Raw genomic sequence first — 69,827 nt, 5'->3', positions numbered from 1 at the left:
GACTAAGGATTCTGAGCTCCTGTGTTCTGATTCGATATGTCCAATCACAGAACATTTCAGGATTTGGGCCTCTGCCATTGGCCCTTGAACTCTGTGATTCGCAGCTTGGAAGTTTAGACAGCCAATCACGTTGGGAGTGGGAGTGGCCCAGGCTTTCAGAAATGTATATAAGTATTTGCTTTGCCCCTGGCTCCCAGTTATGTACCGTATTTTTCGCTCCATAAGACGCACTTTTTCCCTCCTAAAAAGTAAGGGGAAATATCTGTGCGTCTTATGGAGCGAATGGTGGTCCCTGGAGCTGAATTGTCCAGGGGCCAAAAGAGGATCATGCTTTTTATTTTACAAAGAGAAAATGGGGTGTTGAAAGGACCCCGCTCAGCAGCTGATCAGCAAGAGATCGGGAGAGAGATAAGAGTCCCGGCTCCCTTTCAGCCCCGCCCCCTTGCTCAGGCCTCCATTGTTGAATGTGCTGCAGAGGGAGGTTGTTTGTTTCCCTGGTGACATGGGACTGGCTGATTAGATTATCTGTCTGGAAACTGTAGAAAAGGCTCCCTTTCCTTTAGAAGCTGCAGAATTGTGAGCTGAACCCCATAAAAATGGGGCTTTTCCTCTTTGCTTTTCCCCCTTTGCAAAAGAAGCTGCAAAACTTTTAGCTGATCCTAAAAAAGCCCAGGGTTTTTCCCTTTGCAAAAAAAGCTGCAAAACCTTTAGCTGATCCTCAAAAAAACCAACGCTTTTAGAGGAGGAAAACCAGAAAAATATTTTTTTTTTCTTGTTTCCTCCTCTAAAAACGGGGTGCGCCCTATGGTCCGGTGCGCCCTATGGAGCGAAAAATATGGTAGTTCAATAAAGGTTGTTGCTGTTATCGCTGCACCTTGCCTTGTGGGACTGGCATTTGGGATCAGAGTTTTTTGGGTATGGATTTTACTTGTCCTAAATTAAAAAGAGGCAAGGGGGTGTCTCTGCCAATAATAATAATAATAATATATTATTATTTATACCCCACCCATCTGGCTGGGTTTCATGTCATCTGGCCCCAACCAGACCTGATAGAAAAGCTTCAAACAACCGGCGACTTCCTAACCTACCTGTCCAGACTTTGCAAAACAGCTCAGCAATCCTTTATCAGCACCAGGGCAAGAGCCAAGGACTCCATGGTTAGTCTCAGCCCTTGCTACCCAGACCCATCTAGCTGCAGGCTGAGCCGCCTAGTCAGAGCTGGGTTCAAATCCCACGTGAGTCATTCGCCTCTTATCTGGTGCTGATAACACCCAAGGGAGAAGTTCACATATTTATGTTCTGTCCCCAGCCTCTCAGAGGCCCTGATCCAGCTGATATCTGCAGCAGGAAACGGAACGCTAGGTGCAATGGATCCTTGGCCTGATCCAGCCTTCCCCAACCAGGTGCCCTCCAGAAGTTTCAGAGGAGCCACAAAGCTTAGAGGCCACTTTACTTTCAAAAAGTTCTTTTATTTTCATGTCAGCACGTGCAAGTTTCGGAGCTACACAGCACTCTCCGTCAGATGTCGTTTATTTATTATTAAATGTGTCCACCCATCAACAGAATCACCTAGGCAGCTTGCAAAGGGAAAACGAACAAACACCGTAGGGTTTATTAAAAAAACACACACATACACAATAATGAAAACCATAAAAATCTATGCAAAAATAACTGTCTCCCTCCTGTTTCTCTCCTTCTCTCTCTTTCCCATTTGCAGTGTCTCTCTGCTGCAGATGTTTTTGCACTCACAAAAAAGAAAACTCCCAGGGATGCCAACCTCACATCCTCGGAGCTGTTGCCATTCTCCGCTGGCCTGGTCTACTACCTCACTGACCCCACGGCAGCTTGCAGGGCAGTGGCGGAGGGAGACTGGGTGGCCAAGGTCCACACTTTGCAGAGTGAATTCTTAGCGGGGAATCCTGCCGTTGGGCCTGATCGAGAGAAGGTGGCCGAGCTGATGGGGGCCGTTCAGAGAAACATCCTGGGAAATGAAAGGAGTGAGGTAAGAGAGAATCCGCTTGCAGGATCTACTCCCATCCCAGTTCTGGATTAAGATTAGGCTGGATTAGGCCAGCAACAGCCTGTCCAGTCCAGCCTCCTGTTCTCAGAGTGGACAAGCAGATGCCCCGATGGGAAACCAGGAAGCAGAATTCGAACACTAGAGCAACTCTCCCGTCCTTGAGTTTCTAGAAACTGGGTTTCAGAAGCGTTGCTGCCTCCAGTTGTGCAGGCAGAGCATAGCTGTCCTGGCTGGTAGCCATCAATAGCCCTCTCCCATGAATTTGTCCCATCTTTAAAAGCCATCTAGATTGGTGGCCGTCCCTTCCTCCAGTGGGAGGGAGTTCCACAGGTTAACCAGGCCCAGTGGAACAAAGGCCTTCCTTTCATCTGTCCTGAATCTTACAACATTCCGTTTCGCAGGATGTCTATGAGTTCTAGGGTTGTGATACAGGAGCAAAACATTTCTCTATACACCGTAAGATTTTAATAAGTTTATAATTAATGTGTAGCTTAATGTGTAGACCAGTCTTCCCCACGTTGGTGAGCTTCAGGTGTCCTGGACTACAATTCTCACCAGCCCTAGCCAGGTCAAACTCCCATGTTTTTTGGGAGATGCTGCCGAGACGAATTTCCCGATAAATGGTGATGCCCGTTAAAGGAAACCTGTAATTAAAATGCTAGCATTCCCCCTGCCTCTGCCATTGCCTCCTGTGCTTCTAAGAGCTGCACGATGGCATGGAAATTAGACAGCTGAAGCTTTTCCTGCCTTTTCTTGATGGGGTAAAGTTTTACCTGTTGAATATCTGTCTATCGCACTATGATTAAGGAGGGGAGAGCTGGCAACTCTAATCTTCTCTACTGTTAATCATGTGGCCTTTGATAGCAAGGAAGAGGAGGAAGACCGAACTTGATCAAGTTCTAGGTGGGAGCAGTTAAAAGTTTCCCGTTAGAAACCACGTGCCGTTTTAAGCATTCCATGTACAAAAACATGAGCTGGTGCACAGACACACCCTTGGAGTTGCACAAAGGGGATTGCGGCACTAAGATGACAAAAGATTACCTTTGCAGTTCTTAAAGGTGCAGGCACCTTCTCAGACCCACAATAAATCTTCAGGTCTGCGAATGGCATAATCAGGGCCGCGCATCCATTAAGGCGAACTAGGCAATTGCCTAGGGTGCCAAAATGGAGGGGGCGCTGGCCAGGCTTGGGCGGGGGGGCGGGGCGGGGCGGGCTAGCAGCAGCTTCTCCGCTGTAGCGGAGAGGTGCTGCTTGCCCCCTACACCACCCCCCGGCTCTCGCTAAAGCAGGCTTTGGCGGGGGGGGGGGCAGGACAGGCGAGCAGCAGCTTCTCCGCTACAGCGGAGAAACTGCTGCTTGCCTCTCCACCACCCCCACCTCCCGCTAAAGCAGGCTTGGGCGGGGGGGGCGGGTGGTGGTGGGCACCAGAAGGTGGTCTGCCTAGGGCGCAAGAAACCCTAGCACCGGTCCTGGGCATAATCCTCCCCCCCCCCCCGGTCCCAAAAACAGAATTACCGTATTTTTCCATCTATAAGACGCCCCTATGTATAAGATGCCCCTTATTTTGGGGGACTCAGATTTAAGAAAATGGGGGGGGGGAGATCTATCCATATATAAGATGCCCCCAAATTTTGGACATTATTTTTTAGGGGAGGGGGAAACTAGTCTTATAAACGGGAAAATACGGTATTTCTTTTTCACTATTTCTAGTCCTCTTTGCTAAGACAGAAAAGCCTCAAGACACACTGGCTTTTTCTTATTGCTCCCATCGCTAAATTCCCACGCTTCCGTTCCTTTTTCTCCTCCTCCACTGCCATCCGCTGTTATTCCTCTGCCTCACCATTAAATTAAGTACATCGCTAGACATTCTTCAGCCACGGCTGTCAGGGTGGCTTGCAAAATAAAGCACAAATAAGTAGCTGTGATTCCTGCCTTGCAGCGGGTTGGACTAGATGCCCCTTGGGGGTCCCTCGCAGCTCTAAAATCCTAGGATTCTGTGAAATAAGTTGCTCCGCTGAGCAGCCTCAGAGGCTCAGCCTGTCGCCTGACCTCCTCTCCTCTCCTTCCCAGCCCTGTGCAGGAGTGGACCAGATCCTGGAGAGCAGCGCACGGATCTCCAGGCAAGTAGCCTCGGACCCAGCTGGGCGGGTGCTGGCAGCTGTTGCCTACCATGCCCTGGCAGGGGGCTGCTTCCATGCCCTCCCCCCCGAGCACTACTTTGTGGAGTATATCTTTGGGCGCTACGGCAACAAAACCAGCAACCTCACCTTGGCAGGTAATTTCATCCCACCATTGGGGAATGTGGTACTGGGTGAGGAAGGCGAGGGTTTGGGTGGGGAGGGGAGTCTATTCGGTCCTGAGCCAGGCAGGAGGTTTGCTCCGAGACGTCCCTGCTTCTGTGTCTGTTGAGGATGAGCCATCTGCCTTATCACAGAGTCATAGAATGTATGAGTCAGAAGGGACCCTGAGGGTCATCTAGTCCGACCCCCTGCAAGTCAGGAGCCACAGCTAAAGAGTCCCTGACAGATGGCCATCTGACCTCCGTTTGAAAACCTCCAACAAAGGGGAATCTACCACCTTCTGTGGGAGTCCATTCTACCAGAAAGGTCTTCCTGATGTTTAGATGGAATCTCCTTCCTTGTCACTTGAAGCCCTTGGTTAGAGTCCTTTGGTTAGTGGCCACTACGTCCGCTTGCGGCAGTGAGCTTTGTGAGTTAATGGTCCATCTTTGAAATACACCCGGGCAGTGCTTCCCCCCCCCTAAAAAAATGTTTAGGGGTACTCTCATTTTGACTCAAGAGAATCACCATTTTATCGTTCATATCGGGGGAAATAAATACAGTAAATGGACAAAAGTACAAAGATTCACAGAATGTTTAGGGGTGTGCGTAGCCCCAGAAAAAAAGCACTGCACCCGGGTGTGTGACGTAGCTACAGAATCCAACAGACAAATGTCGAAAGCTCAGCTGGGGACTCTGTGAGAGTGCTGTTGAGAAATTAGCAGTGCAATCTCTCTAATCCATGTCCACCGAGAAAATAAGTCCTGTTGAATTCAATGGGCCTTATCCCCAGATATGCGGGGGTTAGGATCGCAGCTGAAGGCTATGAACCTGAAAGTCCTTGGTGGGTGCTGCTGCTGCCACAGCTCCGTAAGTCTTTGAGAGAGGGCATGCAAAGAGCTCAAGGAGTTGGGTTGGTGGTAAATCCACCTGGCAGAGATCCTGAGGGCATCTGGTGAGATCAGGGCCCCGTCTGTGTTTGCAACAGGCTTGACCAGGCTGATGGAGCAGCTGCAAGTGGGTCCGGAGGTTTCCCATGCAGGACACGACCACGAGGAAGCTGGGCACGATGACCACAACGCGCTTGGCAGCCAGCACGACCACGCGCACGAGGGCACCACGCACAATCACCCTCACGATCATGGTGACCACGAGGATCACGAGGACCATCACCACGCCAATGACACGGACCATCACCATGGCGATGAAATGGGCCACCTTGGGAACCGAACGGAGAAGAACACGGCCCGGCGGAGGCGAAGTCTGCCTGGAATGGGAGAGCAGGACGCGGACGTCTGGGATACGGTGAGGAGCATTTTCTATCCCATCGCAAACATCTAAAGAGAGAGGCCACTCGGTGGTTCAAGGGTAGGATCTGCTCAGGAGTGCCAGCTTGGCCCTGCAACCATGGGTGCCCAGATCCGTGGGTACCATGCAGCGTGCATGGCCCTAAAAGAACCAAGGTCACGAACAATGCTATGCCAATCACACAAAAATCGTAACCGGCTGATAAAGTAGTCTCAATTTTGCATCACTTTTACATATAAACAGATATAATATAGAACTAGAACATAATTATACACGGGTACAACAATTCAACTGAAAATATGTGACATCAAATGTCGATATGTATCACGAGATCCACATAATACAGATAAAGGTCTCAAGGCACACAAAGTCAAGCGTAAATGTGATTCATATAGTCTTGCCAGTCTGCAACATGAGAGTTGCCACAGGGGGTATGATAGACGTTGTGGAACATGACAAAGGTTGTAGACGCTGGCAATGGCACTGTAGTCTCGCCACTCCAAAAGATACAGGTGAAGTTGCAGGGTATGATGCAAAATTGAGACTACTTTATCAGCCGGTTACGATTTTTGTGTGATTGGCATGCATGGCCCTGGCAACAAAATTTATGGGTGCCTGGCCCCTTCATGGGGAATTGTGTGGGTGCTCAGGCACCCAGGGAGTTGGCACCTATGGATCTGCTAGATAGCAACCATGATCATGCTGCTTGTTAGTTTCCCATCCCTGGTCCAGGGCTCCCTCCATCTCTTCATATTCCACAAGGGAAAGGAGAATTTGACTTAAAAGTCCGATGAACGTCTGACGTGATGAAGGCGGGCACAAAAATGCTTTTAAATAAAAACCGAATCAATTTCCACATGGTGTGGAGGGGGAGAGGGATGTTGCCTTGCCCTCTGTGTATCAGGTGAGGTTGGGAACAGGTGATTTTCTCATGAAGGACAGAGCCCAGGAGCAGATGATGAAATTCTTTTCCCACTCCACGTGCTTCGTCAGCGCTTAGACAAGAAACTGAGAACAGGACTCTGATTCTAGCTGTGTTTTTTTGCCAGGCAGCAGCCAGGCGTCTGTGTGCATTTGTGTGTCTGCCCATTAGGATTGCCATCTGACCAGGGGAAAAAAGCTAGACTGGCCTGCTCCTGTGCCATTCACGGCCAGCTGACCTGTAGAAATCAGCAAGGGAACCTCTTTGCCGTGTTACGAGTGACAGAATTCCTGCATTGCGGGGGGCTGGACTGGATGACCCCTTGGGCCCCTTCCAACCAATTCTATGGTTCCAGAATTGAAGTGTAGGTGGGTTCCCATGAGGCAAGGCGCAGCGATAACAGCAACAACCTTTATTGAACTACATCAGTGTTTTTCAACCACTGTTCCGTGGCACACTAGTGTGCCGCGAGATGTTGCCTGGTGTGCCGTGGGAAAAATTGAAAAATTACTTTATATATAGTCAATATAGGCACAGAGTTAATTTTTTAAACATTTTCTAATGGTGGTGTGCCTCGTGATTTTTTTCATGAAACAAGTGTGCCTTTGCCCAAAAAAGGTTGAAAAACACTGAACTACATAACTGGGAACCAGGGGCAAAACAACAGCTTATATACATTTCTGAAAGCCTGGGCCACTCCCACTCCCAACGTGATTGGCTATCTAAACTTCCAAGCTGCGAATCACAACTCAGAGTTCAAGGGCCAATGGCAGAGGCCCAAATCCTGAAACATTCTGTGATTGGACATCATGTATTGAATCAGGAGCTCAGAATCCTTAGTCCAGACTCAAGCTCAGGCAAACACAGACCACGGAACACATAACAGGAATCACCTGGTTCCAGTGGCTACAGATCAAATGGATGCCAAAAGCATGGTGATAGGGGCCATTTGAAGAGCTGGCAACCCTAGTCTCCTTTGGATCTCCTTGTGGCTCACTCATCTGGGGGGCATGTCTTTATTTCCAGGTCTGCCTCAGCCCCAGTGACCTGTTTGAGGTTTACGGGATCGACGAAGGTGCAGGAATCTCCGGCCCTGATTTCAGCCGCGTGAGCCCAGCGCTGGTGCAGCAGCAGCTGAGCAAAGCCTGCTCTGCCCCCCGGAATGCCCCTGCCGACGGGCGGCTCACCACCGCGCAGAGTGAGTCCACCCACCCTTAAAAGGGAACTGGTCTCTTAAGACGATTAGGAAACAAGCTGCTGATTTCCTGTAGGAACCTGTCCAGTTAAAGGTCTGGGCTTGAGGTCCCAGTAGTTGGCAGCTTTCGAGAGAGCCATGCCATGGAAGGGGCTAAAAGACATTCCACTCCCACAGTGGCTCTGTTCTATCTCCAGCAGCTGGGGATTGCAAGTGGGGAGAGTCCCGATCTTGCTTGCGGACTCCAGGATGAATAAAAGAAAGCATAGTTAAACTATGGAACTCCCTCCCACAGGAGGCAGGAGTTTAAAAGAGGATGAGACAAATTCATGGAGGAGGAGTGGGTTATCAATGGCTACTAGCCAGGATGGCTGGGCTTTGCCACCATGATGGGAGGAAAGAATGCTTCTGAATCCCAGTTACTGGAAGGATTCGAGAACAAGAGATGTAAGGCCCGGAGAATCCATTTATGCTGACCAATAGTCAAGCCCCATATGTTAGGCATATAGTTTAATAAAATAATAATAATAATAATAATAATAATAATAATAATAATAATAATAATAAATTTATTTATACCCCAGCCACTTTGGGCGGCTTCCAGCAAAATATTAAAATACAATAATTCATCAAACATTAAAAATTTCCCTAAACAGGACTGCCTTCAGATATCTTCTAAAAGTCAGACACTTGTTTATTTCCTTGACATCTGATGGGAGGGTGCCACCACCAAGAAGGCCCTCTGCCTGGTTCCCTGTAACCTCACTTCTCGCAGGGAGGGAACCGCCAGAAGGCCCTCGGGAGATGGACCCCGGTCTCCGGGATGGATGATGGGGGTGGAGATGCTCCTTTTGGTATACTGGACCGAGGCCGTTTAGGGCTTTAAAGGTCAGCACCAACACTTTGAATTGTGCCCGGAAACGTACGATGTCATCTTCTGAAACATTTAACTCTTTCCCCGCAACTCCTCGTTGCCCCTCTTCCAGAATACATCTACGGCTCGCTGGCGACCCTGCTGATCTGTCTATGTGCTCTGTTTGGCATCGTGGTCCTCCTCTGCACTACCTGCATCAGCGCCTACCAGTATGTGATCCAGCTCTTCGTCAGCCTGGCGGTGGGATCCCTCACTGGGGACGCCATGCTCCATCTCATCCCCACGGTCAGTTCACACGGCGGGTGGAGCTGTTTCTGGTGGTGTTGAGGCTGTGCTCTCTGGGCGGGCTGCACACAATCCAACCTTTCCCTTTAAAAAAAAAAAAATTAAGTTTCAATTTTATCACCTTTAAACAAATCCTTATTCTAGTCATTACATATTTTCTCAATCCAGCTTCGACTTCCCTCCCTCCCATCTCATGGTTTCCATAATTCATTAGTAAAGGGACCCCTGACTGTTAGGTCCAGTCGCGGACAACTCTGGGGTTGTGGCGCTCATCTTGCTTTACTGGCTGAGGGAGCCGGCATACAGCTTCCAGGTCATGTGGCCAGCATGACTAAGCCTCTTCTGGAGAACCAGAGCAGTGCATGGAAATACCGTTTACCTTCCCGTTGGAGCGGTACCTATTTATCTACTTGCACTTTGACGTGATTTCGAACTGCTAGGTGGGCAGGAGCAGGGACTGAGCAATGGGAGCTCACCCCATCACAGGGATTTGAACCTCTGATCTTCTGATCGGCAAGCCCTAGGCTCTGTGGTTTAGACCCCAGCGCCACCCGCATCCCAATTCATTATTACTTTATAGCATTTGTACATTATCCCATTTTCGTTTCTTTCCTTCTGTTAATCACAAATTTTTAAATAAATATAAAAAGGTACAAATCATTAACATTGAAGTCTTTTTACAACAACCCTGCTAGTGTTGTTAATTGTTTGCAATTGTCAGATATTGATCACGCTGGTTTCCGATTTTCCCGGTCAGCCTTGCCAATTCTGCATACTCCATTATCTTCGTCTGCCACTCTTCTAGCAATGGAATTTCCCTGTTAGTTCCATTTTGGGGCTAAAAGAGTCCTTGCTGCTGTTGTCGCATAGATAAAGAGTTTTATATCTCTCTTTGGGATCTCATTCCCTACTATACCTAACAGAAATGCCTCTGTTTTTTTCCACAAATATGCTTTTAAACATTTTCTTTAATGCATTATATATCATTTCCCAGTAAGCTTTTACCTTACTACAAATCCGCCACATGTGATTAAAAAATTCCCTCCTTTCACAATTCAGCCTTTCCCAATTTGGTTTCCCCTACCCAGTGCTATACTGCAACGCCCATCCGCCCCCAGCCAGCACAGCGGCTCTCCTGACAGCATCACATGGCCACAATGGGTGCTGGTGTGGATGGGAGTTGTAGTGTGGCAGGTTTCGAAGGCACCAGCTCATCGCAGGGATTTGTGGCCTTCAGAAGCTTCTGCCTTGCGCCCTGAATCAAGCTGTGCCTCCCCTCTTATGCCCGCAGTTCCTGGGTCTCCATTCTCACTCCCACGGCGAGGGCCACTCCCACGACCCCCACGGAGCCGAGGGCCACAACGTCCTGTGGAAGCTACTGGCTGTGCTGGGGGGGCTCTACCTCTTCTTCCTCCTCGAAAAGTTCTTCATCCTCCTGGGGCACTCGGACGATGACGAGGTGCGTTGGTCTTCTATCGGTCCACATTCACCAAGCTGGCTGCTAGCTGTTGGCAGCGGTGGGGAGGAGGAAGGGAAAGGGGCAATCACAGGGAATATGGCACCCTGAGCAAGGCCGAAATCTGGCGCCCCCAAATGGATCTTCTCATTTATGGATCTTCTCTATTTGGCACCCCTTCTGCTCGGCACAACCCACAATGCCCGAAATCCAGGGCCGAAAGGAGCTTGCAACACACGCTGTCTCCATAACCTGGGGCAGAAGTGGGGAGCCTCTGGCTTGCAGGCCCATCTGCAGAGGCATTTTTTGGGTAGCGCAACCGGTGCAGCCGCACTGTGCGCCTTGCTGCAGGGGGCACCAGAGCATGGCTGTAGAACAGAGTGCAAGAGGTTGAGGGGGGGGGAAATTTAGCGTCGCACAGGGTGCCACTGAAATTTGAGAGCCCAAGGTCTGCCACTGCAATATTGGCCTAATGTGGCCAGCGAGTCTTTTTAAAAAAATAATTGGCCACCTCTCCGTCAGCTGACATCACCCTGATGGGTGGGTGATGTCAGCTGATGAGCGGGGTTCAATCCTATGGGGAACTGTGGTGCCTAATTGATCCCTGTAGAAAGCAGGATTTAACCTCCTGCTCATCAGCTGATGAACAGGGATTGAACTCCTGCTGGGTTGCCTAGTAACTGCACGGGTCCAATCGGATGCCATGTTCCCTTGTATCTCCCACCAACCCACCCAGGAGCACAGCACAGGGCACCAGTGCGACCACGGCATGTCCCTGCAGCTCTACCAGGACGAGATGAAGAGGAGGAAGCGGGAGAAAGGTGCTTCTCACGCTGACCTGGTGAGTGGCCTGCCCTACGTGCCTCCCCCTGGGATTGGCATCCCTGCCGGTGAGATGCCGCCCGTCTCTCTGGGTTTCTTTATGCATTTCTGGGATGAGTCAGAGGCTAAGCCAAGATTACTCAAAATCCTGGAGAAGAACCCCAAGCATAAGTAAGAGTCGGCATGGCAGCTTTGGCCAAGTTGATGCCCTCCAGATGTTTGGGCAGGGGCTGATGGGAGCGGTAGTGAGAAACATCTGGAAGGTGCCGGTTTGCCCAACCCTGCAATGTTGTATAGATCAGGTGTGGCCAACTCCCAAGAGACTGCGATCTACTCACAGAGGTAAAAACTGGCAGTGATCTACCTCCTGTTTTGGGGGGTTCAGGTCAAATTTGTTGAGGTATTTTTTTTGGAGGAGGAAAGCCCAGTTATTTAGGGGTTCAGGGCAAAAATGGTGAGCTTATCTTAGGGGAGACAAATTTGTTGAGCTTCTTTGGGGGAGCCAGTAATCTACCAGTGATCTACCACAAACATCCAGTGATCTACCGGTAGATCATGATCTACCTGTTGGACGTGCCTGGTATAGATGAAGGCTGCTCCTTTCACCCAGGAGACAAGTCCTCATGGACACTTAGAATCCTAGAGTTGCAAGGGACCCCGAGGGTTATCTCGTTCAACCCCCTGCAAAACATTAATCTCAGCTAAAGCATCCCTGACCAGTGGTCACCAAACCTCTGCTTGGAAACCTCCAAGGAAGGAGAGCCCAACGTCCAAAGGAGCCTGTTCCACTGTCAAACAGCTCTTACCATCAGAACGTTCTTCCTGATGAAGTTGGCATCTCCTTTCCTGCAACTTGAAGCCGCTGGTTGGAGTCCTAGCCCCTAGAGCAGGAGAAAACAAGCCTGCTCCCTCTTCCACGTGACAGCCCTTAAGATATTTGAAGATGGCTAGAATATCTCCTCTCAGTCTCCTGTTTTCCAGGCTAAACATACCCAGCTCCTTCGACCATTCCTCATAAGGCTTGGCTTCTAGACCATTGATCATCCTAGAGCAGGGGTCCCCAAACTAAGGCCCGGGGGCTGGATCAGGCCCAATCGCCTTCTAAATCCAGCCCGTGGACAGTCCGGGAATCAGCGTGTTTTTACACTGGTAGAATGTGTCCTATTATTTAAAATGCATCTCTGGGTTATTTGTGGGGCATAGGAAATCGTTCATATTTTTTTTTCCAAAATACAGTCCGGCCCCCCACAAGGTCTGAGGGACAGTGGACTGGCCCCCTGCTGAAAAAGTTTGCTGACCCCTGTCCTAGAGTGTGACTATGACTTCAAGTGCCACTAGACGTCTGTTGATGCAGCCTAGAAGAGCATTCGCCTTTTTTCCCCTTTTCCTTTTTTGCTGCTACATCACACTGTTGACTCATGTTAAGTCTTGATGAAACAAAATAGAAAATTCTTTCCAGTAGCACCTTAGAGACCAACTGAGTTTGTTCTTGGTATGAGCTTTCGTGTGCATGCACACTTCTTCAGATAGCTTGTCTTGATGAGCCAGTGAACTCTGAGATACCCAGAGGTGGGCAAAGAGCTGCTTCCGCCCGTATTCCGGCATTCCAGCAGCTGTGAGTGATCTCTGGCAAAAAGCAAGAGAAAAAGTCTGTGTCCAGTTCTGGGCACCACAGTTCCAGAAGGATACTGACAAGCTGGAACGTGTCCAGAGGAGGGCAATCAAAATGGTCAAAGGCCTGGAAACGATGCCTTATGAGGAACGGCTTAGGGAGCTGGGTATGTTTAGCCTGGAGAAGAGAAGGTTAAGGGGTGATATGATAGCCATGTTCAAATATATCAAAGGATGTCATATAGAGGAGGGTGAAAGGTTGTTTTCTGCTGCTCCAGAGAAGCGGACACGGGGCAATGGATTCAAACTACAAGAAAGAAGATCCCACCTAAACATTAGGAAGAACTTCGTGACAGTAAGAGCTGTTTGACAGTGGAATTTGCTGCCAAGGAGTGTGGTGGAGTCTCCTTCTTTGGAGGTCTTTAAGCAGAGGCTTGACAGCCATCTGTCAGGAATGCTTTGATGGTGTTTCCTGCTTGGCAGGGGGTTGGACTGGATGGCCCTTGGGGTCTCTTCCAACTCTAGGATTCTAGGATTCTAAGTCCGCAGCAAAAATAAATTTCTGCCTTCCTCTTTCCCCTTTCCTCCAATTCTGTGCCATGCCTTTATCCAGAACCCAAGCATGATTTACCAGCCCCACCTTATGGTGGAAGGTGGAATAAAGATGTGCGGGAAGAAATATGTGGCTATGTGAAAATGCCTCACACTGCGCCAGACTATTGGTGCATCGAGCCCATTATTGTCTTCTCTGGCTGGCAGCATCTCTCCCAGGTTTTCTGGCAGGGAAGGGTATTTTCTCTGTCGCCTGCCACCTTCTTAACTGGAGAAGTCAGGGATTGAACCAGGGACGTTCTGCATGCAAGGCAGGAGCCTATTCCACTGCTCCACGGTGCCTCCCTGTTAGGTTAAGCTCTTGCTGCTTAACTCCCGTGTTAATTTTTATGTTATTTTTTTAAGTGGGAGAAATCAGCAGTCTGAGTCAGTGGGGCATTTAATTGAAGAATTAAAATAAAAACAAGCAACAGTGACCCAAAGTGTACAGCAAAAATAGGTAGTGGTCACATCCCAACTCTTTGGCCCCTAAAATCAGCTTGGGTGTACGATCGCTCTGTTGTTCTGTTTCCCAAACAGGAGAGAAGTCTGCCCCCCAAAGGTTTGCTTTTTTAATGTATGCTTTAAAAGAAAACAAAAACACCAACCTTTTCAAAAATGTTACGATTTGTTTTGGGAGAGGACGTGGAACTGTGTTCCTCACCTTTTAATTTAATTTCAATTTATTATCACAGAATCATAGAGTTGGAAGGGATCCCAAGACTCATCTAGTCCACCCCCCTGCGATGCAGAATTTCTCACATTCACATCCCACCTGCCCACCCAAGGAGCTCAAAGTGTTGCACGCGGTTTCTCCCCTCCCCATTTTTTTCCTCACAACAACTCTGTGAGCTGGGTTGGGATGAGGCACAGCGTCTTTCTGAGTGGGGCTTTGAACCCTGGTCTCCCAGGTCTTAGCCCAACACTCCAACCATTACACCACAAGCCTCTGCTATTTTGAGGGAAGCACTCTCGACGGAGCCATAGATGCTCTGTCTGGGGAAGACCTGCAGTTCCCATAGATACAAAAAGCTCTGCTCTGAAGGCTGGAGATACACAATATTCTGCTTATTATGTTGAAACCTGGCTGTGCAGAAATGCCTCTTGTCTGGTGGCTGGAACCCACTGGTAGGGCAGGTGGCAGGGAGCCCAACAGCAGGGGGCGCCAATCAGTTTTGAGCTTCACCCCCAAACTCCTTGCTGAGTTCCAAGGGGGAGCAAAATTGTCTAGATGCGGCTTTGGTTCCTGCATTGCAAGGGGTTGGGCTAGATGACCCCTGGGATCCCTTCCAATTGTACAATTCTATTATTCATTGCAGGTGTTTAAGCAGAGGTTGGATGGCCATCTATCCGAGATTATTTAGCTGAGATTCCTGCATTGAAGGGGGTTGGACTAAATGGCCCCTGGGGTCCCTTCCAGCTTTAGAATTCTACGATTCTATGAATCGCCTAGCGCTTTCGTACGTAGGTGACTCTTTAAATTTAATTAATGACGGTACTAATAAAATGGAGGGCTCAGGAAATGAACAGAAGGCAGGGGCTGTGCCTCGAAAAAGCAGGGCCTTTTTTGCGTGGCCCCAAAGTGGGACGCAGGCTGCTGCTGTCTTGCATTCCCTTTTTCTACCTGCCTGTTCTTTCTTAATAGATGACTGCTGAGGAGGCAGATTTCAGCCAGATGCGGAAGAAAGAGAACCTCAGTCGGGGTGAGCACCAGCAATGTCCTGTCCAGCAACCAGATGGGACTCTTCCTTAACATGTCCAGCGTTTATTCTTGTTAATCTTATCATTTATTAAATTTGTAAACTGCCCTGTACCCGTAAATCTCAGGATGGTTCACAACACAACATCAAGAAGCTGCTTTGATTAAACGATTCTCACATTTCCATGCACCAGGGCAGGTTATAACAGCCAGAAATGCCATTCTAAAAACAGGAAACCGTTGTAATAATGAAACAAAGGGCCTGCTCAGAGCAAAACCATGTTCACAATCGTTCACGACGTGTATGTCGCCTTTCCATAGTCAACACCATGCTCAAGGCAGCTTACAGAGACAGAAATATTTGTGCAAGTACAAAACTGTAACCAAAGTAGTCCTGAGCGATGTGTCAAAGTGGGCACGACGAAATCAAACAATCCCCGCACATGTCATAATAAGATCTAAAAAATCAAGGCGCAGGGAATTGATACCAAGAGCAGCAAAACGAACATCTGTATAGTGGAATCTTGACCCCCAACGTAAACCCTGAAACGATACCCCACCCCATGAGTCTGTGGGGTTTATATGAGTTTTCCCTCAGTGAGATCTCTGGGGGTTTGTATCCTGCGTTTTTGATGAAGCCGGTCTCGAGGGCTGGAAACGTCATCGCTCTGCAATGCAAGCAAATCTCCGTTGTGTCCTAAATCAGTCCCCCCCCCCAACCTGCTGCCTTCCAGATGTTTTGGACTACAACTCCTGTCAGCTGGTGATGTAGCCCAAAACACCTGGAGGGTACCAGGCTGAGGACGCCTGTCCTAGATTGTCAGCCACTTTCTGATGGCGCCCAAATCATAGGTCCAAACCTGGCATCCCGCTTCCCAGACACACCTTTGGTTCCCCCGCAGCCAAGAAGTTGTCTGAATTGGCACTCCAAACCTGCCCAACTTCCCACCTTGATTTAACCCTCCTCCTCCTAATTTCCGATATCTGAGGTTTCCTGTCCGCAAATTTCCCTCCTTTCGGAGGGAGGGGGGAAAAAAAGAATTCTCTTAAAACAAAAGAAGCTAGCCGACCCAGGTGGGACTTGAACCCACAATCCCCAGCTCCGGAGGCTGATGCCTTATCCATTAGGCCACTGGGCCACTCCTGCCACAGTTCACTCTCGTTTTTCAGAGCAAATGGCGCATTGTGTTACGGGCTGAATCCCCCAGCATGGGGGGGGGGGAGCCCTCGGGGAGGGTCACTGACAGCTCACGCAGAATTGCTCTGCATGCTTTCCAGAGGCTGCCTCTAGCACATGTCGCCTCCAGCAGGGTGCAGGGGCTGAAGGCTGCCGGCTGGGAAGGAAAATGCAAAGGATTTCAGGGCTTCTGTTCCACACACACTGCTCTCTGTGTGCCCTGGAAGGGGTGAGGACACATGAAAGGAAGCATTCATTTCTGAACTGTGGAACCCGCGGGAAGCAGTGAGGGCCACCAACTTGGCCGGCTCCAGAAGTGAAATAGGCAAATGAGTGGAGCATAATGCTTTTGATGGAGCAGAATGCTTCCATTTGTCAGAGTGACGCTACTGAAAATCCCAGTTGCTGGAAACCGCAGGAAGGGAGAAGAAGGCTCTTGTGCATGAATCCTGCTTGCAGGTTCCCCAGATGGGGCATCTGTTTGGCCACTGTCAGGACAGGTCTATTAGGGAGCTCTGTTGGAATAGCAGAACCTCCCTGCCCAGGGACAGTCTATCTCCGAGTACCAGATAACGGGGGACAGCCATTAGAAAATACTGTTGCGCCCAGGTACTGCTGTGAGGTCTGGTTGCTGGACTAGGTGAGCCATTGGCCTGAGCCAGCAACAAGGCTCCTATGTAGAACCTCCAGGTGCAGAAGCAGTCTACCTAGATTCCTAGTTACTTTTGGCCACTGGGAGGACAGGATGCTGGACTAGATGGGGCCACTGGCCTGATCCAAGAGGTTCTGACGTCTCCCATTTGCTCCTCCCGCAGAGCTGAGGATGTTGCCGTACATGATCACCATCGGAGACGCCATCCACAACTTCGCCGACGGACTGGCCGTCGGCGCCGCCTTCTCCTCGTCTTGGAAGACGGGTCTGGCCACCTCGCTGGCGGTCCTGTGCCACGAACTGCCCCACGAGCTCGGTGAGGAGGGGCTGGGCATCACATGGCCCCTAAAGGCAGGGTGGGGATTTATTCTTTTGCGGTGGAGGGAGCTGGTGGGCAGGCAAAAAAGGAAGTCCTTCTTCACGCGGCACATAGTTAAACTGTGGAACTCACTGCCACAGGAGGCAGGGAGGGCCACCAACCTGGGTGGTTTTAAAAGAGGATTAGATACATGAATGGGCTATCAAGGGCTACTAGCCAGGATGGCTCTGCTCCGCCCCCCATTGTCAGAGGCAGTGATGCGCCAATTGCTGGAAACCACAGGAGGGGAGAGGGCTCTTGTGTTCGAATCCTGCTTGCCGGTTTCCCATTGGGGCATCTGGTTGGCCATTGGGAGTTCAGGGTGCTCAGTCTTCCCCATCCTGGCGCCCTCCAGTGTGGTGTAGTGGTTAAGAGCGGTAGACTCGTAATCTGGTGAACCGGGTTCGCGTCTCCACTCCTCCACATGCAGCTGCTGGGTGACCTTGGGCTAGTCACACTTCTCTGAAGTCTCTCAGCCCCACTCACCTCACAGAGGAAGGGGAAGGAGAATGTTAGCCGCTTTTGAGACTCCTTCGGGTAGTGAAAAGCAGGATATCAAATCCAAACTCCTCCTCCTCCTCCATATATGTTGTACTATGACTCCCACCAGCCTTAGCGCCTGGCTGTCGATCATGGGAACTGCAGCGCCTGAGGGGCACCAGGATGGGGAAGGCTGAGCCGGGATATGCCGCACGGTGGCAAAACCAACGCGGCAATTCTGCTTTTCCGTTCAGTGAGGCAAGCGCTCAGAGTGGGTTGCTGCAAGCTCCTGATAAGGCAGCGTCGCCTAGGAGGTAGATCCTGGGCGGCTTCCGAGCAGGGACCTGAAGGCAGGCGCCTCCCACCCACCCCCAAATGTTAGGGACGTGGGGGTCTCCTTCAGGCTGCGTGGTACCTGACCGACTGCCGCCACTCCTAGCAGAATCACGGAATTGTAGACCTACAGGGGAACCCAGGCATCATCTAGTCCAACCTCCAGCAGTGCAGGAGTCTCAGCTAGCGAATGGCTGACCACCTTCTTCCCGCCTTTGCAGGGGACTTTGCCGCGCTGCTCCACGCCGGGCTGACCGTCAAGTGGGCTCTGCTGCTCAACTTCCTCAGCGCCCTCACGGCCTTCCTGGGCCTCTACATCGCGCTTTCTGTGTCCACGGGAGAAGAATTCGAGGCCTGGATTTTCACCGTGGCTACTGGCCTCTTCCTCTACGTGGCCCTGTGCGATATGGTAAGTAGTGAGAGTTAGACCCCTGGCAGTTGTTCTCCTTTTCTTGCTGTTCTCCCACCTTATTATTATCATCATACTACCCTATACCCACAGATCTCAGGGCGGTTCACAACAGAAAACATACAATTTTTAAAAACCTACAAAATAAAAATAAAGTCTGTAATGCCTGGAAACGATGCCTTATGAGGAACGGCTTAGGGAGCTGGGTATGTTTAGCCTGGAGAAGAGAAGGTTAAGGGGGGATAGGATAGCCATGTTCAAATATATACAAGGATGTCATATAGAGGAGGGAGAAAGGTTGTTTTCTGCTGCTCCAGAGAAGTGGACACGGGGCAATGGATTCAAACTACAAGAAAGAAGATTCCACCTAAACATTAGGAAGAACTTCCTGACCGTGAGAGCTGTTCGGCAGTGGAATTTGCTGCCAAGGAGTGAGGTGGCGTCTCCTTCTTTGGAGGTCTTTAAGCGGAGGCTTGACAGCCATCTGTCAGGAATGCTTTGATGGTGTTTCCTGCTTGGCAGGGGGTTGGACTGGATGGCCCTTGGGGTCTCTTCCAACTCTATCATTCTAGGACTCTAGGATTCTCCTTAATTCCAGTACGTTTTCTCTTTGGGGTGTTCCTGATACGGTTATTAATTCCTCGTTATTAGACTATTTCAGTACCCTTTAACATGTAACGTAAACAGACTTTTTTTTGACTGGGAAGCCTCTTTGAATGAAGGACGGTATATAATAATAATAATAATAATAAAAATAATAATAATAATAATAATGAAATAGGTGTGGGGATTTTCTGTACATGCCCAGGATCATTTCTTGTGACTACCAGGTGTCTCACCTGGATGTGGGTGGGTGTGGCCAATGCACACTGGGGTCACAGTTCTGCAGCGTCACCATTTCAGGTGACCTCCTTGCATAGTATCGTAGAGTTGAAAGGTGCCCCCAAAGGTCCTCTAGCCTAACCCCTTGCAATGCAGGGATCTCAGCTAAAGCATCCCTGACAGATGGCCACCCAAACTCTGCTTAAAAACCTCCGAGGAAGGAGAGTCCACAGCCTCCCGAGGGAGACCGTCCCACTGTTGAACAGCTCTTACGGTCAGAAAGTTCTTCCTGCCATTAAGTCGGAATCTCCTTGTGACCGGGATCCGTTGGTTCGTCCTGCCCTCCAGAGCAGGAGAAAACAAGCTTGCTTCCTCCTCCACGTTCTCCATCCATGTATGAGGGGTTCACTTCTTTTATTCAGGGTATAGGTGTCCTTCCAGGAAGAAGAAGAAACTTTTAAAACCCAGTTAAAGTGGTCTAAAATCCAACGCAAGTTTGGAGGGTGCAGGCGGTTTATAGAACTGTAGAGCTGGAAGGGACCGCCAATATCACAAGGGCTAGGTAAAGGTCAAGGGACCCCTGACCGTTAGGTCCAGTCGCGGACGACTCTGGGGTTGCGGCGCTCATCTCGCTTTACTGGCCGAGGGAGCCGGCGTACAGCTTCCGGGTCATGTGGCCAGCATGACTAAGCCGCTTCTGGCGAACCAGAGCAGCACACGGAAACGCCATTTACCTTCCTGCCGGAGCGGTACCTATTTATCTACTTGCACTTTGACGTGCTTTCGAACTGCTAGGTGGGCAGGAGCAGGGACCGAGCAATGGGAGCTCACCCCGTCGCGGGGATTCGAACCGCCGACCTTCTGATCGGCAAGCCCAAGAGGCTCAGTGGTTTAGACCACAGCGCCACCCGCGTCCCTATCACAAGGGCTACTTTCCACTATTAGGAAAGGTTACAGCATTTGGGGCTTTTTAGTTTAGGGAAAACACGTGTAAGTGGGGAAATGACAGAAGTGTATACAGTTACAAATGGTGTCATAGGAGCCAACTCCAGGAGGCCGTGGGTGCTTGGGCACCCACAATAATATAATTTTGGGGTCCGGGTACCCACAAAGTCAATGTCACCAAGTCAGCTGGCAGTGGTGCTGCCTCTGAGAGGGAGGGAGTTCAGCTCCACCTTCGAAAGCCAGCCAGCGAGGCGCCGTTTTCTGGAGCGGGGGGGGGGGGGAGGCTCAGACACAGAAGCAGAGTCTCTCTGCGTCTGAGTCCATGCGTCGTTACCCACACATGTAGCGTGTGTGCCGTCACACATCTGCGTTGTGGCGGTGGGCACCCATGATCCTGAGGGCGAGTCGGCACCCCTGAACGGTGCAGCGAAAGTGGGTGATAGAACTCATGACTATACAGTGAAGCTGAAATACAGTGAAGCTGTAATTCGCTCAGGCAAGATGTCTCTGAATGTACCAGTAGCTGGGAGTCACATGGGGGGCGAGAGTTGCTCAGGCCCTGCTTCTGGGCATCCCATAGTCACCTACAAGGAGGACAGGATGCTGGACTCAGTGGCCTGATCCTGCCATCTGCCTCTTCTTATGCTTGATTATTTATTTGTTGCTATTATTATTATTATTGTTATTATTATTATTATTATTATTATTATTATTATTTATACCCTGCCCATCTGCCCCACTCTGGGCAGCTTCCAACAGGGTATTAAAAAAACAATAAAATATCAAACATAAAAATCTTGCCTAAACAGGGCTGCCTTCAGATGTCTTCTAAAAGTCAGGTAGTTGTTTATTTCCTTGACATCTGGTGGGAGGGCGTTCCACAGGGCAGGCGCCACCACCGAGAAGGCCCTCTGCCTGGTTTATATCTCACCTTCTCTTCCAAGGAGTGCACCGTATGGTACACAGTTCTCCCTCCCATCTCAATTAATCCCCACAACAACAGCCCTGCGAGGTAGGTTAGACTGAGAGGCAGTGGCTGGGCCAGGGAGCTTTGTGATGGCCGAGCGTGGGTTTGAACCTTGGTCTCCTGGGTCCTAGTATGATGCCCCGACCACTGCACCATACTGTCTCTGATGTACACAAACAATAGATGGCAGGCATGAATGAGCTCTGTGGGCAAATTCTTGAGGAGCGGGACAAGGAAGGGAAGGGAAGTGAAAGGAAAGAGGCAGGTTAAAGAATTAGACTGAAATCGGGGGCACAAGGAGACTGGGGTGGTGGGACCCATTCTGTGGTGCTCGCTAATGTCCTCTCTCTGCTCCGGTTTGCAGCTCCCGGCCCTGATGAATGTGAAGGATAAGCGCCCGTGGCTCCTCTTTGCCCTGCAAAACGTGGGACTCTTGGCTGGCTGGGGCATCCTGCTGGTCCTTTCCATCTTTGAGGACAGAATTGCACTTTGAGCGCAGCCGGGCACCTCTCGCTTGCCTGCAGGCGTGGCGAGGTCTGGGCTGTCCTTTGCCAGAGACTAGAGAGTGGGCGGACAAAGGCCCGGCTGTCATAATCCTCAAAATCAAAGACTGGGGAGTTTCTTTGCCTTTCAAGCAGAACAGGGATGCGAGTATTGGACCTGTATCTTCTTGGCAGCAGACGGCAGAACTGTGAGACAGGTGTAAAATACTCAAGCAAGTTTTATTTACAACCTTACAAACACAAAGCATGTGGGTGTTCTCTTTTGCAGGCAAATTCAAACTGCAACTTCTCCTCCTTTTGTACTCATCACCAGCTGTATCTAACCAGCCCAGAACTCACACCCACAGAAACAGTTCTTAAAGTTACAATCATTTTTTCTGCTTCTTTGCAGAATGACTCCTAACAGCGACCACACAGCCGCCCATGCCCACAGCGCTGCCATGCAACGGCTCCCCTCTCCCTCTTCTCCTATTTATTGCATTTTCACACGCCACCCCAATCTCCGAACGGTGCACGTTTCCAGGGGTTGCAGGCATGCTTAACTCAGGATCTGGGCTTCCTTTGGAAATGGGGCACAGCGGAGACTGTGGCGTCTCTATGATATATGGTTTATTTACATGTCTACACAACCTGAGTCTAGATGGGCAGATAGCGGAATTCCAGCTAGGCTTGGTTCCCATCTACGATGGCTGCTTGCCGTCTTTATTTGAAACACAATGCCCCCCGAGGCTGGGCAAGGGAATGGTCATTGGGCCAGTGAAGGGGCCCTTCTGAGTCTCTGGGGCCCTTCTGAGTCTCTGGGGCCCTTCTGAGTCTCTGGGCTGACCGCTGGTGTGAATAAGGGACAAATTCAGAAGCCAAAAGCTAGTCCTAGCTGGGTAAATCAAGGGGAGGAAAGCTACTAGTTCAAGGGTGAGAGACCAGGGGTTCGTCTCGGGTGTGTCCTGTTAAAAGCATCTTAGCTGGCGGGGCCACAAAAGGAAGATGCTTCTCTGCTTGGGACCCTGGAAAGACTAGCATGACTTATATTAAGACAGCCCTCTGGGCAGGACACACGCTGGCTGGGCCTGATGGGAATTGTAGTTCAGAACAGCTGGAGCAGCTCCAGTTTGGCTAAATCAGGTGTAATAATTCTGCAGGGATGGAATTAGGGCTATGCTTGTGGGGCACCCGCACTGGGCGCTGAGCCGAGGTGCTTGGCTTTGGGAAGGATGCATGAGGCTCTGACAGTGTCTTACACACCTTCTGCCTTCTTCCCAAAGCCTAGTTAGTGCTTTCCCAGCTTTGGAAAGGAGCTAGGAGGGCTCTGGGACTCTGCCAGAGCCCTGGCACCTCCTTCCCAAAGTCTGACGCCTCCTTAGCCACCTTTGGGAAGGCACTGAGAGGGCTGGGATGTCAAATGTTGACCTCACACAGGGTGTTGTCGGGGACTGTACTGAGGAGGGCTGCACTGAGGAGGAATGGTGGGAGCCCCCCCCCCGCTCCTGCCCCTGAATCTTCCCAGGAGCAGGAAGGCAGTATAGATTTGGAACAGTAGTTTGTAGAGGGATACAGTTCAGAAGGCAGAAGCTGGGAAATACTGGATGGGGAACAGCCAGGAGAAGAAACACTGGGGGAGAGACGGTTAACAGATTCACTGTCTCTGGAAAGCATTCCTCCGCTCTCCCCAAGGTCAAGAAGAGCTGAGAAAGTGGCAAACAGAAAGCACACAAAGCACAGAGGGGACAAGCTCAGATTACAAGATGTAGCAGTGATGTGGATTAATAAGGACGTAAGGGGGTGGGATTCTTAATTGGGAGCACCACCATTTCTAGGAGATGGGTTCTTTGTTCTCTCGCTGTGATCATTAAAGTTTCTTACTGATAAGAAGACTCCTTTGTTCTGCTTATCTACTGCCGGGGGGGGGGGAGCCAATTCCCCGCAGCCTGACAAGTGCCATAGTACTCAAGTCCACTACTGAATTCCGTAGTTGTTCTATGACTCAATTTCTATCTCACATTTGAGGAGCCGGCCCGACCGTTTGCCCTTGGGGTGAAGGAAAGTGTCGTCCCTTTCTCGCCTTCCTTCGAAAACTCATCTGCTGGGTTTCAAAAGAGAGGTGCTGCTGGATCTCAAATCAGGCTGGAAGATGCACCTTTTGATTGAAAGACCTGCCTCTCCCCCCTTACAATATGTCTGAGGTGGGGCTGCAGATAATTCAGCGGCAAGGACTCTGTGGCTCTCCGGTCCTTTTCCCTTGCTGCTGCAAATTTGGCACCTGGAGCCCAGCGAAGAAGCCCAGCCAAACTTTACCTTTTCTCCTTCTTAACATCATGTTCTTTCCGAATATTGTCTGGGAGCTGTGCCGTCTTTCTGCCCCCAGATCCATAAGGTGCTGTCCAGAATCCAGGTGTAGGGATCTCTCTGCCCTGTCCCTGGGCACTGCCAAAACAAAATCGAAAATTCTTTCTAGTAGCACCTTAGAGACCAACTGAGGCACTGCAACCTGGGCACTGCAACCATCACACAGGCTGCGGTTGACAGATGGGTGACCAATGTAGCTCCTTTGTGTGGAATCTACTGTTTCTTGTCTTGTCAATGGTAAATAAAAATCTGTGGGTTTTAAGCGTTTCTCTTTCCTTGCCTTGCAATGCACATTTGGATCAGGGAAAGAGCTTGCGGCTGCAGAGGGGAGGGTCCCAGGGGAGAAGTCTCTGGGCAGATATTTATGATGGACCCCAAGCTGAGAGGCTAAAATGGGAGACACACAACTCATTTCCAACTACAAGGGTGTACACGCAATTGTAATCAAATCATTATTTGTTTGTTTGTTCCCCTGCCCTTCACCCTAAGGTCCCAGGCCAGGTTACAGCATTAAAACACAATATTGAAAATAATTTATAACAACTTACAACCATAAAGTGGGTCCTAAATTCATATACCTCAAGCCAGGGCAATCCCTTCAGCATTCTTCTTCTTCTTTGGCGATCCTTCATAGGCGAGTAAGATTGTCTTCCATAAACAGAGTTTTAACAATTAGTCCATAAGTGACTGTGGAGGCTAATTCTGGATCCACACGTCCTTCCACAGTGGGTACATAGGTTTCTGTACAGGAGTTGATCATGGTGAGGGTTTGCCAAGCATGCCTTCCTCTTAGTACGTTTCTCCCTTGCATCCTGAGTTCGAGTGTCTTCAAAGCCCACACCTTTGGTAAAGGCTGTTCTCCGATTGGAGCAATTCCCTTTTTTAAAAAAAAGATTTTTATTGGTTTTCCACACAAACAGAAAAACAATACAACAACACAAATACAACAATAAAAACAAACATACACAAAAATACAACTAAATTGGAATACCAACATCCCTTCACTTAAAAAAAAAAAGTCTTCTTTCGAATCTTCTTGGGGGGCTTCCCCCGTTTTCTCTCCTTTGCTTTCAATTCTATTTTACTTTAATAACTTCCCATCTCTGAATTAATCTATTATCATCAGAACATCCAAATATAACTTCTTAATATTAAACTTACTTCATAATACAACATAATACTTCTTAGATTAAATCTTAAATCTTATTTTACTTAAACTGCTGCTGATAAACAATCACATATCTCTTCACTAGTTCAAAATCATAAATTCTTAACACACTGTCTTCAGGGTACCATGGTAAGCCGTCCTAAATTATATTTTAAATATTTCACCCTATCCCTCTTCTAACCATTTTCCTTCACCTCGGGATCACCACCCAAACATCTCTCCTCCCTCCAACATCATTGTCCAAAGCATCTTCTTTTCCTTTTGCACCAAACATCAAAACATAATCCATAAGCTTCCTCGCAGAGAACTCCAGGAGCCACAAACCATCACCTTTCAGCATCTCCAGTTCAAAATTCGTGTCTTCTTGCATTTTCAAAAATCTTTTCGCCTTCATTTCTGGGCTCTCACCCCAGAAACCGGATATAAATCTTTCAACCCTGGGTCTCTCACCCCCACAGGATTTTCCAAGTTCATGGAGTTGCGTAGTCGCTTTATTATGTTTCTCAAGTGCTCCTTCCAGTTCCCTAGCAAGGTTTTCTTCCAGTTTAACAAAATTCTCAAGAGTCTCAAAAGTCTTTCCTGTTGCATAAAACATTTCTTCCACATTCTGCTTCAATAGTTCTAATTTCCGATTTAATAGTTCGAGTTTTAAAAGAATTATCCTTTGATCATGGGTCATGCCCGGATCTAAGACCAGTTTAAAAACGAAAGCAAACATGGTAGAAGCAGACAAAGGGTATCAAGTTTCAGTACTTTTCCATCTTTAGCCGCAAGTTTCCCAGCGCCATTTCACCCCGAATCAGGGTGAAAAGATTACAATCCAATTTCTAAAAAGAGATATTTCCGATATCTTAATTCCCCTCGCAGGGATTCAATCAGTCCCGCCTGTCAAAAGGCTTCTAAACAACATTGTATCCACAAATGTAGCCGCAGCTGAAAACAATGTTATCTTCTCCTTTCAGCAAAGGGAGGAACGGGCTTCCTTTTTACGTTCCTCCCGGGTGCCAATTGTCAATCTTTTAAATCCAATTGCTCCGTACTTACGGCATACGGGGTTCAATTTCTTTCCTTCAAACTGCAGAAGAACGACACGCTCATGCAGGCAGCAGCCGCCGCATCGCCTGCCCGGTTGGGGCATTACCTCCACAGCCCGGCTCCGTGGTCCCTTCACCCCCGCGCCCCTTTTACAAGGGGAACGGGGGAAGGGTTCGGAGCCATAGTGGGCTCGCTGGAGAGCCCGTGCCGCGGGACGCTCAACCCGCGGTTCGGCGGAGCCCCGCTGTGCGGTAGCGGGGCTCCTACCCCCGGGCTGGCCTAGGTCGTCTCGCTACCGAAACGACCCACGACCGCCCAGCATGGCGTCCTCGCCGGAAGTCCCCCGATTGGAGCAATTCCCAATTGTTGGTGTTTATACTACATTTTTTAAATAATTGCATTGAGACAGTCTCTGAACCTCTTTTGTTCAACACCAGCATCACACTTTCCATTTTCGGAATAAAGGCAGTTGCTTTGGAAGACGATAATCAGGCATCCGCACAACATGACCAGTTCAACGGAGTTGATGTTGAAGAATCATTGCTTCAACACTGGTGATCTTTGCTTCTTCCAGTACACTGGTATTAGTTCGTCTGTCTTCCCAACTGATGTGTAAAAATTTTCGGAGACACTGTTGATGGAATCTTTCGAGGAGTTGGAGATGGTGTTTATAAGTGGTCCATGTTTCACAAGCAGACAGTAAGGTTGGTAGTACAATAGCTTTGTAAACAAGCCTTTGGTTTCCTGCGAATGTCCCGGTCCTCAAACACTCTGCATTTTCAATCAGGAGAAAGCCACATTCGCAGAGCTCAGGTGATGCTGGATTTCGGCATCATTGTCGGGCCTCGTGGAAAGGTAACTGCCCAGGTAGGAGAAGTGATTGACATTTATCAACGTTACACCACTGAGTTGGATTTGTGGCACTGCAGAGGGGTTATTTAGTACTTGTTGGTGCAGCACTTTGGTTTTTTGGATGTTGAGAGATAGGCCAAAGGTAAAGGACACCTGGACAAGGTTAAGTCCAGTCAAACTTGACTATGGGGTGCAGAGCTCATCTCGCTTCAGGGTGGCGTTGGTCCACAGACAGCTTCCCGGCTCATGACTAAACCGCTTCTTCTGGAACAAAAGTACACCATGATGAGTGCCACAGCACATGGAAATGCCACTTACCTTCCAGCTGCGGCAGTACCTATTTACTTGCACTGGTGTGCTTTCGAACTGCTACGTTGGCAGGAGCTGGGACACAGCAATGGAAGCTCATCCCATCGCGGGAATTCAAACTGCCGACCTTACAATCTGCAAGCTCAAGAGGCTCTGTGGTTTGGACCACAGGGCCACCCGCGTCCCTTCTACTGTAAGTTATACAGTGCCAGGCACACTTCTGGGGAGGGAGTTGCACAATTTGGGAGCCGCTGCAGCGAAGGCCCTGCTAGGGTTGCCACCTGCCCTGTATGATACAGGATTCTACCTTTGTAGAAAAAGAGGTACCAGAACTCACCACAAAATCCTCCCTCGTTCTCTTAGAATGGCCCTGGCACCCACCTGAGAGTTGCTGGAACTGAGTTGGGGTGAGTTCTGGCTGAAGGAAAGCTCTGCTTACACTAGAGGACAAAATTGTGGAAACCTTTTGGGGAAAGTATTTCCGAGCTTTGATGGCTCATACACCATTCTGTTTTTTTTGAGTAATCCCATAAAATTATATATCAATGGAAAGATGATTTAATAAAGAATGTAGTGGTGTCATGAACCATCAAACCTCGGAAATACAGTCTTTTCCAAAAGTGTGTCCTCAGTTTTGGCCACTAGTGTTGTTGCTGTTTAGTCATTTAGTCATGTCCGACTCTTTGTGACTCCATGGACCACAGCACGCCAGGCACTCCTGTCTTCCACTGCCTCCTGCAGTTTGGCCAAACTCATGTTAGTAGCTTCGAGAACACTGTCCAACCATCTCATCCTCTGTCGTCCCCTTCTCCTTGTGCCCTCCCAACATCAGGGCCTTTTCCAGGGAGTCTACTCTTCTCATGAGGTGGCCAAAGTACTGGAGCCTCAACTTCAGGATCTGTCCTTCTAGTGAGCACTCAGGGCTGATTTCTTTGAGAATGGATAGGTTTGATCTTCTTGCAGTCCATGGGACTCTCAAGAGTCTCCTCCAGCACCATAATTCAAAACCATCAATTCTTCGGCGATCAGCCTTCTTTATGGTCCAGCTCTCACTTCCGTACATTACTACTGGGAAAACCATAGCTTTAACTATACGGACCTTTGTCGGCAAGGTGATGTCTTTGCTTTTTAAGATGCTGTCTAGGTTTGTCATTGCTTTTCTCCTAAGAAGCAGGCGTCTTTTAATTTCGTGACTGCTGTCACCATCTGCAGTGATCGTGGAACCCAAGAAAGTAAAATCTCTCACTGCCTCCATTTCTCCCCCTTCTATTTGCCAGAAGGTGATGGGACCAGTGGCCATGATCTTAGTTTTTTTGATGTTGAGCTTCAGACCATATTTTGCGCTCTCCTCTTTCACCCTCATTAAAAGGTTCTATAATTCCTCCTCACTTTCTGCCATCAAGGTAGTATCATCAGCATATCTGAGGCTGTTGATATTTTTTCCGGCAATCTTAATTCCGGTTTGGGATTCATCCAGTCCAGCCTTTCGCATGATGAATTCTGCATATAAGTTAAATAAGCAGGGGGACAATATACAGCCTTGTCGTACTCCTTTCCCAATTTTGAACCAATCGGTTGTTCCATATCCAGTTCTAACTGTAGCTTCTTGTCCCACATAGAGATTTCTCAGCAGACAGATGAGGTGATCCGACACTCCCATTTATTTAAGAACTTGCCATAGTTTGTTGTGGTCGACACAGTCAAATGCTTTTGCGTAGTCAATGAAGCAGAAGTAGATGTTTTTCTGGCCACTAGGATAGGGGTACCTGGCGTGCTCTGGTCCATGGGGTCACGAAGAGTCGGACATGACTGAATGACTGAACAACAAAGTATATATTAGTGTAAAATGCTATGTCCTGTATTGATTTAATAATAATAATAATAATAATAATAATAATAATTTGTCCTGTATTGACCCCCTTCTGCACTCTCTCTTCTCCCTCTCTCAATTCCCGCCTCTTGCTTCTTTATTTCCCGTTTTCCCCTCCTCTCTCCCCACATCCCACCCAGGACAAGGCTTCTTCCATTTGCCACGAAACGCCTCTGCATTCCTCACCAGTTAAACCCCGTGTGGCAACTCTACGCTTTCCCAGGTCTAACATTATAGCCCGCACAATGGAGCACTTGCCATTGGATCTCCGGCTTGCCGCTCATTTCCCTCCCCGCCAATCAGCCACTGCAAATCCAGGAGTCCGGTCCCCCCCGTTTTTTTTCTCCTGCTTCGGCGAATCCAAAGCTCCCTTAGCTCCGCCCTTTCACGGAGGGGGGTGGGTTGTAGGGGCCGCTCTAGGCCTCCACTCCCGGCCTCTCGCTGCCCTTCCGCCCTCGCGGCTGCGCCGAAGGTTCCGGGGGAGTGGTTTCTTCCCGGACCGGTTATGCCAGCGCACCCCGCCGGCTGAGGGGGATTTGAGGGCGGGGGAGGTAAGCCCGGTTCCCCGGGATGGGGGAGGGGGACGGCGGGAGCGGGAGGGGAGAAGCTGAGGGGCGATGTCGCCTGGGAAGGGGGAAGGGGAGGAGGAAGGGGAGTCGGTCCGTCCCCTTAAACCGTCCCTCCGAGGAGCCCCGGGGCTGGTGGCCGTTGAGCGGCTCCAGTGAACGGGGCCCCCTCGCCCGCCCGCCCCGCCAGAGCAGAGGCAAGGCTGGGGCAGCTTCCTCAGGGCTTCCCGGCTGATTCAAAATTCCCCCCCCCCCAAATCTATATCTATCATCTATCTATCTATCTATTTTTTTAAAAATATATATTAAATCATATATATATATATGCAAGAAGATCAAACTTATCCATCCTTAAAGAAATCAGCCCTGATTGCTCACTAGAAGGACAGATCCTGAAGTTGAGGCTCCAGTACTTTGGCCACCTCATGAGAAGAGAAGACTCCCTGGAAAAGACCCTGATGTTGGGAAAGATGGAGGGCACAAGGAGAAGGGGACGACAGAGGATGAGATGGTTGGACAGTGTTCTCGAAGTGACCAACATGAGTTTGACCAAACTGCGAGAGGCAGTGAAGGATAGGCGTGCCTGGCGTGCTCTGGTCCATGGGGTCACGAAGAGTCGGACACGACTAAACAACTAAACAAAATCATATACATATATCTATCATATATATATATGATTAAAAATATTTTATGAAACAAATATTACATACAAAGACCAAACGAAAAACAAACTAATCTTATATTAGATATTTCTGGACTTGAGATCGAATTACAGTATACATAATCAAATTGTCAAGAAGTCTAGAATAGATGTACAGTATATTATATAAAGGAAATAAGAAGAGACAGAGAGAGAAAAGAAGAAAATGAAAACGCACAACGATAAAACCGAAAAATTAACATAACTAAAGCTAACTGGCAAACGAAAAGCGTTATTTAATTAATTCAAACTAGTACCACGGTATTCTGCTCACAAAATCCCTCGTACTGGATTGAATCCCTTTCTTAATTTGTTGGTTTGTTGACTTCCATCTACTCTTTGCAGTTTCAATTCAGCCATACCTATTTTTTAATTGTATTTAAGTATTTGTCTCCATCTTGAGATACCCCTGGCTCGCGCTCTCTCTCTCTCTCTCTCTCTATATATATATATATATATATATTTGATTTTTACACTGTCATTCACTAGGGCAGAGGAATCTCACTCTCTGTGTGCTCAGAGGCATTATGGTACAGAAGAGAGCCTCCTGGGGGGGCCAGTGGCCCACCTCACACAGCCTCTTCTGCTCTCCCAGGGTCTGGCCAGATGTCCCCATGGGAAGCCCCAAGAGCTGCATCCGAGCACAAGGGCACTTTCCCCCCTCCTGTGGCTTCCAGAAACTGGAATTCATCCTATGCCCTTTTAAAATGTAGTGTTGGGGGTGGGTGGGTTGATGGGTTATTGTTTTTAATTCGATTATATATTTTGTGGCTTTGTATTCTCATTTTGTTCTGTAAACCGCCCTGAGACCTCCGGGTATAGGGCAGTATATAAATGTAATTATTATTATTTTAATAATAATTCTTCAGAAGCATTTGCTGCTTCTGACAGTGGAGGCTGTGGCCAGCAGCTATGGATGGCCGTCTCCTCCACGAATCTTCTAAAGTGGGCTTGTCCAACTTCCAAGAGACTGCCATCTACTCCCACTATAAAAAAACTGGCGGGGAGAAATCTTGGATGGATCAAAGATCAGAGTTACCTGGGGTACCCAAAAATGCTCCCCCCCCCAATATATTCTATCCCTGGTCTCTTCAGAGGATTGGTTAGGGCATGGTGCTGATAGTGCCAAGGTTGCAGGTTCAATCCCTGAATGGGACAGCTGGGTATTCCTGCATTGCAGGGGTTGGACTTGATGATCCTCAGGGTCCCTTCCAACTCTACAATTCTATGATTCTATGATTGGTGGTCTCTCAGGTGTTGTTGGACCCCAGCTCTCATCAGCCCCAGATATCAGGGACAATGGTCTGGGATGATGGAAGTTGCAGTCCAACATTTGGAGTGCCCTGCAATACACTGCTGGGCCATGGCTTTGTTGTTGTTTAGTCGTTTAGTCATGTCCGACTCTTCGTGACCCCATGGACCAGAGCACGCCAGGCACTCCTGTCTTCCATGCCTCCCTCAAGTTGGTAGCTTTGAGAACACTGTCCAACCGTCTCGTCCTCTGTCGTCCCCTTCTCCTTGTGCCCTCCATCTTTCCCAACATCAGGGTCTTTTCCAGGGAGTCTCTCTTCTCTCATGATGTGGCCAAAGTATTGGAGCCTCAGCTTCAGGATCTGTCCTCCCAGGGAGCACTCAGGGCTGATTTCCTTCAGAATGGATAGATTTGATCTTCTTGCAGTCCATGGGACTCTCAAGAGTCTGCTCCAGCACCATAATTCAAAAGCATCCATTCTTCGGCGATCAGCCTTCTTTAAGGGCCATGTCTATGAGGGATTAATTGTGCTAGCCATATTGCTTTAAGCTTATCTGTTAAGATAAATATAGCACTACCCCAAAGACAGCTGTCAATCAGGCCCAATGTGTGGGTGCCGGCGTGAGGGAAGTGTCTACTGGGAGTAGCCAATGTGACACCCTCCAGGTGTTACTGAACTACAACTCCCACCATCCCTGACCTTTTGCCATGTTGGCTGGGCTGATGGGAGTTGGAGTCCAGCGGTATCTGGAGAGCACCACATTAGCCATCTTTGGCATCCACTTGAGGTCCAGGACTGGGTGCTTTGAAGGACCTTCACCTCCCAACTTCATTTTATTTCATAAAATCTGTACACTGCTTGATTGTTTTTTGAAAAGAATCCTCAAAGTGATTTGCTAAGAGGAAAAAAACAAGAAAATTACCTTAAAAACAACTGTTTAAAACATTCATAAGATTAAATCACAACAAAACTAAAAACAGATTAAACACAACCCAGTGTTCTTCTACATGTCTGAGTAGGCTTGTCTGAATTAAAATGTTTTTAACAAGCACTTTAAAGATTACACTGAAGGCGCCTGCCTGATGTCAATTGGCAGGGAGTTCCAAAGTGTATGTGCTACCATCCTAAAAGATCGATTTCTTGCAAATGTGGAAGGATTATTATGTGGCCCTGTAATAGTGCCAGTTGCTCAGGTTGAAGTAGTTGATTGGGCCCATATGGGGTAAGGTGATCTTGTAGATAAACTGGTCCCAAGTTGTGATCTCTTGCAGGTAAGGTAGGAGCAGAGTCCCCTCCTATGGCTACAGCTACTTGGTAGATAGGCTGACATCTCTCAGGGTCAGGTCCTGCTGTGGGCTTGTGTCCTGGCCTGCTAGCCCCTTTCCCACGCTGAGCTGTGCCTTTCTGCAGGGAGCCTGTGGAGATGTAGCCGGTACAAGCCGGCGCACCCTCCCACAGGGCTGGAGTTTTCCATGTACTGCAACTTCTTCTCCAACGCCGAGCGCAACTTGGTGGTGGCAGGGACCTCTCAGCTGTACGTGTACAGGCTCAACCACGACTCCGAGGTACGGTGGACCACCCGCTTGGGGGTGATGTATGTTGGAGGGATCGGGGAGGGAAGGGAACCATTGCCTTTACTTGCCTTGAAAGTGGTGGGTGTGCATCTCCTGAAAACAACAGGCAGTGGGTTGGCAACAACAAAATAGTTCTTTCCCACACAATGTAAAATTGTGGAGCACCTGAAACCGAATATATAACCCTGCCTCAGACAAGTGGTTTTGACAAATAAGTAGAGGCCTGGTCCAACAATGTTGGAGGGCCAGGCTTGAACAGGATGCAGCCCATGAGGGTTTCTTAACCCCTCCCCCCCCACCAAGGACATTAGCTGATTGTCAGGTAGGCATGGTTAGGAGGAAATGGTATTGGAACCCCTGACAGGCCAAGATTGGCCTGTGGGCCAGAGGTTCCACACCCCTTGGTTCAGGGCACATCTCTTTGAGTTTTGCCTCCAGCTTCCCAGGGGCATATGCCCTGCAGAATTTCTCCTGTTCAGCGATATGCTGAATGTGGGTGAGGCAGCTTCCCCTTATTGGTGTCCCAGAAAACTGATTTCTACCCCCACGCAACCCAAGCATGGATGCTTCTGTGGCCTCGCAGCCCTCGCATTAGGATGGAACTGTGCCTGTAAGGACTGGAACTGGCCGTCCCTCCCTCCCCGCTTCCAATCCCTCTCACAAACACAGCCTTGTAGTTATGCACCCACCTGGTCACCCAAAGCAACAAGAAACTACATGCAGGCAAATTCATAGACTTGTGTGTGGGCTGCAGATGTGTGGAGCGTTCAAACCGTCCTCTGCACCAAGTGTAGACATGTAATGGAGTGAGCAATGGAGCTCCCCCTCCCCACCTTTTTTGCAGGCTATTAACTTTTGTGGGCCAATTTACAAAGCTGCACAAACCCCGCATCCTGCCCCTCTGGTCTTGTGCCAGATGGTGGTCCTGGCACGGATGCCTTTTGCGTAATTGCTTCCAGCAATCAAGTAGATCCCCTGGAGTTCTTGTTCTTTTGAGCCGGCCTGGAATTAATGTTCCTTTTGCGGAGAAAGAGTGATGGTGCCCCAGCAGGGCAGATTTGCTGACCTGCTGTTTTTAGAAGGTAGAAGGAACTGAATGTGACACCCTTTGCAGCAGGGAGGCCTGGAAAAAACCTGAACCTGCTCCCTAGGATGGGTGTTTCATCCAAGAGCCAAAGAGGCCCGAAAGACAGCTGAATGTTAGAATTGGGCAACGTCACAGGGGAGTTGGGATGGAGAGACCTGGCACAGTCTGAGAGCCCGGAAATGATTTGGGGTGGGGTGGTTATGGGTACATTTATCATTTGGGGCGCATCCTAGGGGTGTGCAGTTCTGGGGGTGGAAGGGAGAGAAATGCACAGGTGATGCTCAGATTTGCCATTCTTTGCTTTCTCTCTCTGGAGCATCGATGCAGCTCTGAGGAATGCCTTGGCACGCTGCCCCAGAGAGAAGGGAGGCACTGGCCTCCTCAGCCAGACTTTGCAGCTGGTGCAGTGCGCCTGCATTGATGCTGCAGGACTGACGGTGTCCTTTGCTTCTCTTCTAGACCTCGACCAAAAATGACAAGATCACCGGTGAGTGGAGCGTGGCGAGCTGGGGCTGCAGTGTGCAGGCGTTGGGAAGGGGCTGGGGTGGAGGGGTTTCGGCAAAGGAGCCGTGGAACCAGAAAGCCTGTATTAAGAGGTTGGGAAAAGGCTGTTTGAAGGAAGCTGCTTCTGCAGCCCCCATGGGTAGCTGAGCTGGGAGAGCAGCACACTGAGGATCCAGGGTTTAAATCACTGGGCAGGCATGATTTTATACCAGTTTCTGGGAACCCCAGGAGGGGAGAGCGCTCTTGTGCTTGGATCTTACTTGTGGGTTTCCCATAAGGGCATCTTGTTGGCCACTGTGAGAACAGGTTGCTGCACTAGAAGGACCACTGGCCTGAGCCAGCAGGTTGTGACTATATTCTTATAGTGGGCTCTGGTTTTCTTGCCCGGCAGGCCTTCGCAGGTGCTGTCTTGGGGGCCGTAAGTGCTTGGTTGCTTCTGGTGCCAATTCTCTGGGCCCCCAAGAACGGTCTCTGCTGAAACGAGGAGCTACTTCTAGGCAGCTCTTCAGGCACGCATGTGTCAAGATGATTTTGGTGCAGCAGGTTTGGGAAAGATCTCTCTGCCTGAGGCCTTGCAATGAGGCTGCTTCTCAGAGTATGCCAGCCTTACCCAACCTGGTGCCCTCCAGATGTTTTGGAACGCAACACCCATCAACCCTGACCAAGCTGACTGGGGCTGATGGGAGCTGTAATCCAAAAACATCTGCACAGCGCCAGGTTCAGGAAGTCTGGAGTAATTGCTGAGACAGATGTCTAATTACTGTTTTTCATACGTTTGCTGTTTTTTCTGCAGTCAGGGACTGAAAAGAAGCAGCACTGCCACCTTGCCACCAGCTTTGAAACACTCTGAGGTTGGCTTTCTATGCTAAGCCCATCTTCTCAGTGCTTACCGTATTTTTCGGTCCATAAGGCGCTCCGGACCACAAGACGCACTTGTTTTTTAAAGGGGAAAAACCAGGAAAAATATTTTCCTGGTTTTCCTCCTCTAAAAAACCGGGAGAGGGGCGCTGGAGGGGAAGCCCCTTCTCCCTTCACAGCGGCTCATCCCCGCTTCCTTAAAGGGACATGGGGAGGAGGGGAGAAGGTTTCTCCTCTCCTCCCCATGTCCCTTTAAAGCAACAGGGGATAAGCCTGCTTTTGGCATCGGGGCGCAGGGTGGTGGAGAAAGCAGCAGCATCCCGCTGTTTCCTCCACCACACCATCTGCTGGGGAGGCAGCGGAAATGTTGGTGGATCGTGCCTGCAGCTCCGTGAACGGAGCTGCTGGCACGATCCACCAACATCCCCTTCGCTTCCCGCCGCCTCCCCCCATCCCCCGTCGCGTTCGGCGGGGGGGTCGGGGGAGGCAGCGGAGATGTTGCTGGATCGTGCTAGCAGCTCCGCTCGCCGAAAGAAGCTTCTTTCGGTGAACGGAGGTGCTGGCATGATCCAGCAACATCGCCGCTGCCTCCCCCCACCTCCCGCCGAATGCGGCAGGGGATGAGGGGAGGCAGTGGGAGCGAAGCCTTCGCTCCATAAGGCGCACAGGGATTTTCCCTTCCTTTTTAGGAGGGAAAAAGTGCGTCTTATGGAGCGTAAAATACGGTATGTAGGCAGGCCTAATGTAAAGACTTGCTAGGAACAGGTCCTCCCCCCTTCACCTAAAGCAGAACATATAAGTGGTCCTTGCGTTGGTCTTGGTAACGTCCATGGGCTGAATTCACCTGGTGGCAGGATACAGGCTGGAAAGGTTTTGGAAGCTTCTTTCAGGCAGAGAAAAACGGGTTGTGGGAAGGGGCTCTGTGGGCATCCAGGGCCTCAGAGCCTAAGGCGCCTCCGTTTGCTGTCTTGCGCAGAAGGCAAAGGCCACAAGGAGAAACTCGAGCTGGTGGCTGCCTTCTCCTTCTTTGGCAATGTCATGTCCATGGCCAGCGTGCAGCTTGCGGGAGCCAAGCGAGATGCCCTCTTGCTCAGCTTCAAGGATGCCAAGGTAAGGGGTCAGCTTGGGTGGGGGGCCGTGAGATGCAGAGGGGGGAGGAGCCTCAAGGCACCCTGCTGGGGGAGCTGCACATCTTGGAGGGGGTGAAGGGTTTCGATAGGAAGTGGGGTATTATTATAACGGTGGCCCTCAGAGCCTTTCCTAAGGGCCCCTGGCCCCTCGACTTGCAGTTGACAGTTTATGGCACAATTTTGTCTGGCATGAGGCTAAACAAAATAGCCCTGGAGTTCTTAGGCTGAATGGAAGCCAAGTCCCTTTCCAGACCATCGTGAGGAGAAAATGCCTCTGAATACCAGTTGCTGGAAGCCACAAGGAGAAGAGCAGTTTCTTGGGCTCGAATCCTGCTTGCTGGTTTCCCGCAGCTACTTAGAAGACAATGGAACTCTTAGTACAACCTTCCCCAAGCTGGAACCTCCAGTTTTTTGGACTACGGCTCCCATAATCCCCAGCCAGCACCAGTTTAGGGAAGGCTGCCTTAATGCACTGTTGAATGAGTTAATGCAGTTAAATGAGTTTGTGTTTTGTGAAACGGGAAGAACTGAAGAGCAGCCCTGCAAATTGAGGAGTGAGTTGCCTTGCAGCAGGCAGATTAGAAGTGAATAGGCACATGAGAAAATGTAGCAAGCCTTATTAGGGGAGGGAGGTAATTAGTTAGATCTATAGCCTGGCCCTCCCAAGGGTTCACTGTCGGTCAGGTTGATTATTACAATTTTCCGCTAAAGAAAAAAAAATGAAACTCTAGCAGATTGCCTCTAATTTCCTTTTTCCTGCCTCCTAGCTCTCCGTGGTGGAATATGATCCTGGCACCCACGACCTGAAAACTCTCTCCCTGCATTACTTTGAAGAGCCAGAGCTGAGGGTAGGTATCCGAAGGCTTGCGAAACAAAATAATTTTTTTTTCTTCCAGTAGCACCTTAGAGACCAACTAAGTTTGTTTATTGGTGTGAGCTTTCGTGTGCATGCACACTTCTTCAGATACCTGCAGGCACACGAAAGCTCATACCAAGAACAAACTTAGTTGGTCTCTAAGGTGCTACTGGAAGAAAAAAAAATTATTTTGTTTCGACTACGGCAGACCAACACGGCTACCTACCCGTAACTAGAACTAAGGCTTGCGGTTTAAGTTTTGAAAGCTGCTGTCGGAGGAGCTGCCACTTGTTCTCTTTCATAGCCAAGGGACACTGTCAAATCTCTTGCACCCCCTGAGACTCTTAAGGCAGCTGCTGGAATTCCTGTGTGGTGGTGGTGGTGGTGGTGATGATAATAATAATAGTAATTATTATTATTATTATTATTATTATTATTATTATTATTATTATTATTATTAATACCCCGCCCATCTGGCTGGGTTTATCTAGCCTCTCTGGGTGGCTTCGAACAGAAGATTGGCAGGGGGTTGAACTGGATGGCCCTTGTGGTCTCTTCCAACTCTGATTCTATGATTAAAAATACATTAAAACATCAGTCATTAAAAACTTCCCTAAACAGGACTGCCTTCCGATGCCTTCTAAACGTCAGATAATTGTTTATTTCTTTGACATAAGAAATAAATGGGAGGGCGTTCCACAGGGTGGACGCCACTACTGAGAAGGCCCTCTGCCTAGTTCCCTGTAACTTTGCTTCTCGCAGCGAGGGAACCGCCAGAAGGCCCTCGGAACTGGATCTTAGTGTCCAGGCAGAACGATGGGGGTGAAGACGCTCCTTCAGGTATACTGGTCCGAGGCCATTTAGAGCTTTAAAGGTCAGCACCAAGACTTTGAATTGTGCTCAGAAATGTATCGGGAGCCAATGTAGGTCTTTCAGGACCGGTGTTATATGGTCTCGGCGGCCACTCCCAGTCACCAGTCTAGCTGCCGTATTCTGGATTAGTTGTAGTTTCTGGGTCACCTTCAAAGGTAGCCCCACGTAGAGCGCATTGCAGTAGTCCAAGCGAGAGATAACCAGAGCATGCACCACTCTGGCAAGACAGACTGTGGGCAGGTAGGGTCTCAGCCTGCGTACCAGATGGAGCTGGTACCCCTCTGTCTCCCTGCCAATCTCACCTTCATCTCAGTATTCATTCAAAGCAGCAGCTATTGGAAAGGTGAGCTATTGGAAATAGAGAGCCATTTTGACCTGTTTGCTTTTTCAGTTAGGAGTGGGCAGCCCTTTGCAGCTGTCCTCCCTTGTGGGGTGCCCCTCACTTTGGATGGCAGCTCTCCGTTTGTCAAGTGAACACAACCAAGACTTCTCCCTTCCTGAATCCCTTGCAACTCTGTGCTCAGGCCAGACTCCTTTGTTGCATTTGGGCAACCTCCGTGGGTTGAGAGGCACCATGTATTCCAGACCCAAGGGAGCACAGCAGATTAAAAGGAAGGATCCCCTGCCTCCTCTGGCAAGTACTCATGGCCTGCTCTGTCTCTCCCCCAGGATGGCTTTGTGCAGAACGTCCACATCCCCAAAGTGCGGGTGGACCCTGATGGGCGCTGTGCGGTGATGCTCATCTATGGCACACGGCTGGTGGTGCTGCCTTTCCGCCGAGAGACCCTGACGGATGAGCACGAAGGTGTCATGGGAGAAGGGTAAGGCCTGCCTTGGGCTCTGCGCTGGCCAGAACAACTGGTACTCGACTGAGGTAGCATTTAAAATACCGTATTTTTCATTCCATAAGATGCACTTTTCCCCTCCTAAAATGTCTGTGTGTCTTATGGAGCGAATGTGTGGGCGATCGCTGGCTCCCTTTCTGGCCCCGGCCCCTTGCCCAGGCCTCCAGTGTTGAATGTTCTGCAGAGGGAGGCTGTTTGTTTCCCCAGAGACATGTGACTGGCTGATTAGATTATCTGTCTGGAAACTGTAGAAATGGCTTCCTTTCGTTTCCTAAAGAAGCTGCAGAACTGTGAGTTGAACCCCATAAAAACAGGATTTTTTTCCCTTTGCAAAGTAAGCTCAACAACTTTGAGCTGATCCTCAAAAAAGGGGCTTTTCCCCTTTGCAAATTAAGCTCAACAACTTTGAGCTGATCCTCAAAAAAGGGGCTTTTCCCCTTTGCAAATTAAGCTGCACAACTGTGAGCTGATCCTCAAAAAAATGGGGCTTTCCCCCTTTCCTCCTCTAAAAACTAGGTGCATCTTATGGTCAGGTGTGTCTTATGGAGTGAAAACTATGCTAATCAGGGTCTCAGAATGGGTGGCATTTAGAGGAGAAAGGGACTGCAGTGCAGGGCGGGACAGTCGGAAACTGCAAGTAAGGGCTCAAGCAAGAGGAGTTAGTGCCGCATCTGTGAAACGGGTACTTTGTGGAGCTCGTGGACAGTTTCTCAAGCGTGCCCCTTGGGAACCCTGGAGTGTTTTTGGCCCCTGTGAACTCTTGGCTATATTTCTTGTTGCAGCCAGAAGTCAAGTTTTCTGCCCAGCTACATCATTGACGTGCGGGAGCTAGACGAGAAGCTGCTCAACATCATCGACATGCAGTTCCTGTATGGCTACTACGAGCCCACCCTGCTCATCCTCTTTGAGCCCAACCAGACCTGGCCTGGGTATGTCCTGCCTTCTTTCCCCCTCTCTGTTGTTAGCTTTGCCCCAGACAAGTGCTGGCCAGCTAGCACCCCGGTCCAAGTTAATAGAACTGGCACTGCAGCTCAGTGGTAGAGCATCTTTTTTGCACGCAGAAGGTCTCCAGCCTGAAATTGTGGAGAGCTGCTGCCAATCAGTGTAGGACACTACTGAGCTAGTTAGACAGTCTAACTTGGTACACAGTATGTGGCAGCTTCCTGTGCTCCTCTGTGTCTGCCTCAAAAAGCTAAGCTCTGTCTGCAGATAGCCAAGGGAGAGCTGTGGGTCTCAGTACAGATGAATCCCACTGTTGTGTTAGGAAATGAGCTCTGTGGCTGGAGGGAGTCTGCGTCGCGAATTTCCTCCACGGCGCTTTAGGAGAAATGCTCAGAGTCCCAGGTTCTTCAGTGCAGTATACAGGTGAAACTTGAAAAATTAGAATATCATGGAAAAGTCCATTTATGTAAGCAGTTGTTTTCATTAGCTACTAGAGTTTAATATATGAGGATAGACTCATGACAGGCAAAGTGAGATATGTCAAGCCTTGCTTGTTAGAATTGTGATGATTATGGCGTGCAGCTGATGAAAACCCCAAAGTTGAGATTGGTTAATTTGGGGTTCTTATCAGCGTACGCCATAATCACCACAATTATAACAAATAAGGCTTGACATATCTCACTTTGCATGTCATGAGTCTATCTCATATATGAATTTCACCTTTATGTTGAATTACTGAAAGAAATGAACCTTTCCACGATATTCTAATTTTTTGAGTTTCACCTGTATTTATTATAAGCTATATACAAATATCTACAGGCTGTGATACATGAGCAGTTCATACAGATAAGCAGAGTACCTGGCTGCACCTTAAGGCAGGTAGGAAGACTTCTCTCTAAACCTCTCGCTCTCTCTGACCACCCCCTTCTACTACCTCACCACACTGCTGGATAGGTTTCCCTTTTATACCGATGACAGCCAATCAACTGACAGCACATTACTGCTGAGTCGTTCTGACCCAGCACTCCTACAGAAAGTATTGCAGGCTGATTGCATCAGCCAGTTGCATCAGCTAGTCTCACTTTTACTAGCAAACCCAGCCCTGCAGACTTACTTTCTTTAAAAAAATAATAATATTTATTATTAAATTTTGCATACATTCTTTTAAACATCCATTAATATTCATCTCTTATACATATTTTGACTTCCATCAAACACTTCTCAAGATTTTCAAATTTCCTAATTTCTTCTTGTATTTCCAACTTCACTATTACCGGTACTTTTTATCACAATAATTAATTTAATACCTTCCAAAATTATCTCCGTAATATTTCCTAAAATTAACCTTGCAAAGCTTCTTGTAAACCTACTAGCGTTATTTGTTGTTTACAATGCAGACTTAACTTTCTCACACAGCATTCTGTGGATCCTGAGAGTCTGGTGCCCTTTGCCAGACGTGTGGTGTGTCAATGCTAGGACAAAACCTGGAGCTGTTGCTTCCACTTCTGTCCCCTTCAACGTTGTTCCCTCCCATTCTCTTGGGACCTGATGCTACTAAGGCCCGTTCCTCTCCCCGTCCCGCCGTCCCCAGTTTAGGCTCACCTTGACTGCACCTGCCCCACTTGCATAGGCTGTGTGGACAGCGATGGCAAGTAGCAGAGCTCTTTCCTTGTCCCTCTTCAGGCGGGTGGCTGTGCGCCAGGACACCTGCAGCATTGTGGCCATCTCCTTGAACATCATGCAGAAGGTCCACCCGGTCATCTGGTCTCTCAGCAACCTGCCCTTTGACTGCACCCAGGCCCTGGCGGTACCCAAGCCCATTGGTGAGAGGAACGGTTTCTTCCTGGCTGTTGTGTGGTGTGGGAGAGGTGGTGCAGATGCTTGTGCATGTGTAGAACCATGTGGCTAGAAGCTGTGGAGATCTTTGGGAGGGAGGGGGCGTTCCATTTTGAGTGGAAATCCCAAATTGCAGCAAAGACTGCAGTTAGACTGTGCAGGAAGGCCCATAACACATGTAAGCTCCCAAGTTCATTCACAGGTAAAGGTAAAGGGACCCCTGACCATTAGGTCCAGTTGTGTCTATGGGGTTGCGGTGCTCATCTCGCGTTACTGGCCGAGGGAGCCGGCGTACAGCTTCCGGTCATGTGGCCAGCATGACTAAGCCGCTTCTGGCGAACCAGAGCAGTGCACGGAAACGCCATTTACCTTCCCGCTGGAGTGGTTACCTGTTTATCTACTTGCACTTTGACATGCTTTCGAACTGCTAGGTGGGCAGGAGCAGGGACTGAGCAACGGGAGCTCACCCTGTCGCGGGACTCGAACCACTGACCTTCTGATCAGCAAGCCCTAGGCTCTGTGGTTTAACCCACAGCGCCAACCGTGTCCCAGTTGCCAGTATCTCCCCTTAAAAGAGATCTATGGAAAAGGCATGCACCTGGGACCCTTGAACAGCCTCTGCCAGTCAGAGTAGGTGCTAATGCGCTAGATGGATCTAGCATATTTTTCAGATAGGGTGTGTGTTCTGGGCAGCAGCCTCCCTCACTCGGAGGACAGTGGAGACAAGCTCACTTTCCATCAGCTTGAACCCTGCGGCTCAGGAGTGACAACTCCGTCTTGGCCTAACTCTCCTCTCCCCTTCCTCCTCTAGGCGGAGTTGTGATCTTTGCGGTGAACTCATTGCTGTACCTGAACCAGAGTGTGCCGCCTTACGGCGTGTCCCTCAACAGCCTCACCAACGGCACCACAGTCTTCCCGCTAAGTAGGCCTCTCTGCTTTCCTTCTATCAAAAAGAATGTCTAAAGCGCTTAATATTTTAAAGATCTCTCAACAGGGCACCCCATGTACAATAATTAAAGCAGCACACCTTAAAACTAAAATGCAACCTAAAATCAACAAAGCAACACAAAAGCATATAAACAAATACAAAATAAGCACAGGTGGGTAGCCGTGTTGGTCTGCCATAGTCAAAACAAAATAAAAAATTATTTCCAGTAGCACCTTAGAGACCAACTAAGTTTGTTCTTGTTATGAGCTTTGGTGTGCATGCACACTTCTTCAGATACCTGCATGCACACAAAAGCTCATAACAAGAACAAACTTAGTTGGTCTCTAAGGTGCTACTGGAAAGAAAACAAGCACAGCAGAGATGCATGAGATTCGTAGGCATAAATCAAGGTCCGTCTCACGGGTCAGGGAAAGTCTGGGGGAAAAGATTTGCCTTTACAGTATAAGGCACCTGAAGCAACTGATGGCTGCTGCTTTGCATATGGCAAAGGGAAGGGGTTTTCAGTGTCAGGCAACAGCTGAAAAGGCCTGTTTTGGGGTCCCTGCCCTACAACATTCTGCAGGGTTGTGGTGCTGCAAGTAGAATTTCCCCAGATGATCTTACTGATCTTACAGGTCTGCACAGGAGCAGGTGATCTTTCAGAAAGGTCACCTGGTCCCAGGTTGTTCAGGGCTTTATTTGTTAACAGCAAGACCTCGAACTTGGCCTGGGAGCTGATCAGCAGCCAGTGCGCTCCCTCAGCGCACGTGTAAGTACCGTATTTTTCGCTCCATAGGACACACCTTTTTCCTCCTAAAAAGTAAGGGGAAATATCTGTGTGTCTTATGGAGCGAATGGTGGTCCCTGGAGCTGAATTGCCCAGGGGCCAAAAGAGGATCATGCTTTTTATTTTACAAAGAGAAAAGGGGGTGTTGAAAGGACCCCGCTCAGCAGCTGATCAGCAAGAGATCGGGAGAGAGATATGAGTCCCCTGCTGGGCTCCCTTTCAGCCCCGCCCTCTTGCCAGGCCTCCATTGTTGAATGTGCTGCAGAGGGAGGTTGTTTGTTTCCCCAGCGATATGTGACTGGCTGATTAGATTATCTGTCTGGCAACTGTAGGAAAGGCTCCCTTTCCTTTAGAAGCTGCAGAAATGTGAGTTGAACCCCATAAAACGGGGCTTTTCCTCTTGCTTTTCCCCCTTTACAAAAGGAGCATTGCTTTCCCCCCTTTGCAAAAAAAGCTGCAAAACCTTTAGCTGATCCTCAAAAAAACAGGGCTTTTCCCTTTGCAAAAAAAAGCTGCAAACTTTTGGTTCATCCTCAAAAAAAAACCAGGGCTTTTAGAGGAGGAAAACCGGAAAAATATTTTTTACTTGTTTCCTCCTCTAAAAACGAGGTGCGCCCTATGGTCTGGTGCGCCCTATGGAGTGAAAAATACAATATGTGTGCCTCCCCCTGCCCCACTCTGCAACTTGGCCACACACCCCCCCCACTTTTGAAATATGGCATCCTAGGTTACCAACACATGAATCACAGTGGCTAAGCTATGCCTGTCTAGGAAAGTGCGCAGTTGGTGTACCTACCTAACTTTGATAATGGGTGCTCCTTGCCACAGAGGTTATTGGATGTTGGCAAGCTGCTGGTAGCCCTGGAGGTATGGCCACTGTGCTCCTGATCCTTATGGGCTCAAACTGAGCCGCTAGCTCTATAGGACCCTTTCCCTGCCCTACTTGATTTACTTTCCTGTGCCCCTGGGTGGGCAGAAAAGGAGAGCAGTGAACTCCTAACCTCGTGCCCTTAACCAGACATGCTGCTGTTGGTGCAGTTCAACACAGAATACTACTGTACCTGTTATGTCACTTCTGCTGCAGGTTTTAAAACATTGATTTTATTGGAGAGGCAGGGGTTGGGATAGGAATCGCATGGCATACTTCGCGAACTTTCCAGTGCAACCCTTAATCATGAGGACTAGAGATGTTTACTGGTGTGTGTGCATGGAAAGCTGACACTTTCAGCTTCTGAAATTCTGCCCCAGTTAGCAGGCTGTGAACTTGTGTTGCAAACCTGGTAAGTGGATGGAACGCTTATAATCAAGAATGAATAGACTAAAAAACAGTTTTTATCCAAGAGCTATAACTATTTTAAATGCTGTAACCAAATGATACGATCTTGGGGAGTCGTGATGGATGGTATGTACAGGTGAAACTCAAAAAATTAGAATATCGTGGAAAGGTTCATTTCTTTCAGTAATTCAACTTAAAAGGTGAAACTAATATATGAGATAGACTCATGACATGCAAAGCGAGATATGTCAAGCCTTTATTTGTTATAATTGTGATGATTATGGCATACAATCTCAACTTTGGGGTTTTCATCAGCTGTACACCATAATCATCACAATTATAACAAGCAAAGGCTTTTCATGTCATGAGTCTATCTCATACATTAAACTCCAGTAGCTAATGAAAACAATTGCTTACATAGATGGACTTTTCCACGATATTCTAATTTTTCAAGTTTCACCTGTATGTGTATGTGTGGCTGTAAATGTATAAATGCGTATATGTGGCTGTAAATGTGGGATGACATTCAATTTCGTTGTACTACGTACAATGACAAAGTGTCTGTCTGTCTGTCTGTCTGTCTGTCTGTCTGTCTATCTATCTATCTATCTATCTATCTATCTGTCTGTCTATCTATCTAATCCCAAGCATTACTGCATGAGGGAAAGTGCTCAGACCAGGCTCCTGAGTCCTGCCCCTGTGTCCTGCTACCTTGGGCTCTGCTGATGACTTCCTCCTCTTTACAGGGGTCCAAGAGGGAGTGAAAATCACACTGGACTGTGCCCAGGCAGCTTTCATCTCCTATGACAAGATGGTCATCTCGCTGAAAGGAGGGGAGATGTAAGGCTTCGGCTTGTTCTCATGTCACCGGGCGCGATTACCTTTGCCAGCTTCCAGGAGGGAGCTGTTCTGTTCAGACCTGGGATGTTTCTGCTTACAGAAAAAGCAGGTCTGCAGCTCTGCTCACTTGGCCAGATGCAGGGAAGCTGCTTGCTGCTCCCAGTTCTCTTGGATCGTAAACATCCAGCCCATTGGAAAGAGATTCCGCTTTCGATGTTGTCATGTGTCACAAGCAGATGCTTTGTTCAGCCACTGGGAGGCAGCCTGAGCCTGTAGCTAAGTCAGGCTGACCTGTTTCTGCCCCCCTCAATGCAGTGAAGTAGGTAAATACTTCATGGCTTAGCAAATAAATTGTAAAGCCTAAAGATGAGCCTGACATGGGTGGTGGAGAGGGAAGAGTGCATATTTCTTCAGAGCAACAGAGAGAGAGAGAAGTGCAAGAGAAAATGTTCGCATCTGCTAGCAGGTGTCCTGTGAAAGAGATTATTGGACACCTGGCCACAGTCTTGGGCAGGGCTGCGTTTGCTTTAGCTGAATGCATGTGCTTCAAACTTAACTGTTTGCAGTGTCCCTGGTGGGTGGGAGTCGAGTGGAACTTGGTTGCCTGAACAGCTGCAACACGAGACTTTTTGCCGTTTTTCTTGGGCAACTCATTGCAAACCTCTGGAGCCCGGACCCTTTCAGACAACCTAGTTTTGCTTAGTTCCCAGTGTGTGGCAATTGCAAATATCAGTTAGCGTAGAGGAGAAAAGTAGTCTTCTAGACCCACCTAGGGAGAGTGTGGTGGGGCAGCTAAAACAAATTGAAAATCGGCAGTGGGAGAAGGAGTCCAGTGTGTGGTTGGTTTTTTTGGCCTTTACCTTGAATTGTGTTGTCTCCCTAAAGGGACCTAAAGAATCACCTAGTCCTTCCCCCTGTGCTTTGTGTCCAGTGAGAGAGGAGGTGCCACTGCAGGGGCCTTGGTGGACTCCTGCCTGTGTCCCTGTTTCCTGGGGTTGAGCCTCCCCAGGCCACCACATGTTTGACGGGGCTCCTTGCAAGCTTTCTTGCTCAGACATTGTTTCCCGGGATCCCTTCACCTGCCTCCCTCCCTCCCTCCGTTTCCCTAGCTACGTTCTGACGCTCATCACCGACGGCATGCGGAGCGTCCGGTCCTTCCACTTCGACAAGGCAGCAGCCAGCGTCCTCACCACCTGCGTAAGCTCTATTGGGCTGGGCATTGGCAGTGGCAGGGTTGCGGGGGGGGGGGGGAGGCGGTCAGCTTTGGCAGGTGGCACCTGGGGCAGCTATGCTCTCATGTCAGGTGGGGGGTGGCGTGCAGTGAATGAGCCTACCTAGACGCCTTTGGCGGGGTGAGCCAGAAAGGGAGAGAGGCTGCAACTGACAGTTTCATAGGGGTGGTCAGTAGCTGTTCATCCTGCTAGGGAAGGCAGGCAGAAGTTGGGGAGAGAGTTTTGCTTTTTTGTTTTAAAAATTATTTATTTTATTTATATGCTAACACACAAACAGGACGCAGGAGGCACTGTGGGTTAAACCACAGAGCCTAGGGCTTGCCGATCAGAAGGTCGGCGGTTCGAATCCCCGTGACGGGGTGAGCTCCCGTTGCTCGGTCCCTGCTCCTGCCCACCTAGCAGTTCCAAAGCATGTCAAAGTGCAAGTAGATAAATAGGTACCGCTCCAGCGGGAAGGTAAACGGCGTTTCTGTGCACTGCTCTGGTTCGCCAGAAGCGGCTTTGTCATGCTGGCCACATGACCCGGAAGCTGTACGCCGGCTCCCTCGGCCAATAAAGCGAGATGAGTGCCCTAACCCCAGAGTCGTCTGCGACTGGACCTAATGGTCAGGGGTCCCTTTATCTTTTAACATACAAGCAAATAACAGGTGTACATAGAAATAGAAAAATTATAATAAAAAGAAACTAAACTAAAGAGAAAACAATATTAATAACATTAACGAAAGTAAAAAGTATAATAATGATAAAAAGTATAATAATTTATTATTTGTACCCCACCCATCTGGCTGAGTTTCCCCAGCCACTCTAAGAAAAAACGATATATGCAACCAAATTTCATATTCATTTTCTTTGTTGACTTTCTTCATCCTCTAAGCAGGTCTAATATCAACTTTAGTAATCTGCTTCCATATATCTTTATATTAACTCTCTCTTATAATTCTTTTTAACTATCTTTTTTGGGATCATATTTTAAACTGCAGAAGTTAATTAAAACAAGTCCAAGCAGTAATATGTGGGCATTGCTTTTTCAAATATTCACCATATTTTCCCCAATCTTTTTGAAATTTTTGCTTGCTGTGGCCCCCGATTGCACCTTCACTCTTGCTAATTCAACGCAACTAAATAGCTGGGAGAGAGTTTTGATTTGGAAGATGGGAAATCTGTTTGCTCTTTGGTCAATACGCAGCAAGCTTTGGCTCCAAGTCCTCGCTCAGCTGTGAATCTTCCCGGGAGAAAACCTTGGCTCTGCCTCTTTGCCCATCTCCATACAGGATTAAGTAGGGTATCCCGTGTGTGTGTGCGCGCCATGCCAGGCTTCTTGGAGCGAAAGCAAGTTGCATATATATGAGATAAATGTGATTGCTGAGCCCAGTCGGTGGTGCCCCCGTCCTGTTTTGCCACTGGGTGCCCCCTGCTCCCTTATGATGCCACTTTGCCTGTCTGACACTCCATCTCCCCACTCTTTCCCTTCTGCCTCTCGGATCTCAGATGATCACCATGGACCCCGGCTACCTATTCTTGGGCTCACGTCTCGGCAACTCCCTCCTCCTCAAATACACAGAGAAGCTGCAGGAGACCCCCATGAGCGTTGCCAAGGACCCCGCAGAGAAGGCGGTGAGTTCAGCTGGGACCTGGCCTGCCCCATTTATTTAAAGAGCACTGTTGCATTAGAAGCTCCCCCTACCCCACCCCCATTGCAGGACAAAGCCCAGGCAGCCTTCCTGTGCATTGCTGCTTGAATCTGGTCCAGCCACAGAGAGTGTTTGGGGGGGAGGCATCGGGAAGGGGAGCCCAGTACCTGAGTGGGTGTTGGTTGGAGGGAGAGCAAAGCAGCTGATACACCAGGCGTAGGCAAACTCCGGCCCTCCAGATGTCTGGGACTACAGTTCCCATCATCCCTGACCACTGGTCCTGTTGGCTAGGGATGATGGCAATTGTAGTCCCAAACGTCTGGAGGGCCGGAGTTTGCTTATGCACTGCTGTGAATGAATGGAGGTTTCAGTTGGAAACTCTTCACTTTGGTGAGTCCCCTGCCTTTTTTCAGCATGCAACTTCCTTCCTTCCGCCTGCAGGAGGAGCCTCCCGTCAAGAAGAAACGCGTGGAGCAGCCTGCAAACTGGACGGGTAGGTGGCTCTGCCCCAGAGCCAACGAGAGGGGGTGCTGGGGGATCCGGTACAAATTACCGGCTCCTGGTGTTCTGGGGGAGTGGGGGGGGGGGACTACCTAGGAAGAGCTGTTGAGTGGAGTGTACAAGAGAAGGAAAGCTATGAAGAGGAGACAAAGAGCTAATCCCAAGACTTCTCCTACCCACATCCTAATGTGTCCTCTGCAGGGGGAAAGTCAGCTCCTCAGGACGAGGTGGACGAGATCGAGGTGTACGGCAGCGAAGCCCAGTCTGGGACCCAACTTGCCACCTTTTCTTTCGAGGTACCATTTAAATGTAGCTTCTGAGGGCAAGATACAAACCTCCTTGTGGCAGGCATGCCCTCCCTTCCTGGGGTGACGGAAGAAGGGCAGGAGAGTTGGGAAACGCGGTGCTAAAGACTCAGCTCCTCTTCCCTTCCCTGTGCTAGACCATTCCTCTAAGCCAGCAGTAGATCAAAGCACACCTGGAATCAGAAATCCTTCGGAGTCTCCCATCCTTGCTCCTCTGCCCAGAGCTATTCCTTGAGCAGGAGGTAATCCACGTGCCTTTTCTGTTTCTCTCTTCTCCCCCGACACTGACAGGTGTGTGACAGTATCCTGAACATCGGTCCCTGTGCCAACGCCGCCATGGGGGAGCCTGCTTTCCTTTCTGAGGAGGTGTGCACTCGGCTGGTTCCTTCTCTGAGCTCTGGGAGAAAGGAGGGGGCAGAGGGCCATTCAGCCCCATCTTCCTCTGGGTGTAGGGACAGGGTCAGGGTCCGGTGCCTGAAGAAAGAACCCTAGGAGGGGTGGGGAAACTTCCTAGGTTTGGCCCTTCTGCCCTGCCAAGGGGTTCTAGTGGCACGGAGGAGCTTGCAAAGGGTTCCTGGAGGAAATCGAGGACGCTTGCTGTGAGTGAGGCTAGCTCACCACTCTCAGTCACCTAACAGTTACAGGTGGGTAGCCGTGTTGGTCTGCCATAGTCGAAACAAAATAAAAAAAATTCTTTCCAGTAGCACCTTAGAGACCAACTGAGTTTGTTCTTGGTATGAGCTTTCGTGTGCATGCACACTTCTTCAGACACACTGAAACAGAAGTCACCAGATCCTTAAATATAGTGAGGGAGTGGGGAGGGGTATTACTCAGAAGGGTGGTGGGAATGGGTGATCAGCTGATAGGTGTGGAAAACCTGTTGATGACTCTTAACGGCTGCAATTAGTCTTGCAGGGAAAGGCAAGGGGTGAGATGGCTAAAGATAGCTTTGTTATGTATAATGAGATAAGAATCCAATGTCTTTGTTCAAACCAGGTTTCTCCATGGTTTTAAGTTTGTCTGTCTGTCCCTACGTCTGTCTGTCTTTCTGTCTTCAGTTCCAGAACAGCCTTGAGCCCGACCTTGAAATCGTCGTGTGCTCGGGATACGGCAAGAACGGCGCCCTCTCGGTTCTTCAGGTGAGTGAGCGGAGCTGCTGGGGTGGGAAGCGCAGGGGTTGCACTGTGCGAAGGCCTGCGTCGGTGAGGAGAGTCTGGCGCAGGTCAGGTACCAGTGCTACAGCAGCAGCAGCAGCTTGCCCTAGGCTTTACCAGGGCTGCCCCAGAGATCAATGGAGCAGCCTATAAACACCTAGGAACAAGTAGGTGGGTGGGGGTAACACGCAGGAGGAGGAAACCAAGCCTGATGAGGAACGGTTGAAAGAGCTGGGTATGTTTAGCCTGGAAAAGAGGAGACTGGTAGGAGATATGAGAGCCATTTTTCAGATATCCTAAGGGCTGTCACATGGAAGATGGAGCAAGCTTATTTTCTCCTGCTCTGGAGGGCAATGGCTTCAAGCTATGAGACTAAACATCAGGAATAACTTTCTGACAGTTCAGCTTCTGAGTCCCTTTGTGGTCATCTCCAGACTTTGGCCTGCTGCTGTGCCCAGCTGTGTTCCAGCTTTTAACAACCATTCTAATGTTCCAGCTTTTAACAACCTTTTCGGCATTTACCCCTCTGTCTTGCAGTTGTTCAGCTCCCTCTCTTCAAGTCTTCCAGTGTCTGACTTCTCAACTTCCTTACTCCCGTATTTTCTAGCGTGGTTATATACAATATTTCCACTTCCACTTCCAACCTTTTAGCCAATCAAGACCTGCCATTTCACACCAGACCCATTTTTCTTCATGGATCTCCCTTCCACGCAGTGAGACAAACAGGCCCTTTGAGGTGCACACTTGGTTTGCCTGCCCAGAAATTGTACAACTGCTGGGAAGCCCGCCTTGAGTGTCAGGACACTAATTTCAGGGGGGTGCGACTGGTGCGGTTGCATTGGGTGCCGTGCTGCAAGCGGCGCCACAGCAATGCTGTAGAACGTAGCATAAGAGGCTGGGAACGTTGAATTTTAACATTCCACCAGGCACCTCCGAAACTTGGGAGCCCAAAGCCTGCCACTGCCTAATTTCTTCCTTTCTTCTCAACAGAAAAGCATCCGCCCTCAAGTGGTGACGACCTTTGAACTCCCAGGCTGCTATGACATGTGGACGGTGATCTCGCCCCAGAAGACGGAAGAGGCAGCGGTACGTATGGCCTCTACTTCCCCGGGGCTTAGAACGGGGCTGTGGAGCTGCCTTCATCTGAGGAGGAGGAGGAGGATTTCCTTCCAGCCTCTCTCCCACAAAGGCTGTGTGCACTGTGACAGCATCCCTGGCCACCCTCTTCTCCCGGCAGGAGGAAGACGCTCAGGGAGAAAGTGCAGAGAAGGAGCCGGCCCCGCCAGAGCCTGCTGACGACGGGAAGCGGCACGGCTTCCTCATTCTGAGCCGGGAAGACTCCACCATGGTGAGTGCCGGCATTTTTTGTTGGGCATGGCCCCAGGTGCATTCTGGAGCTTGGCTGAGTGTGCTTCAGTGACTATTGTTGTTGTTTAGTCATTTAGTCCTGTCCGACTCTTCGTGACCCCATGGACCAGAGCACGCCAGGCACTCCTGTCTTCCACTGCCTCCCATAGTTTGGTCAGACTCATGTTAGTAGCTTCAAGAACACTGTCCAACCATCTCGTCCTCTTTCGTCCCCTTCTCCTTGTGCCCTCCATCTTTCCCAACATCAGGGTCTTTTCCAGGGAGTCTTCTCTTCTCATGAGGTGGCCAAAGTCTTGGAGCCTCAGCTTCAGGATCTGCCCTTCCAGTGAGCACTCAGGGCTGATTTCCTTCAGAATGGATAGGTTTGATCTTCTTGCAGTCCATGGGACTCTCAAGAGTCTCCTCCAGCAGCAGTGACTAAGGGGAAGGCAACTGGCAGCTCAAAGGGGCTGTTTTGAGGGAGATCAGCCGAGTGTCAAAGAGGTTGGGGGGTGTACAGATCTGCCAAGGGCTGGCAAAATGAAAAGAAAGCTGGAACTTGCTCTGCCCCGTTCACTCTGGCCTCAAAGGACCAAGGGAAGGGGAAGTATTGGGCGGCATGACTCCCCACACACCTTGCTTTTTTCCCTGGGGGCAATCCCTGTATGATCTTCCTCTTGGGTATATTCCTTGCAAGGACACATGGGTGTGACAGTTTCTTCTTTGCCTCCCCCCCCCCAAGATCCTGCAAACGGGCCAGGAAATCATGGAGCTGGACACCAGCGGCTTTGCCACCCAGGGGCCCACTGTCTATGCCGGCAACATTGGTGAGAACCGCTACATCGTCCAGGTGTCTCCCCTGGGAATCCGCCTGCTGGAAGGAGGTGAGTGCAGCTGGAGCTCTCCAGCTTGGTTTTAAAGGCAGCCATTCCTGGATAGAGCCCTTGGCCTAGAAACTGAATCACTAGACAGGTGGGTGAGAGAGACCTGAGCAGACTGGGATGGCCACCTTGACGTACTTTTGAAAGCACCACGGATTCTGGGACTGTTGGTGACAGGGGTGGTGGCCTTTGGAGGGCGGCCTGAGCCACTATCAGGGCTTGGTCTGCCTTTCAGCTGCCTGTGTCTCTGCCTCACAGTAAACCAGCTGCACTTCATCCCAGTGGATCTCGGCTCGCCTATCATACACTGTGCCGTGGCCGACCCCTATGTGGTGATCATGAGCTCCGAGGGGCAGGTCACGATGTTTGTGCTGAAGAGCGACACCTACGGGGGCCGGACACACCGGCTCACATTGCAGAAGCCGCAGCTGCATCATGTGAGTACGAGCCACGAGCGTGGAATCAGACAATAGAATTGGAAGGGACCTTGAGGTTCATGTAGTCCAACCCCCTGAGATGCAGGGATCTTGCCCACAGCCGTCCCTAGATGGGCTTGAACCACCAACCTTCTGGTTCATAGCCAGACACACTGACCCATTGCACCGGAAGGTGGCCACAATCCCTTAGAACAGCATCGTGTTTATCCCAGACTCAACCCTGTGCTCTGCAAACATTAGCTGCTTGTCATACAGAGGGCTTCGCAGTCGCATCTCATCACAGAAACTCAAAATCCTGTGTCTGGTTCTGCAGCTCAACCATAGAGCATTTATTTTACTTGCAGAAGGCCCGTGGTTCCATTCGTGGCATCTCCAATCTGTTTTGTTTTACAAGGAAAGGATCTAACCCAGGGGTCGGCAACCTGCTGCCTGCGGGCCACAAGCGGCCCACAGGGGTCGTTTAAACAGCCCACAAGCCACCCCCGATCCGAGCTGCCCGCTCAGCGAGCCCCCATGTGCTGCGCTAAACTGGTGCAGCACGGAGCGAGGACTTGCTTCCGCGGCACCGGAAATCACGTCTGCACAGATGCAGATGCCGGAAATTGTGCCTGCGCAGATGCGATCCGGCCCACAGAGCGATCTCCGTGGGCGTGAACCAGCCCACGCGAGGTAAACCTTGCCGACCCCTGATCTGACCTGTATGGTTAACTTGCAGAGATACATTTGAAAACACTGAGCAGTGCCTGGCATGGTGAGGCTCTGTGCAAGGGCTTTTATCGCCCCTTCTTCTTGGCTAGCAGTAGCAGAAGCAGGGGTGTCGCTAGGGGGGGCGGTACGCCCCAAGTGACAGGGACGACAAGCGGCGGGTGGGGGTGACAAGCGGCAGCCCCTCCCGCCATTCCCAAGCGCTGCTGCTCCATCCGTCACCCCAGGAGCAACAGTGCATGGCCGAGCGAGCACCCCGTCCGTGCAGCGCTGCTGCTCCCGAGGTGACCGGCAGCGTGGGGAGTGGCAGGAGGGGCCGGCGCTTGTCACCCCCACTCGCCCCGTTGCCCCGGGAGCAACAGCGCACGGCTGAGGGAGCACCCCGTCTGTGCAGCACTGCTGCTCCCGGGGTGACCGGCAGCGTGGGGAGTGGTGGGAGGGGCTGCCGCTTGTCACCCCCACGCGCTCCCACTCGCTCCGTCCCCCCGGGAGCAGCAGCGCACGGTGTGTGCAGTGCTGCTGCTCCCGGGGCAACGGAGCGAACGGCGGCGCGTGGGGGTGACAAGCGGCAGCCCCTCCCACCATTCCCACGCGCTGCCGCTCCCTCCGTCACCCTGGGAGCAGCAGCGCACGGCCCGACGACGGAGTGCGCCTGCGCGACATTTCGCGCAGGCACACTCTGTCATCGGGCTGCCGCTTCCACAGCTTCCTTTTGAGCCGCAGAGCTTAAACGGGGCTCTTCGGCTTAAAAGGCGGCTGCAGAAGCGGCAGCGGCACTCCCGGAAACGCCCCAGGGGCGGGGCGTCACATCGTGACGTCACGGCGCCCCGCCCCAGGGGCGTTTCCTTTGCCGCCCCGGGTGCCGCAGAGCCTTGCTCCGCCACTGAGCAGAAGACATTGTGCAAAAAACATTCACGTTTGCTCAGTTTGCGCAGCTTATTAGTGAGGTCTCCAAATGTGGATCTTTCAACAAGGAAGGTGCACGGCCAGCTTGCAGCTGAGGTTCTTGGCATAACCAGATTCTGGGTCTGCTTCCATGCTGCTCAGTTAAGCCCTGCCCTGCCTAGAGCAGGTCATCTTGTGCCTTGCTCTGAGGCAAGCTGTTGTCACCCCTCCAGCAATCGAAGGTGATTGCGCTGTGTGTGTACCGGGACGTGAGCGGCATGTTCACCACTGAGAGTCATTCCTCCATCTCCCGGGACGAGCTTTCCTTGAGGACTCAGTCAGAATCTGAGGCTCCCATCCAGGACATCAGGTGGGTCTGGAGGCATGGCGAAGAACTCCGCGAAGGAGTAGGGACTTGGCCATTTTGCGTGGGTTGTAAAATATGGGTTGTGAGATTGTTGTTTTGGGTTTTTAAGGCTTTTCTGCCTAGGAGGCACATTGGAAGGGTAAAAGTACAAAGGGGTAGTTTCCTTGTTCGTCTTAGGAACCCAGCAATTAGGAAAGAGAAACTTAAATCAATACTCCCCTGTTCTGATTGCTTAAAAAGTTGAAAGGGGGAGTGGAAATGCTGTATATAAGTCATGCTAGAAGATAAGTTAGGCTGCAGTCCTAATCATACCCAGTATTGGGAGTAGGTTGGGCCACTTCATCCAGGTTAAAGGACTGCCTGGTAGAGACAGCGAGAGGAAAATAAAGATATCCACTTGGTCACGGTGGTTCACACAGTGGTTCTCAAACTTGTAGGACCAGTGGTCAAGTATGATGGGCGTTGTAGTCCAACAACAGCTGGAGACCCAAGTTTGAGAAATGCCGACTTAACAGGAAATAGGGATTGGATTGGCTGGTTTGTTTGCCTTCCTCCTCCTCTCTCATGGTGCAAGCTACAGCCTGCACTGTCACACCCGTTCTTTCAGGTAATGGGGGGCAGGTGTGCTCAGTGAGGAGGTGGGAGGATTCAAAGTACCATGTGTAGACTCTGAGTATAGAATAAGATACCTAATTGTGAGGACAGTAGCAGGAGAAATTCTCAGCCGGCCCTGTTTCTTTAGCCCTAGTGTTGCTCAGCCCTATAGTGGGACTTCATTTAAACTTTGGGCGCATGTGCTGCCTGCAAAAGTTTTGAGACCTGCGCTGTAATCTTGTTGTGAGCGGGCCTGTTCTGGGATCAAGCTTTGCAACAGCTGCCCAGGTGTCTTAGAAGTAACTGCCTTCATCCTCCTCCCACGTACAGCAACACAGTAGATGATGAGGAAGAAATGCTCTATGGCGAATCGGGCGCCTTGTTTAGCCCCACCAAGGAGGAGCCCCGCCGCTGCAGCCTGCCTTTGGCTGACAAGGATCCTCACCAGTACAAGGCAGAGCCCACTCACTGGTGTGTGCTGGTCCGGGAGAACGGTGCCATGGAGGTGAGGCCCATGCAGTGCCCAGGGCAGCGGGAGTGAGCAAGTCTCAGCTGGGTCCCTGTTGGTCCCTGCTACTTTCTCCGTCTTTCTCTCTCATGTAGATCTACCAGCTGCCTGAATGGCGCCTGGTCTTCCTGGTGAAGAATTTCCCCATGGGGCAGAGGGTGCTGGTGGACAGTTCCTTCGGGCAGCCTGCCAGCCAGGCCGAGGCCAAGAAGGAGGAGGTGGTCCGTCAGACCGAGATGCCGCTGGTCAAGGAGGTGCTGCTGGTGGCCCTGGGGAATCGGCAGAGCCGGCCGTACCTGCTGGTGAGCTCCAACAGTGGGGGGTTCCTCTGTGCATAGAGTTATCTGTGTCTCGGCCTGCATGGATTTGAAGCACGTAGACATTTTGATACATTTGCAGAACAGCCAAGCAGGAAACCCAGTAAATTGGGTACAGGTAAAGGTAAAGGGACCCCTGACCATTAGGTCCAGTTGCGGACGACTCTGGGGTCGCGGTGCTCATCTCGCTTTAGGGAGGGAGCCGGTGTACAGCTTCCGGGTCATGTGGCCAGTATGACTAAGCCGCTTCTGGCGAACCAGAGCAGTGCACGGAAACACCGTTTACCTTCCCGCTGGAGCGGTACCTATTTATCTACTTGCACTTTGATGTGCTTTCCAACCGCTAGGTGGCCAGGAGCAGGGACCGAGCAACGGGAGCTCACCCCGTTGCGGGGATTCAAACTGCCGACAAGCCCTAGGCTCTGTGGTTTAACCCACAGCGCCACCCACTCAATACACCAGCCCTTCTACAAGTTTGGCCCCCTGACTTTAAGTGATGGTGTTACCGGGGCAAATTGTTTCTGCACGATAAGTAGGCGCAATTGCTTTCCATCTGGTGCAGGAAGAGGGGGGCGGGGAAGAGCCAATTTCTTGGGAATGCCTGGGCTCTTTCCTGATCATGTTACAAGGTGTGTTTCTGAAACACCCCCCCCCCCCGAGCGCTCAACACACATGTGGCTATCTCTCACTTGGCATGTTGAGAGATAACGGGATCGATCCCCGCATTCTTCACCAGCAATCATACTCGGGGAAACTATCGGCCAATGGCCCTGTGGATGTGGTTGGACTACAACACACATCATCTTTGACCATGCTGACAGCTGAGGTTTGTGGGAGCTGCAGTCCAACAACATCTGGAGAGCCTTAGGTTCCTGAGACCCTTTGCCCTAAGTTGTCATTCACTCACTGGGTCTGCTCCCTCCCTGCTCTTGTGGAAGGAATTGAGGGAGGCATCGACTTCTGCACTACCCTCCCCACCTTACCTTGAGCTCAGGGGTTTTATACTGAGGAGGACCAATCAGATTCCCTGCAGGGCTGAGTGTCTAATTCCTGGTGCTTACCTGGCCCTGCCCTGGAAGCTGCTTGATCCGTTGAGACTCACATTACTGGTGCCTGAGCCTACAGTGGGGATAATTGAAAGTGCTGGTTTAAACCTTTAAAGCCCTAACTGGTGTCTGGGATGCCGTTGCCTAAAGGACTGCCTTTGTCGGTGTGAGGGTATCCAGCGTTCAGGATCGTCATCTCAGGCTCAGCTCTCTGGTCTCCCTGTAGTGAGGAGTGGGAGTGGGGCCTTCCCTGCAACAGCACCTTGATTGTGGCATTCCCTCCCTGGGGGGAAATTGCAAGTGTGTGTGCTGTCTGGCTTCTGCAAATTCTTTTCCCTAAGGGGAGATTTAATGCCATGGGTGAGCTGTGTAATCAAGTTACAGGTAGGTAGCCATGTTGGTCTGCCATAGTCGAAACAAACAAACAAACAAACAAACAAACAAACAAAAACCCCTTCCAGTAGCACCTTAGAGACCAACTGAGTTTGTTCTTGGTATGAGCTTTCGTGTGCATGCACACTTCTTCAGATACACACACTTCAGATACACATGCACACAAAAGCTCATACCAAGAACAAACTTAGTTGGTCTCTAAGGTGCTACTGGAAGGATTTTTTATTTTATTTTGCTGTAATCAAGGTCTGTGATGAAGGATCCAGGAGCTTAGAGGACCATCAGGGCCACAAGGCAGGGTCATGGCAAGGCCTTGGCGCGATGGTTGTTTTTGTCCCAGCAATGAGCTGTGTCCCCATGGCTAAATCTGTTGATGCAGGGAGCTCACTTCATTTCACCACCCTGTTGACAGGTCCACGTGGATCAAGAGCTGCTCATCTACGAAGCTTTCAACCACGGCTCTCAGCTGGGCCAGACCAACCTCAAAGTGCGGTTCAAGAAGGTGAGAGCCACTCTGCCTTCTCCCCAGGCCACTGGAACGCTGCAGCCTCCCTTGCAGGCTTCCCTCTGCACTGGCTTCCCCACTGATCTCCTTCTGCCCTCTGACGCCTTTCCCCTTCCAATCAGGTTCCCCATAACATTAACTTCCGGGAAAAGAAGCCTAGGCCGTCGAAGAAGAAGCCGGACAGCGTGGGCGGAGAGGATTCGGGGGCTGCCAGGGGGCGGGTTGCCCGATTCCGCTACTTTGAGGATATCTATGGATACTCGGGGGTGAGTCTTGCGGAGATTCTCAGGAGAAGCGTTTCTCTTTGGGGAGTTGGGCAAGGCCGTTCTCTTCCTGAGGCTTTGCGGAACCTCTGCCTGCCAGAGCGGGCAATACTGGCCTGGCGCAGGAGAAGGCTGAGCTCATGCGCAGCCCCAGGTCCCGATTGCGTCTGCATTTCTTCCCAGGTGTTCATTTGTGGCCCCTCCCCACACTGGCTGCTGGTAACGTCTCGGGGGGCCCTACGCCTGCACCCCATGACCATAGACGGCCCCATCGAGTCCTTTGCCCCTTTCCACAACGTCAACTGCCCCAAGGGCTTCCTCTACTTCAACCGGCAGGTAGGCCTGGCTTGGCGACAGAAGCTTGGGTGACCTGGGCTGCCCCCACTCTGGGCGGGATGCCTGCCTTATTTCTTCCATTTGCCTTCTGCCCGCCACGTTTGAGGCAGCTCACTCTGTGCTGCTGCAGAGAGCCGCAGATCTATCTGCAGGTGAGAACGAGGCCTTGCCTGTGTCCTCTGCTACAGGGGGAGCTGCGCATCAGCGTCTTGCCTGCCTACCTTTCCTACGACGCACCGTGGCCCGTCCGGAAGATCCCGCTGCGCTGCACCGCACATTACGTCTCCTACCACGTGGAGTCCAAGGTAGGGCCGTGTGGTGTGGGACCTTCAGCAGGGCCTTATCGGTGGTGGGGAAGTGGAGTCCTCCACCGACACAGCAAGGCCTTCTGCTCAACTCAACCCCCACCCCCAAACGCCTTCATGAATTTGCTCCAGTGTGGTGTAGTGGTTAAGAGCGGTAATCTCGTAATCTGGTGAACTGTGTTCGCGTCTCCGCTCCTCCACATGCAGCTGCTGGGTGACCTTGGGCTAGTCACACGTCTCTGAAGTCTCTCAGCCCCACTCACCTCACAGAGTGTTTGTTGTGGGGCAGGAAGGGAAAGGAGAATGTGAGCCGCTTTGAGACTCCTTCGGGTAGTGATAAAGCGGGATATCAAATCCAAACTCTTCTTCTTCTCCCTTTGGCAGGTCTACGCGGTGGCCACCAGCATCAACAACCTTTGCACCAGGATCCCCCGCATGACGGGGGAGGAGAAGGAATTTGAGACCATCGAGCGAGGTGGGTGGCTTGCAGCTGTTGGAAAACGCCGCCTCCTCTCTGTGGAGAGGACGTTGATTTGAACGGTCAGCCCCTTGTGCTGCGCAAGTCTTGAGGTTGGGTTGTGAGATGGAGGGAGATAGGCCTTGGACTCCTCTCTGTCCCACTAGAAAGGGCCACCCAGCTCCTTGGTTTGCCCTCCAGAACAAAGCAATCTGACCTGTTCCATCTAGCTCACTATTGCTTTCTCGGACTGGTGGTCACTCTCCAGGGTCTCAAGGTGGGGAAAAGGTCTTCCACATCCCCCGGTGCCTGGTATTTAACCGGAGATGCTGGAGGCTTGGACAGCCAAAGCAGGTGCGCGCTCTCCGTGATGAGCCATGGCCCCTCGTGCCCCCCTCCTCTGCCCAGCTGGGTCTGATGGCGATGCCAGCTGCATACCTATTTCTCCCTTTGTCTGTCTCTCTCCCATCCCCACCTCCAGATGATCGCTACATGCACCCACTGCAGGAGGCCTTTTCCATCCAGCTGATCTCTCCGGTCAGCTGGGAGACGATTCCAAATACCAGGTGAGGAGGGTGCTCGGCCCTTGGGCTTGTGGCTGCAGGAACCCAAGAAAGCTCCTTCCCAGGCAGCAGCGGGTGGGGAAGATCTGGTGCCTGGTTGGGTTCCTGGGGTGGAATATCAGGAGAGCCTGGCGGTCGCTGCTGGATCAAAGCAAAGGGCCACCTGGCCCAGCATCCGTTTGCCTTCAAGGGCCATTCAGATGCGTCCTGGAAGCAGAGCTGCAAAGCTTTAGTTCAGTGGCCCCCAAGGTTTTTGGGGCTCCACCCACTTAGTTCCCCAGTGTTCCCTACGCTACAGCTTGCATAACCCACTAAGGAAGAGAAAAACACAATGGCCCCAGCTAAGGGTGCTTCATTCAGTCTTGAGGAAGGGAAAGAGGCTGCCTTCTCTAGGGGCTGTGGATTTATGCCAGGATCTGTCCACGTCTTGAGCCCCTTTTCCCAGGCAGGACGACTGGAACACCTTCAGCATAATCCGGAAACCCTGGACTCACAGCTGTGCGTTATGAGCACCAACTTCAGCAATAAACAGCGATGCAGCTGCAGAGGTTTTAGAAGCAATCCTTCTTTTATTTCTACAAGCTAAATCATATTTACAGAATATACAGACTGTGTGAGTGTTACAGCTTCTCACTCAGCCATCTTATCTTGAGGAGAGATAGCACACTCTCTCGCAGAGCACACAGAGTTAGGAACGGAAGGTCACAGAAACAGTTCCCTCCCCCTTCTCTCTTAACACCAGATCAGCCGATTCTCAGAACGGGAGGGGTGGAAATGCCAACAGGGGCAGCCAGAAGGCAGCTTGGCCCTGCTCCCCCTCCACCCTCTCCTGCCCCTTTTCAATCTGCAGGATCGACCTGGAGGAGTGGGAGCACGTGACCTGCATGAAGACGGTGTCTCTCAAGAGCGAGGAGACCGTCTCGGGCCTGAAGGGCTACATCGCCGTGGGGACTTGTCTCATGCAGGGCGAAGAGGTTACCTGCAGGGGCCGGGTGAGTGGGACAGCGCTGGGCGCTTGAAGAAGGGGCAACACAGCTGGGGGCTTCTTCTGCACAGTTCCACCCATCCTTCTCCCACAGTTCCTGCCTGCTGCCTTCACAGCCCCAGCCCAGATTTCCCCAGTTTGGACACATTAGACTCATCCATCCATCTGGTGAACTGCGTGTTTTGCTGGCAGCCTCTCCCAATTTGGGGACAGGAGGCGGATCCAGCATGAGTGGTGGCATCAGGATCCAAGGAACACAATCACAGAATTGTAGAGTTGGAAGGGACCCCGAGGGTCATCCAGTCCAACCCCCTGCAATGCAGGAATCTCAGCTAAACATTAGGAAGAACTTCCTGACAGTGAGAGCTGTTCAGCAGTGGAATTTGCTGCCAAGGAGTGTGGTGGAGTCTCCTTCTTTGGAGGTCTTTAAGCGGAGACTTGACAGCCATCTGTCAGGAATGCTTTGATGGTGTTTCCTGCTTGGCAGGGGGTTGGACTGGATGGCCCTTGTGGTCTCTTCCAACTCTATGGTTCTATGATTCTATCCATGACAGACGGACATCCAACCTCTGCTTAAAAAACCTTCAAGGAAGGAGAGCCCACAACTTTCCGAGGGACATGGTTACACTATCAGACACCATCAGAAAGTTCTTCCTGGTGTTTAGTCAGAATCTTTCTTGTAACTTGACTCCATTGGTTCAAGTCCTACCCCCAGAGCAGGAGAAAACAAGCTTGTTCCACCTTCCGTGTGACAGCCCTTTAGATATTTGAAGGTGGCTCTCACATCCCCTCTCAAACTCCTCTTTTCCGGGCTAAATATACCCAGCTCCTTCAACCATTCCTCATAAGGCTTTGCTTCTAGAGCCTTGATCATCCTAGCTGCCCTCCTCTGCACACGTTCCAGCTGCTCAGTATCCTCCTTAAATTGTGGCGCCCAGAACTGGACACTGCACTCGAGGAGGGCTCTGGCCAAGGCAGAATAGAGCAGGACTATGACTTCCCTTCATCGGGACACAGCTTCTGTTGATGGCAGCTTAGAATAGCATTAGCAGACTTATGAACTGGGGTTAGAAAACCCTGTTTGTACCTCCAGGGTTTTTCACTTTGGCCTTGTATGTGTTCTGGGTTCTACAGCAGATGCATGGAGAAGTGAGGCAAAGACCTGAAGGCTCAAAAACGGAAGTTACAACACCTTAGACTTGAATAGGCAAAGCTCTGCTCTGTGCCGGCTAATTGAAAAAGTAAATTGTAGTAATAATCCACTCACCCAGAGTGCCACCTAATCACGCTGGAATCATTTTGTGCTTTACCTACTGTGGTGGCACCTTATTCTGGTGAGCACAGTCGCGATTTTGCAGTTCTCCTTCAGGATTTTGTTCATTGCAAGAAGTCCCCGGTCTCCCAGCTTGCGGCAGAGGAGAGGGGCGTTTCTGGTTTAGCAATGCAAAGTTGGGCTGCCCTGGTTATGTCGGATGACTCCCTTCCTCTCAGATCTTGATCATGGACATCATCGAAGTAGTTCCAGAGCCTGGGCAGCCCCTCACCAAGAACAAATTCAAGGTGCTGTACGAGAAGGAGCAGAAGGGGCCCGTTACGGCTCTCTGCCACTGCAACGGCTACCTGGTGTCGGCCATTGGCCAGAAGGTGAGCAGGGCCAGGAAGAGGCGGGTGGGATGCCACTCTCGGGGGGCTTATTCAGCGTAGAATGTGAATTCGTTGCTCCTAAACCCTCCGCAGCCATCCTGCTGCGGGATTGAGAGCCAGTGTGGTGTAGTGGTTAAGAGCGGTAGACTCGTAATCTGGGGAACCGGGTTCGCGTCTCCCCTCCTCTACATGCAGCTGCTGGGTGACCTTGGGCTAGTCACACTTCTCTGACGTCTCTCAGCCCCACTCCCCTCACAGACTGTTTGTTGTGGGGGAGGAAGGGAAAGGAGAATGTGAGCCGCTTTGAGACTCCTTCGGGTAGTGATAAAGCGGGATATCAAATCCAAACTCTTCTTCTTCTTCTTCTTCTTGCTGCACTTGCAGTTGGGGTGGAAGCTTCTGTTGCCCTTTCAGTGTCGGTTATTCTGATTTACGTAGGCAGTTATGAGTATGCAGTCAGGGAGCCATAATTATTCCTGTTAATTCATAATATTGTGTGTGTGAGTTTGTGTGCATGGTGTCAGCATGTGAAGTTGGGAAGTTAGTTTGAGCACCTCAAGTTGAAACAGGATAGTAACCCCCAGGCTGCAGGTAGATGGTACTGTGACATGGTCTCTTTATAGAATGTAGACTTGGGTGTGTGTGGAAAAGAGACCTCTTCTTCCATTACTGCTTTTATGGAAAAGCTTTCAGAGAGTTTTTCAGGGTGTGCTTTACAGAATGAAGATAAAACGCAAATCAGAAGGGGTGGTTACAGGGTGTAGAATGCCGAAGGTGAGCTTTCTGTAGTTTAGAGAAGGAATTGCTGAAAAACCGAACTGGAGGCATCAGCAACGTGGTACAATGGAAAGATGGGGAGAAGAACCAACCCAGACCCTGTGATCATCATCTGTGTTCTTCTGCTGCTGTGTTATGCATTTTTGAGTTTTTATATGGTAAACTGCCCCGTGATCCTTGGATGAAGGGCAGTATAGAAATTAAGCAAGCCAATAAATGGGAAGTGAGAGTGGGAGATGAGGTGGAGAGCAGGGCCCCCTTGCCTGGGCTGAGCCCTGGTCTCTCTCCCTGCTGCAGATCTTCCTATGGAGCCTGAAGGACAACGACCTGACAGGCATGGCCTTCATCGACACGCAGCTCTATATCCACCAGATGATCAGCGTCAAGAACTTTATCCTGGCGGCTGACCTCATGAAGAGCATCTCGCTGCTCCGCTACCAGGAGGAGAGCAAGACTCTCTCCCTCGTCAGCAGGGTATGGGGCGTGGACCCTTTTCTAGAGGGTGGGCAGGGCAGAGTGGGCCTGTTTGAGCCCTGCCCCACTTCTCATTCTCTCTTGCCTCCAGGACGCCAAACCCCTGGAAGTTTACAGTGTGGACTTCATGGTGGACAACGCTCAGCTGGGATTTCTCGGTGAGGAGCCTGAGCGTAGTTTTGGGGGACCCCCTTCAGCAGCTCTGCCCCAGGATGCTGGTGTTGGGGGCTGGGGGGGGGTTGTCCAGGCTTTATAAGGTGGTGCACTAAAGCCCATCTGTGTTTTGAACAACACAAGCCCTTTCTCCTGCATTTGGAACAAGGCAAAATACAGAATTATACCATTGGGAGGCTCTGTTTAGTCCAATTCTCTGCAATGCAGGAATCACAGCCAAAACGACCCTCCAATCTCTGTTTAAAAGCCCCCAAGCACGGGGCAGCTGTGTTTCTGGCACGGTCAGGCTACTTCATTGACCCATTTTACCCTATTTTGCAGTGTCTGACAGGGACCGGAACCTCCTTGTTTACATGTATCTGCCAGAAGGTGAGAACCAAGTTTGTCTTCTTTTTTGTTCTGGGGAGGTTGGATCTACCCCACTTCCTGTTTCCCATCACTCACGTGACTCCTAGTCTCGGGGAACAAGAGTCTTGGGGCTTCCTGTTGGCAAGGAGTGCTGGGGCTTCTGGAAAGAGATGTTTGGGCCGAGTGGGCTTTCCCTGGATGTCCGGCTCAAGGCCCTACGTTGTCCCACATACCACATGGCCCCTGAGCCGCCTTCAACAGTCTGGTGCCCTCCAGCCACCCCTCTGCTGGGAGTTGTAGTTCAGCAGCACCTGGAGGGTGCCAGGTGGGCGAAGGCTCATTGTCTCCCTCCCTCCCACCCACCTCTTTGCTTTTCTCTCCAGCCAAGGAAAGCTTTGGGGGGATGCGCCTCCTCCGCAGGGCCGATTTCCACGTGGGAGCCCATGTCAACGCCTTCTGGAGGACACCGTGCCGCGGGGCCATGGAGGGCCCCACCAAGAAATCCATTGCATGGGAGAACAAGCACATCACCTGGTTTGGTAAGGGGGCCTGGGAAGGAGACACCCGGGGAGTTGAAGGGAACGGAGCCTGGAGCCTCTTGCATTTCAGGTTTAGAATTTCAGATTCTAAGATTTTAAAATCGTGTTGGCAACGGAATATAAATAAGGAAAGGACTTTACATTTGAGTGAAGTCAGCTCAATTTTACGCCTTGGGAATGAGTTCGAAATTACCTACCCTTATGACATTTTGAGTTTCCCATTCAAGAGCTTGCTGGCTACATTTGCACTTAATGCCAAGCCATGGTTTCTTCAGCAAGGCACAAGTCATCTCACAGACAGACAAAGCAGCCATGGCTTATTTCTTCAGAGCTTGGTTTCCTCCCCCAGCTGTTCTCTCCATGTTCCTCTAGCTCAACAAGCAGCTGGGCTGGGCTGTCCTAACAATGGTTTAAGCAAAAGCAAGGCTGTGGGCTTCAAAAATAAGGCCAACCAGTAGTTAAAACAAGCCAAGGTTGAGAAGCCAGAGACAATCAATCATGGCCTCGCATGGCGGTTTGTTGCCAGAACAGAAACTATGGTTAGTCTTCTGCGCTGAGGTGCTCTAACAAACCACGGTTTGGCGTTACATGCAAACCATGGTGTACTTATGTGAGAGGGGAAATCTAGGTGGCTAAATGTGTCCATGCTCTCGGAGCCAAAGGCACCCGCTTGAGCTTTGACTCTAAAGGGGGTGTGTGGTGTTTCTTCCCCCCGCCCTCCAGCCACGCTTGATGGAGGGATCGGCCTGCTGCTGCCCATGCAAGAGAAGACCTACCGCCGCCTGCTGATGTTGCAGAACGCCCTGACAACGATGCTGCCCCACCATGCTGGCCTCAACCCGCGTGCCTTCAGGTAGCTTGTTCCTGGGGCTCTGCCTCTTCCAAGTCCCCCCACCCCTGCTTGACGCCCTCTGTGCACCCCTTGAGGAGCAGCGCTGTTGGAGGGGAGGAAAGAGCCACCCACAGCCTCATTTATGTGCCTGTGTTTGGTGGGAGGGGAGTCTGGCTCTGCAATCCCCTTCTGCACAGACTGCTGTCTGCAGAGCGCTATGGGCCGCTATGGCATCTGTGCATTCTGCACCATTTCCTGAAAGCAGAATCTGGCTGGTAAATATGAAACCAAATTTACTAGAATAATAGATAGAATAGAAATGGGCTAGTGTGTGAGAGGTTAGCACATAGGAGAATGGAGAAACGTTCAAAAGCTGCTTGTCGAGGCAGAACTAGATGAAATGTTCTTCAATGGGTCTTGAGTTGGAAACACAAAGCCGTGTACATGGATAAATCACGGAAAGGCGAATATCTTCTCCATGCTGAGTAAACTGTTTTGTACGATTGGCTTTTTGGACGGATGAAGCATATAGCGAAACCTGTGATTTATCCTGTGTGCTACCCTCACCGTTGTGGCGGCACGGGGTTATCATTCCGTGTTTGGACTCACGCTACTTGTTGAATGATTCATTAATCCAATTTGTTTAGATTATAGTTGTATTTTTATCCATTCCATGTTTTCAGTGTTTCCAGGTCTTGACTTGCACATGGCACCTTAGTATGTTTGTGATTTGAATGGTTACTAGCCCATTTCTATTCTACAGGTGAAACTCAAAAAATTAGAATATTGTGGAAAAGTTTGTTTATGTAAGCAATTGTTTTCATTAGCTACTGGCGTTTAATATATGAGATAGACTCATGACATGCAAAGCGAGATATGTCAAGCCTTTGCTTGTTATAATTGTGATGATTATGGCACACAGCTGATGAAAACCCCAAAGTTGAAATTGTTAATTTGGGGTTCTCATCAGCTGTACGCCATAATCATCACAATTATAACAAATAAAGGCTTGACCTATCTCGCTTTGCATGTCATGAGTCTATCTCATATATTAGTTTCACCTTTTAAGTTGAATTACTGAAAGAAATGAACCTTTCCATGATATTCTAATTTTTCGAGTTTCACCTGTATATATTATTCTAGTAAATTTGGTTTTATATTTACTAGCCAGTTTGTGGTGGTGTTGTGTTGTTTTGTTGTACTGTTATTGTCACCACATTTGATACTTTGTGTATATTATTTGCAAGCAGAATCTGCCCGTGGTAGAACTGATGGGATATAGGCCTCGCAGGGAGAGCGCAAGACTGTTTCAGAGCCGTTGGGTGACTTGGCTGGGGAGCAGAAGACCCTGTCTGTCCACATGTGGGATAAGCAGGCCAGCTGCCAAGTTCACCCCTGGGTTATGGGTCACACATAAGATAAGCCAGAGTAGCTGACACTGGATGTCAAAGGATTACGAACGCCATCCCCATTCCTGACCAGTGGGCATGCTGCCTGCTGGAGCCTAGCAGCAGCGGGAGCGGTTGAATGAGGCAGGGACCCCAGCACTCCTCTCAGGACGTTCCTCCCGCCCTCCTTAGGATGCTGCACATGGACCGGCGCATCTTGCAGAACGCCGTGCGCAACGTCTTGGACGGGGAGCTGCTCAACCGCTACCTTTACCTGAGCACCATGGAGCGCAGCGAGCTGGCCAAGAAAATCGGCACCACGCCGGACATTGTGAGTGGGGTGGGGGGCGGGGGGCGAGGGTCACCTCCGCTGGCAGGAGCTGCTCCAGAGCAGATGAGGGACGCAAATAGCCTGACATGGTGCACGTTCTGTGCCTGCTGCGTTGAGAAACCAGCCTCTGTCTCAAGGGATTCCCTTTAAAACTGCTTGGGTGGCAGCTCACCCCAAGTGGCCTTGAGAGCAGCCTTTGCAGGAAATGAGGGAGGGAAAATCGTTTAGTTTTTATCAGGAGCATAAATCACTTGTGCCGGGCTGGATTTGTAGCTATTATCATTGTAATGCTTGGGCTTCTTCCAGCCCCAGGTGGCTCTTGCGGCCTGTGAGGGTTGGCTAAGGCAGTGGTTCCCAATTAGCTAATGACTGAGGACCCCCTATTTTGAAAATTTTTATAACTCTCGTGTTGGTTGCCTGTGCAAAGCAAGACGGCAACAGAGTGGGGGCTCCGTGAAGCTGCTGTACTGAGGGGTGCGCAGTTCCCACTCCCCTCGGTTGAGTAGTTAACGGAGCCCCCAGCTTGCCGCTGGCTTGTGCGAGCCGCCAGTGGGGGGGGTGCTCCTCCCTCCAGCTATAGGGAGCCACAATGCTTCTCCGGCTCGTATGCTGTCCCTCCAGCTGAAGCCGTTTATGGAAGTTCTTAATGACTGGTGTTTTAATGTATTTTTAATCTTTTGTTGGAAGCCGCCCAGAGCCAGATAGACAGGGTATAAATAATAAATTATTATTAAATAATAATTATTATTATTGGGGCTCCTTCAGCTGGGGGGCAGGCTGCCTTCTGGGTGATCCATGGATCACTATTGTGGCTTTCACTGTGCAATTACAGTAACAAGATAAGTGAGTCCCTGGCAAGGGATGGTGCCAACGACCCCCAGGGGCCCCCGGACCCCTAATTGGGAACCACTGGGCTAAGGGATCCACGCCACAACAGAAGACTGCCTTTCAGGGGGAGTTTCTTGCATGGGAGAAATGTCCCTCTTCCCTCCTGGGCAATTCCTAATGACCCTCTTTCCCCCTTCTGTCTACAGATCCTGGAAGATTTGCTGGAGATCGATCGCGTCACAGCTCATTTCTAAGGATTCCCTTCCCCACAACTGCGACCCTTGATTTGGCTGCAGGGGGCGGCCCAGCCTCCCTGCCTGCCCCCCCCCCGAACCCCAATGTTTGTAATGTCTTCCTGGCTGGGCTACAGGACTCTTTATCAGTTATGTGTTTTTATAAAACCGGCAAGGATTTGTAAAGAAATTGTGAACTCGCAGTGATTGGGCTACCAGTTTGTGGAGCAGCACAGGCAAGATCTTGTGCCATGCACGGGTGGCGGGGGGGGGGGGTTGTAGTACAGAGAGGCTGGCTGCAACTCATTGCTGCTGTGGAGGAAGTAGGTGGCTGACACTTCTTTGTACGTTTGAGACCGCCTGTCAGGGTGCAGTGGTTCCTCTGTGTCCACAGGTTGGGGG

The 69,827-nt window shown here is 50.3% G+C and overlaps 2 protein-coding genes and 1 non-coding gene across 3 annotated transcripts in view; 2 read left to right on the top strand and 1 right to left on the bottom strand.

Moving 5' to 3' along the window:
* The window catches only part of SLC39A4 (solute carrier family 39 member 4), a 33,368-nt gene extending 10,225 nt beyond the window's left edge, over window positions 1-23,143 (top strand). Inside the window, exons 2-12 of the mRNA XM_033155979.1 lie at window positions 1,718-2,002; window positions 4,091-4,295; window positions 5,288-5,604; window positions 7,556-7,727; window positions 8,711-8,883; window positions 10,175-10,342; window positions 11,076-11,180; window positions 15,009-15,066; window positions 17,055-17,207; window positions 18,284-18,471; window positions 21,570-23,143. Coding sequence (XP_033011870.1) covers window positions 1,718-2,002; window positions 4,091-4,295; window positions 5,288-5,604; window positions 7,556-7,727; window positions 8,711-8,883; window positions 10,175-10,342; window positions 11,076-11,180; window positions 15,009-15,066; window positions 17,055-17,207; window positions 18,284-18,471; window positions 21,570-21,698 — 1,953 coding nt within the window. The 3' untranslated portion in view covers window positions 21,699-23,143. The remainder of the gene's footprint in view (window positions 1-1,717; window positions 2,003-4,090; window positions 4,296-5,287; window positions 5,605-7,555; window positions 7,728-8,710; window positions 8,884-10,174; window positions 10,343-11,075; window positions 11,181-15,008; window positions 15,067-17,054; window positions 17,208-18,283; window positions 18,472-21,569) is intronic.
* On the bottom strand, window positions 16,129-16,201 carry TRNAR-CCG. Its single transcript has one exon. It is a non-coding gene; the product is annotated as a tRNA-Arg (tRNA).
* Window positions 23,144-31,463: 8,320 nt separating the features above from the next.
* Window positions 31,464-69,615, top strand: CPSF1 (cleavage and polyadenylation specific factor 1). Its single transcript, XM_033156163.1, has 38 exons — window positions 31,464-31,595; window positions 33,181-33,369; window positions 34,925-34,952; window positions 36,804-36,937; window positions 37,725-37,805; window positions 39,356-39,507; window positions 40,314-40,460; window positions 42,157-42,296; window positions 43,121-43,231; window positions 46,047-46,140; window positions 47,250-47,337; window positions 48,861-48,986; window positions 49,445-49,496; window positions 49,706-49,800; window positions 50,101-50,175; window positions 50,868-50,948; window positions 51,954-52,049; window positions 52,201-52,311; window positions 53,053-53,194; window positions 53,450-53,628; window positions 55,452-55,588; window positions 56,510-56,684; window positions 56,783-56,989; window positions 58,856-58,945; window positions 59,071-59,214; window positions 59,395-59,547; window positions 59,736-59,852; window positions 60,237-60,327; window positions 60,791-60,875; window positions 61,723-61,864; window positions 63,349-63,501; window positions 64,576-64,752; window positions 64,844-64,910; window positions 65,248-65,295; window positions 65,658-65,813; window positions 66,537-66,666; window positions 68,226-68,364; window positions 69,399-69,615. Exons 1-38 carry the CDS (start codon window positions 31,464-31,466, stop codon window positions 69,444-69,446), a joined length of 4,512 nt encoding a protein of 1,503 aa, XP_033012054.1. The 3' UTR covers window positions 69,447-69,615.
* The last annotated feature ends 212 nt before the right edge of the window (window positions 69,616-69,827 follow it).

This window comes from Lacerta agilis, chromosome 7 (assembly GCF_009819535.1).
Source record: "Lacerta agilis isolate rLacAgi1 chromosome 7, rLacAgi1.pri, whole genome shotgun sequence".
Classification (NCBI taxonomy): domain Eukaryota; kingdom Metazoa; phylum Chordata; class Lepidosauria; order Squamata; family Lacertidae; genus Lacerta; species Lacerta agilis.
Note: the sequence above shows the minus strand (reverse complement) of the source record. Positions and strands in the feature narration are given on the sequence as shown.

Coding starts and splice junctions, on each gene's coding strand:
- CPSF1 (XM_033156163.1), top strand. CDS start 31,464: ATGGATGGCCGTCTCCTCCACGAATCTTCTAAAGTGGGCTTGTCCAAC. Junction 64,753..64,843: donor CTCTCTCCCTCGTCAGCAGG/GTATGGGGCGTG, acceptor TCTTGCCTCCAG/GACGCCAAACCCCTGGAAGT. Junction 65,814..66,536: donor CAAGCACATCACCTGGTTTG/GTAAGGGGGCCT, acceptor CCCGCCCTCCAG/CCACGCTTGATGGAGGGATC.